At 37.9% G+C, this 72,089-nt stretch overlaps 1 protein-coding gene and 1 long non-coding RNA gene across 2 annotated transcripts; one reads left to right on the forward strand and one right to left on the reverse strand.

The window, feature by feature from the left end:
- Nucleotides 1-21,241: 21,241 nt before the first annotated feature.
- LOC133801814 (BTB/POZ domain and ankyrin repeat-containing protein NPR1-like) lies at nucleotides 21,242-25,390 on the reverse strand. The gene is made up of 4 exons (XM_062240052.1): nucleotides 24,053-25,390; nucleotides 22,588-23,341; nucleotides 22,055-22,252; nucleotides 21,242-21,750 (listed from the first exon to the last, which is right to left on the reverse strand). Exons 1-4 carry the CDS (start codon nucleotides 24,611-24,613, stop codon nucleotides 21,476-21,478), a joined length of 1,788 nt encoding a protein of 595 aa, XP_062096036.1. The 5' UTR covers nucleotides 24,614-25,390; the 3' UTR covers nucleotides 21,242-21,475.
- A 1,824-nt stretch (nucleotides 25,391-27,214) lies between these two features.
- On the forward strand, nucleotides 27,215-32,346 carry LOC133800836 (uncharacterized). The gene is made up of 2 exons (XR_009876631.1): nucleotides 27,215-27,432; nucleotides 31,416-32,346. It is a non-coding gene; the product is annotated as an uncharacterized LOC133800836 (long non-coding RNA).
- Nucleotides 32,347-72,089: the final 39,743 nt, after the last annotated feature.

Below are 72,089 nucleotides of genomic sequence, written 5' to 3' on the forward strand. Positions count from 1 at the left end.
CCTTAAGGTAACCCTATAGATTTAAGTTAAATAAAACAAAATAAAGGAACTGTTGGGAAACTTGGAGAAACCGACCTTAGACTCTACCATACTCCCTCTTTACTCTCAAAGCTGCACTAAGGGGGAAATCTTGAGGAAGAGAGCTAGGAAATTCAAAGTTTCAAGTTGGGACTTTGGAGAATTGTAGCTTGGAATTCTAGAGGATTGGCTCGGAAGTATAATCTAGCAAAGGTAGGTCCCTAATATGTTGAATTGTGTCAATTTATCAGCTGGTTTTAAGGTTGAAAATCTGAGTTTGCATGTTAGCTAAGTTTGAAATTTGCTCTTGAATGTTTGGCTGAGTTTGGGGACAGACTTTGTTGGGTTTTGATGCAAATATTGTGTTAGAAACTTTGTGGTGATAATCTGGAATTGCTAGTTTGGTTTTGGGTGAATTGATTTGAAGAAAATGCAGGAAAAGGATGGAGATTTCTGGGTTTGGAGGCGAGGATCGCGGCCCTAGGAGGGGCATGCCGCGGCCCGTGTGCGCACGCGGCCATGTGAGGCCAAGGTGTTTGATGCACGCCGCGGCGCTTGGCCAAGTGCACCACGGCCCGTACGTGCTTCAGGGAGGTGCTAGCCTCTGTTTCGAGGCTAGCTGCGGTGCTTGTGGGTAGGGTCACGGCTCTTAGTGCCACTTTGTGTTTTAAAGTGTGTTTAGGCTTGGGAACTCAAAGGTTAAGGCTCGGAATGGATTTTATCACCCGGATTGATGGAATAAAATGTCCCGAAGATTATAATTATGGTTCAAAGTTATTTAATGGATTAGAACTAGATGGATGAGTATTGTCGATGTGTTGTGACTAGGGTTCGGCGAGGCTCAAGTTAGGGGACTGCACTCGGGATATCGGTGCTCGGGAAGTTCGGGACGCAGGTAAGAAAACCCTTGTTCCCATAGAGCTTGTATGCAGGGCTGAGCCCCAATATGATTGAATTGCAGGGCGTAGTCCTTTGTTTGAATTTGTTAGTGCTCAGTATATGCTTGTTATGCTATGAATGCGATTATGTGAATGTACGGCAAGAGCCGGGAACGGCGCAAGCCGAGGTCGGCAAGGGCCGGGAACGGTGTTGGGCACATTGAGTGCAAGGCCGGGTATGGCAAGGGGCCGGAAGTAGTGTCGTGCACGTAGGGTGCGAGCTGCCAGGGTGAGACCCTAAAGGATACCTGGGATATCGTCATGGTGTGGACCGCGAACCCAGGGCCTGGTAAAGCGCCTGGGACGGCTTGGCCGTATGTGTTTATCCTATTGATGGCATGTTTATATGCTATGTGTTTATTTTGCATATGTTATCTGCTTGTGGGTTTTCTTGATGGGATTCGTCTCACGGGTGCTCTGTGGTGCAGGTAAGGGCAAGGAGATAGCCAACCAACCATGAGTATAGCAGGCTTGAGGCGGCGTGTACATGATTGGCCTGCCTGGCTGCCACAGCCAGTGGATTTTGGGAGATGATTGCTAGATTTTGTCGTTTCGCTGACTTGGTTGTATTTATATGTTGTAAATATTTCTAAACAGTATTTTGGGATCCCAAGTGTTAAACTTTTATGATTTTCAATGAAATAGAGTTATTTCTAAAGTTTCTACTCTGTTTATGATTTTATTACACTTTTGCGTTAAAAGCCTCGATTAGAGAGTGATTGCACGTTTTTAAACTCACTTAGTAACGGCTCTAAGGTAGTAGGGCGTTACAACTTGGTATCAGAGCGAGCCAAGGTTTATGGATCTGGAGATTGACCGAACATGTACGCTCGCTGTCAATGTGACAAGCTCGACTCAGGGTTGGTTGGTATGATTGACTAGTATGCTTGAATATGTGCTTGAATGCCCTGTTTGCCTGTTTATTTCAAATAGAGCATGATGAATGAGTTAACATATCTATGATGCCAGGGCATGGCCCGTTGTGTGCTATATGTTATCTGAATGTTATGTGAATTATTGTTTGTGGATGGTTGGCGTGTTTGGGAGGTGGTTGTGGATGCTATTATCATGCCTGATGATCGGTGTCGTTGGTTGCAGACATATTTGTTGAGATGCCTCGACAATCATCTAGACTCCGCGCAAGTAAGGCCGAGGATGACAATCAGGGTCAGAACCCTCCACCTGCCCCACATAATTGGCAAGAGATGTTTGCTGAGATGGAAACAAGGCTGCAGCGAACTGAGGAAGAGCTTCGACAGTTGAGGTAGCAGGCCTCACCTCAGGTCACTGGGTTGCCAGTTTAGCATGTTGCAGCGCTAGTGCCGGTTCAATCTGCTATGGAGAATAAGTGGGAACCTTTGTATGAGAGGTTCAAGAAACAGCATCCTCCCACTTTTGAGGGTGGATTAGACCCACTGCGGACAGAGCAGTGGATGAATATGATTTCCTCAATTCTGGATTTTATGAGGGTTCAGGGAAATGAGAGGGTAGATTGTGCTAGATACATGTTTAGAGAGGATGCCCGCATCTGGTGGGACGTGGTGGTTCAGAGAAGGAATGCAACAGTTATGACTTGGGAGGAGTTCAGAAACTTATTTAATGAGAAGTATTACAGTGTGGCGGTTCGAGCTGCAAAGGTTGACGAGTTCATCAACCTGACTCAGAACCGATTGACAGTGACAGAGTATGCTTTGAAGTTTGACAGATTGGCGAAGTTTGCGCCAGATTTAGTGCCGACTGATGCAGCAAGAAGGGATAGGTTTGTGCGGGGGTTGAACGTTATGATTGCCCGCGATGTGAATATTACTTTGGATCCAGAGACTACTACTTATGCCCAAGTAGTGGACAAGGCCCTTACAGCTGAGAGGGCCGAAGTTCAGATCTGGAAGGAAAGCGCTGTTAGGCGCGATGCCAGGAGGACAGTGCCTCCTTTTGTTGGATCTAGTTGGGGCAGTGGTTCTAGTGAGCATAAGAGGAAGGCCCCAGATTCCTTTGTTCCTCTCAGTTCAGATAGGAGGGCACGGGGTGCTTCTACTAGCCATCAGGGTGAAAGTGACAACTGGAGGAGCTTCCCATGTGTGTCCGCGGTGCAGGCGACGACACCAGGGTGAGTGCAGGATCAGGGCCTGCTTTGTTTGTGGGAGTGCTAGTCATCTAAAGAGGGATTGCCCTCAAGTCAAGAAGGAGGAGCAGAAGCAGTGTGACAGTCTTGCTCCTGCCAGGGTATTTACTTTGACTCAGACTGAGGCAGAGGCTAGCCCCTCAGTTGTGACAAGTCAGATCTCTAGTGTTGGTTCTCTGTATACTGCATTGTTTGATTCAGGGGCTACCCATTCATTTGTATCTGCTAGAGTGATAGATCAGCTTTGTAGACCTAGTGGTGTGTATGCTAGGGGATTTCAGACATTGTTGCCAACAGGAGAACTGGTAGTCTCTAGGAAATGGATTAGAGCATTGCCAGTAGAGGTAGATGGTAGGGAACTGTCTGTTGATTTGATTGAGCTAGAGATGGATGACTTTGATATGATTCTAGGGATGGATTGTGTAACGACCCAAATTCGCTAATAAGGCTTAAGGGCCTTGATTAGTGTGCCAGGAGGGCATGATGGGATTGATGTGTGATTTTAATTATTTAAATGCATGGTTATGATTTAAAGCATGTTATATGACTATTTGTTTATCTGAGATGCATGACTATGTAAGTTAGTGTGCATGTAGGCCCGGATCGTGTTAGAAGGGCATAATTGTAATTTTGGCCATGATTGGGCGTAACTGTATTGATATGTGTTGATTGTTGAGGCCACAGTGGTATGTGGATGTATCTGTGCTTTGTGACTCGAGGCGATCCCAATGAGCAGGCTAGCGGAAAGCGTTGACAGGAATTTATACCCAGCTTGGGGCGAGCCTGGGGGTATGAACAGGAATTCAGAGAATAGATTGAGATTTATTTTGATGATGGGGAATATTTATTTGGTGGTTAATCGAGTGTTGGAAAGCAACGGGAAAATATTAGGGACACTTGAGGATTAGCGGGAATTTGGTAAAATGACTAAAACGGCCCTATTTGGACAAAAGGACTTAGAGTGAATAGGAAGGACATTTTGGTCATTTGGCTTTTAAAGATAGGTTTTATGAGGCTTTACACTTAGTGGGATTTATAGAGAGTGTTGGCTGTGGAGAGAAAGAAAGAAAAGAAAGAAAAAGGAAAGAAAGAAAAGAGGGAAAAACAGAGGGGTTTTCACAAGGGTCGGTTTGTGCATTTTTGCACCTTTCCGCTCCATTTTTCTTGGAGCAAAGCTTAGTGGAGAGCAAGGATAGGCTGAGCATCAAGGATCTTGGGTTAGACTTGAAGATTTGGCAAGAACACATCAATGTTTGAGGTAAGTTTTAGAGATTTTCGGTTTTAAGGGTTTTGATGGTTTGAGCTGTGTTTTGAGCTGGATTGATGGGAATCTCAGGGGATTTCTGGGCAAGCTTTGAGGGAGAGCAAGCTAAGGAGGCCTAGGGTTGATTCAAGGTCGAAATTGCAGCAATGGTATGATTTCTAAGACTTTATCTTTGTGGTTTGCATGAATTTCTGGTTTAGGGTTGTTCATGGTAGATTTTGAGATTTGGGATAAATGATCTTGGGATTTGAGGATTTGGGATGCTTGGGATGAATGGAGAGTGTTCATAAGCTTGATTTTTGAGTTTGATAAAGATTTGGGGAAGTTTGGTTTGAGATTGGGTGAAAGAAATCGCAGAAATGCGATTTTGGGATTTCTGGGCTGCAACTAGCGCTACAGCGCTAGTCAGTGGGCGCTGTAGCGCTAGTCCCTGTTTCTGGAGGGGTGTTCTGCTTGTAGCGCTACAGCGCCCTCTTTAGAGCGCTGTAGCGCTGCACTGTTCACAGAGGGGAATTTTTGAGTTTTGATGATTGATTTTGACCTAGGGTTCGGGGCTTGTTTCTGCCACTTTGTTTTGGGGATTTGGGACTTCCCGGGGGCTCGGGATTGGTCCCGAGGCTAGGTATTCGGACTTGGGGTTCGGTGTTGACTTTGACCTATGTTTGTGCCTAGGTGTGCGCTAAGGCTCGGGTGGGATCGTGCTCAAGGAGTCAGGTGATCTAAGCTATTGATTGGAAAGGTAAGAAAACTATAACACCCGAGGTTAGGGCATGGCCCCAGATTGTATTATGTGCAAATGTTTAAACCTTAAATGAATCATGATGTGTGTGAATGATTAATTCGAATGTACTATATGTGTGATTATGATGAAATGAGCGGCAAGGGCCGAGTACGGCGTAAGCCGGGGCGGCCGTGGGCCGAGTACGGCGTAAGCCGGGGCGGCCGTGGGCCGAAAGTAACACCTAGCACATGGGATGCTATAATCAGGGCGGGGCCCGGTGGATACATGTGTTTGCTTAGTCTAAATGGTTGACTTATTTATATGTGGATCATCTGTTATGATAAAACTGTATACATTGCATATGTTATGTTCTGCATGAGTTTTCTTGCTGGGCTTCGGCTCACGGGTGCTCTGTGTTGCAGGTAAGGGCAATGACTGAGTCAACCAACCATGAGTACGGAGAGCGTGAAGCGACGTGTACATGTTTGGTCTGCCCGACTGCTTTGGTTGGGGGTTTATTCGAAAATGGCTGTAATAATCTATGATTTTATGATTTCTCAACTGTAACCTTATTTCAAGATGTAATTAGTTTTCAAACCTTATTTTGGGATCCCAAATGTTTAATAATAGAAGTTTTAATGAAATGACGCATTTTCAAATATTACAGCCTTAACTTTTAATTAGTCACACTTTTGTTTCAAAACCTCGGTTAGCGAGTCCATTGCACACTGTTTTGTCTTAAAAACTCACTTAGTAACGGCTCTAAGGATGTAGGGCGTTACAGATTGGTTATCGAAGTATGGGGCAACGATTGACTGCAAGCGCAGAATGGTGACTTTTGAACTGGAAGGGGAGGTACCCTTTGTATTGGTGGGGACAGTTAGTGGACCACGAGTACCAATGATTTCAGCATTGAGGGCTAGAGACCTGATGCATGAAGGTTGCATGGGATTCCTAGCGAGCGTTGTGGATACCTCCAGGGTGGTGTCGGTTGGACCGGGTGAGACTAGATTGGTGTGTGAGTTTCCGGATTTGTTTCCGGCAGATTTTCCAGGGTTGTCGCCACAGCGGGAGATTGACTTTGTTATTGAGTTGGTACCAGGAGTGGAGCCAGTATCTAGGAAACCCTGTAGAATGGCTCCAGTGGAATTGAAGGAGTTGAAGATTCAGTTGCAAGAGTTACTTGATTTGGGGTTCATCAGACCGAGTTTCTCTCCATGGGGTGCTCCAATATTGTTCGTTAAGAAGAAGGATGGATCTCTTAGGATGTGCATTAATTACAGAGAGCTGAACAAGTTAACCATTAAGAACAAGTATCCACTGCCTAGGATCGACGATTTATTTGATCAGTTAAAGGGAAGAACAATGTTTTCCAAGATAGACCTCCGATCAAGTTACCATCAGTTAAGGATTAAGGAGGAGGACATACCAAAGACCGCTTTCCGAACGAAGTATGGACACTATGAATTCCTGGTTATGTCCTTTGGATTAACTAATGCCCCAACAGCCTTTATGGACATGATGAATAGGGTTTTCAGGGATTATCTGGATAAGTTTGTGATTGTGTTCATCGATGACATCTTGGTGTACTCTCAGTTAGAGACAAAGCACGAGCAGCATTTGCGGTTGGTTCGACAGCGGTTGAGGGAGCATAAGTTATATGCTAAGTATAGTAAGTGTGAGTTCTAGTTACCATAAGTTACATTTCTGGGCCATATTGTCAGTAAGGAGGGGATTTTGGTTGACCCGAGTAAGATTGAGGCAGTCAGAGATTGGCCTAGACTGAGCAATGTTCCTGAAGTGAGAAGCTTTTTGGGCTTAGCGGGGTACTATCGGTGGTTCGTTGAAGGGTTCTCCAGAATAGCTACACCATTGACAGAATTGACAAAGAAGAAGACAAGGTATGTCTGGACGGACAGATGTGAGAACAGTTTCAAGGAGTTGAAGCGGCGATTGATCACTGCACCAGTGTTAAGCTTGCCGACAGATAATGAGAAGTTTGTGGTTTATTGTGATGCATCCAGACAGGGTTTAGGGTGTGTGCTGATGCAACCTGGTAAGGTGATAGCCTATGCATCGAGATAGTTAAAGGAGTATGAGTAGAGATATCCCATGCATGATTTGGAGTTGGCTGCGGTGGTGTTCGCACTTAAGATTTGGAGACATTATCTCTATGGTGAGAAGTACGAGATATACACCGACCATAAGAGCCTAAAGTATTTCTTTACTCAGAAGGATTTGAATATGCGCCAGAGGCGGTGGCTGGAGTTGGTTAAGGATTATGATTGTGATATCCTATACCATCCTGGGAAGTCTAATGAGGTGGTTGATGCATTGAGTCGGAAAGGCCCAGGACAGTCATTTAGTTTGAGGCAGATATCTGATAAGCTAGCTGAGGAGATGACCGGAGCAGGTATAGAATTGGCGGTTGGTCAGTTGGCCAACATCACTCTTCAGTCTACACTCCTTGAGAGGATCAAGGAGGCGCAGGGAAAAGATTCCCAGTTGAGAGGTCACAGAGAGAATGTCTTAGTCGGAGCCACTAAGGACTTTTCTATTTCAAAGATGGGGTTACTAAAGTACAAGGGTCAGATCTGCGTTCCGATGGATTCTGATATCTGGCGAGAGATCTTAGATGAATCGCATACCACTCCCTATTCTTTGCACCCGGGTACAACGAAGATGTATCAGGATTTGAGAGCTTTGTATTGGTGGACAATCATGAAGAGGGATGTGGTGGACTATGTGGCCAAATGCTTAACTTGTCAGCAAATTAAGGCTAAGCATCAGAGGCCAGCGGGGTTGCTACAGCCTCTGGGGATCCCAGAATGGAAGTGGGAAGACATCACCATGGACTTTGTGGTTGGTTTGCCGAGGACTATGGGACATCATGACTCGGTGTGGATGATTATGGATAGGTATACCAAGTCCACCCACTTTTTGCCTGTTAGGACAACTTATACTGTGGAGCATTATGCTGAGTTGTATGTGAAGAAGATTGTACGACTTCATGGGGCTCCGAGGTCGATAGTATCCGACAGAGACCCCACCTTCACTTCCAAGTTTCGGGAGAGTCTGCAGAAGGCTATGGGTACGCAGTTACAGTTTAGTACCGCTTATCATCCTTAGATAGATGGACATTCTGAGAGGACGATTCAGATATTGGAGGACATGTTGCGAGCCTGTGTGCTAGTTTATGGGGGATCATGGAGTAATTATCTTCCTTTGATCGAGTTCTCGTACAACAACAGTTATCAGGCGACCATCGGAGTGGCTTCGTATGAGATGCTTTATGGATGGAAGTGTAGATCACCTGTTCATTGGGATAAAACAGGTGAGAGGAGATATCTGGGTCCAGAGATGGTTCAGAGGACCAATGAGGCGATTGAGAAGATTAGAGTGTGAATGCTCGCCTCCCAGAGTCATCAAAAGAGCTATTCAGACTTGAAATGCAGGGGCGTGGAATTTCAGGTTGGTGACCATGTGTTTCTTAGGGTTTCACCTTTGAGGGGAGTGAAACGGTTTGGTGTTCGGGGCAAGCTGAGCCCTAGGTTTGTTGGCCCCTTCGAGATTCTGGAACGGGTTGGAGAGGTAGCTTATAGACTAGTGATGCCTCTAGCTTTGTCAGGGGTTCATAATGTTTTCCATGTATCCATGCTCAGGAAGTATGTGTCAGATTCAACGCACGTTCTAAGTTATGAGAATCTGGAGCTTGATCAGGATTTTTCCTATGAGGAGAAGCCGGTTCAGATTCTTGACCGAAAAGATAAAGTCTTGCGGAGCAAGACCAATGCCTTGGTGAAGGTGTTGTGGAGGAACAGCAAGATTGAGGAGGCGACGTGGGAACTTGAGTCAGAGATGAGGGAGCGGTATCCCGAGTTGTTCAGGTAATTTCGATGACGAAATTTCTGTAAGGAGGGGATAGTTGTAATGACCCAAATTCGCTAATAGGGCTTAGGGCCTTGATTAGCGTGCTTGGAAGGCAATAAATGATTTAATATGTTAATATGTGAATTTATGTGCGTATGTGATAGAGATGCATGTTTAGTTGAGTCAAATGTGCATGTGGGCCCCGTTTGGATATTAGGGGCATGTTTGTGATTTTAGCCCGTTGAGGGCGTAAATGTGATAAATATGGTATGCATGTGATATATTTCTATGTAGCACGGTCCGAGACAGTCCTGGGGAGCAGTTAGCCAGAAAGTCACAACAGGGTTGAGAATCCGACTCAGAGCGAGTTGAAGGATAATTTGGGTATTAGATGAATTATAGGGTTATTGGGTTATAGAAATAAATAATCGGAGATATATTTGAGGTTAGAGTGTCTAGGAGGGAATATTGGGGAAATTTACCATTTTGCCCTCGGGGACGTTTCCGGTACCCCGAGCCTTGAGGTAACCCTATAGATTTAAGTTAAATAAAACAAAATAAAGGAACTTTTGGGAAACTTGGAGAAACCGACCTTAGACTCTACCATACTCTCTCTTTACTCTCAAAGCTGCACTAAGGGGGAAATCTTGAGGAAGAGAGCTAGGAAATTCAAAGTTTCAAGTTGGGACTTTGGAGAATTGTAGCTTGGAATTCTAGAGGATTGGCTCAGAAGTATAATCTAGCAAAGTTAAGTCCCTAATATGTTGAATTATTTCAATTTATCAGCTGGTTTTAAGGTTGAAAATCTGAGTTTGCATGTTAGCTAAGTTTGAAATTTGTTCTTGAATGCTTGGCTGAGTTTGGGGCTAGACTTTGTTGGGTTTTGATGCAAATACTGTGTTAGAACCTTTGTGGTGATAATCTGGAATTGCTAGTTTGGTTTTGGGTGAATTGGTTTGAAGAAAATGCAGGAAAAGGATGGAGATTTCTGGGTTTGGAGGCGAGGGTCGCGGCACTAGGAGGGGCATGTCGCGGCCCGTGTGCGCGCGCGGCCATGGGAGGCCATGGTGTTTGATGCGTGCCGCGGCGCTTGGCCAAGTGCGCCGCGGCCCGTGCGTGCTTCAGGGAGGTGCTAGCCTCTGTTTCGAGGCTAGCCGCGGTGCTTGTGGGTAGGGACGCGGCTCTTAGTGCCAGTTTGTGTTTTCAAGTGTGTTTAGGCTTGGGAACTCAAAGGTTAAGGCTCGAGATGGATTTTATCACCCGGATTGATGGAATTCAATGTCCCGAAGATTATAATTATGGTTCAAAGTTATTTAATGGATTAGAACTTGATGGATGAGTATTGTCGATGTGTTGGGACTAGGGTTCGGCGAGGCTCAAGTTAGGGGACTGCACTCGGGATATCGGTGCCCGGGAAGTTCGGGACGCAGGTAAGAAAACCCTTGTTCCCATAGAGCTTGTATGCAGGGCTGAGCCCCAATATGATTGAATTGCAGGGTGTAGTCTTTTGTTTGAATTTGTTAGTGCTCAGTATATGTTTTTTATGCTATGAATGTGATTATGTGAATGTACGGCAAAAGCCAGGAACGGCGCAGGCCGAGGTCGGCAGGGGCCGGGAACGGCGTTGGGCACGTTGAGTGCAAGGCCGAGTACAGCAAGGATCCGGGAGCAGTGTCGTGCACGTGGGGTGCGAGCTGCCAGGGCGAGACCCTAAAGGATACCTAGGATATCCTCACAGTGTGGACCGCGAACTCAGGGCCTGGTAAAGCGCCTGGGACGGCTTGGCTGTATGTGTTTAGCCTATTGATGGCATGTTTATATGCTATGTGTTTGTTTTGCATATGTTATCTGCTTGTGGGTTTTCTTGCTGGGCTTCGGCTAACGGGTGCTCTGTGGTGCAGGTAAGGGCAAGGAGATAGCCAACCAACCATGAGTATAGCAGGCTTGAGGCGGTGTGTACATGTTTGGCCTGCCTGGCTGCCACAGCCAGTGGATTTTGGGAGATGATTGTATTAAAACCTAGATTTTGTCGTTTAGCTGACTTGGTTGTATTTATATGTTGTAAATATTTCTAAACAGTATTTTGGGATCCCAAGTGTTAAACTTTTATGATTTTCAATGAAATAGAGTTATTTCTAAAGTTTCTACTATGTTTATGATTTTATTACACTTTTGCGTTAAAAGCCTCGATTAGCGAGTGATTGCACGTTTTTAAACTCATTTAGTAATGACTCTAAGGTAGTAGGGCGTTACAACATGCCCAGCCAATCTTTAGGAACCAATAAACCTAAATCTCTCTGATACTAAGTTGTAATCCAGGATCGTTACACTGTGTAATTTAAATAGTTCTTATCTCGCTAGACGAGTCATTTGGGCTTAAATTGGGTAATTAAAACTAACCACGTGTTTAGGTACTAAAAATTTCAGGCAAAAGTCAACCATTTCATTAAAAGAGTTTGACTTCCATACATGGGATCCCAACATAGTTTAAAACGATTACAAACCCAAAAATGTATACAAAAGCTGACCTATGCAGCAAAATTAGGTCCAACTGATAACCTTGGCCGTGGCGGACGAGCAGGTCGCATATGTATACCCTACCCCTGAAGCTCTCCAACTCATGGCTGGTATAGCTTTTCCTTTCCTTTACCTGCACCATTTACACCCGTGAGCTGAGGCTCAGCAAGAAAACATAATCATGCTTATAAGAAATACATTATCATATCATAGATTCACAATTAGCATGCCTAGCAGTAATAACCCTACTCATGCATGAAATTAATCAAAATGAGTGACTATAGAGTCACACTAGAGCCCAGTTCCCATGTTTCATATAACCAGCCTTAGAGCTGGCCAAGCAGGTCTGTTGCTTATCATTCTAGATGATCCTAGAGGTGTTCAAGCGTATATCTCGCTTCTAGGTTTGCTTAACCCTATCGGCCAGCATTCAGCACGCTATTTCCACCCTCGACTTCTAAGCCAAGTCCCTTAACCTTCAACTAATAAGTCGAGTTTTTGACCCTTCAACTTATAAGTCGAGTCTTTAACCTTCGACTGATAAGTCGAGTCTTTAGCCTTTGACTGATAAGTCGAGACTTTAACCTTCGACTGATAAGTCAAGTCCATAGAACCGACTATACCCTTGACTATTAAGCCAAGCCCTTCATCAGATAACATAGATAAATCTTCAGCTTATAAGCTAAGCTTCCCCAATCAGATATATAGACCAACATTTATTACATAACATAGGTAAACATAGCACATTTAATATGTTTAATAAAACATTCTCAACATAACGTTAATCATGTACTATAATTGGGCAAGCCCTAAATGCATATCGGTGCAGTTTTCTTACCTCAGGTCTGAGTGTAATGTATATTAAGAATGACCCTCGAGCACAATCTCAGTTCCGAGCCCTTAGCAATAACTTAGTCATAACCATAATATAGAATCCCATCAATAATGAGCAAATAAAGGCTTTCGAACCGAGTCCTAGCCTCTAGGGCGTCAAATTCTACTAAATCAGGTAGTAGAATTGATCCCGAGCCCTTTGGTTTGAGTTCCCGCACTCAAAACCTACTCGAGGCTCAAAATCCCTTCAAGCGTCGCGGCCCAAAACAAAGAGTCGTGACCCACCCCAAGTCAAAGAGCCCAAGAGCTCTCCTCTAGACCACACATGCCACGACGCGCCCCTTAGCGTCGCAGCTCAAATGGAGGTTCGGCACCTTTTTCTCCCTGCATTCATGAGAGTCGCGGCGCCCCAAGAATAGGGTCGCGACTCACCATGAAAAACCAGAACTTTCCCCATTTTCTTCAAGCCAAATCTCACCAAAAACCTATCTAAACATAGCTAAATCCCAAAAGTAATGTTCCCATCAACTCAGCACCTCAATACACACAAAACAAAAGCTTAAACTTAGCCAAAACCTCATCAATTCTCCAAATTTAGATTGTGTTTCTAAAACTCAGCTAAAACAAGAGAAATCTCAGAGATTTAGGAACCGTTACCTTTGTTGCCCCAATCAATTCTAAGCTTCTCCTCAAGTGATACAGAGCCTAAACTTGCTTCGATTTCCCCTTAGTTCGCAAAAAATTCAAATATTGAATGAAAGAGTGTATGAACGAGAGAGAGAGAGAGAGAGAGAGTGCATGAACATTCTAAGTGTTCTTGTGCTTGTGAGGTTACTCAGAGTTCAAGTAACTCTAAGTAAATCCCGAGGCTCGGGGTACCAAAAACGTCCCCGAGGGTAAAATGGTCAAAATTCCCGAGATTCCCTCCTAATCTCGCTAACTCAAATATATCCTCAAATATTTACTCCCATTACATGATATCCCAAAAAGGTACTTGTTGGGAAAACTTATACAGGATCTTCTTTATTTTCATGTAAATCTTATATTAAACAAATTAATATAAGAAAACCTAGAACATGTTTCTAAAATTGAATTCATACAGAGATAATGATAAGAACACTTACATTATTGTGCAGCAAAATAATTGAGTCATTCCTTCAATTTCTCTAACCTTTGTATCCTTTATGTCGCAAAGTATCACCAAGAAACTGAACCTTTCTTCAATTTTCTTCACAACCTTCTAAAGTATCCTTAGAATCACCTAGACTAGAGTGGGCAATTCTCAACACAAGAGATAGATACAATAAGAAGATGAAGAATAGAAGAGAAAAATTGAGGCTTAGAAAAGGACTTATGCTGTAGAGAGAATCTAAAACATAGAGCATCAAGACTAGATCTTCAGATCTTCTCAAAAACATCTTATTTCAACTTTCACTTAGCATTCATTTTATAGACTCAATTAGGTCATTTATTTTAATTAAAAAATCAATAAAATAATATATAATATATAATATCAGCCTAATGGTCAAAATTCTCATGGGCCCTGTGATTTTATCCAAGGTACAGTGGGTACCATGGGCCTATGAAATCAAGCTCCAATAAGTTATCATAAATTGAACAAATAAATTTACTAACTTATTAGTTCCTCGTGACTCCACTAAAGACTCAGAATTGAACTCTTGTCATAGAACGCTCTATAACAAATATAGATACGTTATTAATTATCCATTGTTACAATTATAATTGTCACTCAATCCTCTATAGACGGTCTACAATGAGATGGGACTAAAATACCGTTTTACCCCTCATTATATTTTATCCTTAAAACATTTAGTTCCTTGTAAATGATATTTCAGTAAACTAATATTAATTACTAAAATGAGATCTCTATCATTTAGCACCTTGAACCAAACTAAAAGGAAACCATCGTTTTACTTCTTCATCAGAAGTTATAGATGTTCATATCTATGATTAACACTCCCACTCAATTATACTACCGAGTTCCCAAGATGTAAGTATGGGCTAGTCTGTTGGGTAAGCTGGTAACGAACAAGTAAAAGAACTCAAATAATACAATCAGTTAGAATACTAACCACTCAGAATTGAGATTGAATTGACCTATGGTCAACTATATGATATGACTAGAATAGATAATAACGGTATGTTTACCTATCCTTTCTATTGTCAATATCGGTCCAACTCGATGTAACAAATACATCCGATCTTATCTACTTTGCTAATGTTCTGGAAAGAACATAACACTGCGATGTGTAAGTAGATCATATCGTAGATTGGCAAGTCAGTGTAAATCTTGGACACGGACTAATCTTAGGACTAATTTATTTTGAATATATAATCATATTTATATTCCACTGTGATTACGTCACTAAAAATATGATTAGCTATATGCTCGGGATTTAATAGAAGTTTATATTAAAAAATTAATCATGAAAATAAAACATGTGAGCAAAGTGATTGACCAAGTCAAAAAATTGATTTCTATTCTTTTATTGATAATAAAATGATATTACAAATAAATTGGATTTTAATTAGGGCATAAAACCCCAACAGTACTAAATACCCAAAATATCCCATTGACTCGCCCCGAATCAAGTATTGGTCTCGTTGTGGCTTTCCCGCTAACTTGCTTCCTAGGATCGCCTCGTGTCGAGTAACCCAAATATATCCACATTATAATGTAGTGTCACACATATATGCACATATATTCCAAATATACCCGTAACGGGCCAAATTACGAAAATTTCCTTTCTAATAAGAAATGGGCCCACATACTTATTTAATACACATAAACATGCATATATAGTCATAATATAATATAACTCACGTAATCATATAATGATACACATATATATCACACAAACACATATTTCATAATTAAATCACATACCTTCCATAATTTATCATCCTGACCCCCTAATCAAGGTCGTAAGCCTTATTAGGTGATTTGGGCGTTACAGAATGTTCCCTGCAGGAGGTTGTTGTTGTTGTCTCAGTAGGCAGATCTCTTCTTCATGCCTCTGTAATCTGGCTAGCATATCAGTAAGCACTTCCTACCAGTTCTCAAGAGCTGGCGGAGGGGTCTGACCCTGATTGACATTCTCGGCCTGTATTCCTTGGTCGGCTTGCAGATCTGACTACCATGTAAGCATACTTCCAAACTTGTACCTTACTGCAATAATAAATTCAGCTAGTTAGGTAGTAATAACTATACCTCTTGCCTCCTACGGTCCAAGACCAAACAAACAAACATTCACACTCAAGGATCATGCTAATAAGCATGTCGGTTCATACTCATACTCAAACATGGTGCTAACAAGCACTTCCTGACATTCATAACCAAATAACAATGTTAAAAAGCATTTTCTGGCATACATGTATCTATAACATCGCTAATGAGTGTGTCCTGGCCTACATGTCCATATAACAATGCTAATAAGTGTTTCTGTTGCATTCGCAAACAAGATCAATTTTAATAAGCATATCTTTATCAATCATTCAGCATTTAAGGGCCAGGCCATATCAGAATATCTCATGCTCCCTAATAAGGCAGGCAGATAAGGCATTTACATCCTATTTAAGTCATTAAACACAACCACATAAATAGTTACCAAACCTTGAGTCGAGCTTGTCTTTAGTGGCGAGTGTACATGACAGCTAGTCTTCAGGAACCCTTAACATTGGCACACTCTGATATCAAGTTGTAACACCCTAAATATCCAAGACCGTTACACTATGAATTTAAATAGTGCTAGACCCGTTAAACGAGTCATTTGGTCATAAACACGTAACTATACATGATTAACGACTTAGGGTTAAAAAATTTGGACGAAAGTAATAGTCATTTTTATTAAAACGTTAAGTTTGTACATGGGATCCCAAAATAAACATTTACAAAGTTATTTACAATTCCAAAAGGGGTAATTACAACTCAAAAGTTACAACTAGCCGACCTAAGCGACAAAATAAGGTTTCATCCTAGTTCCTCTGAGAAACCCCGGCCGTGGTGGTCAAGCAGCCGCATATGTACACATCGCCATCGAAGCTCTCCAACTCATGGCTAGTCCAGCTTCCCTTTCCCCTTTCCTGCACCACATAGCACCCGTGAGCCAAGGCTCAGCAAGAAAACTTAAACATGTTCATAAGCAGTTAATAACATATTATCGAATCATAATAAGCATGCCTAGCAATAATAACCCTACTCATGCATGCATTCTATTCATATAAATGACTACATCGTCATATCGGGGCCAGTTGCCCTAATTAACTGACTAATAAGTCATACTAGGGCCCAATGCCCTAGGATATGTGACTAATAAGTCACCCCGGGGCCTGTTGCTCTATCCTCTGTATAACCAGCCTTGGAGCTAGCCCAGCGTACCTAGCGCTTTAATTTTCCACGACCATTGGGTCTGAAAAGTGTATAATGCACTCCTGATTAGGCCTAACCATAACGACCAGTGCTCCGCATGCTATTGCTTCCCTTGACTTATAAGTCAATGCTTTCGACCAGCGCTCAGCGCTATTGCTGTCCTTGACTTATAAGTCAAGCCTTTCTCAATCAGATAATGCAAACAGACATACATTATATAACAATTATCCAGATACAAAGCATTCAACATGCTTAATCAAACAATCATAAGCATAATCATAATCATGCACATTTACAGGGGCCCAAGCCCTAATTAAATCTATATTCAACAACCGGGCCAAGCCCTAATCACATACATCACGTATTGGGTGCAGTTTTCTTACCTTTGGTCCAAGCACTGGATAAATAAAATGACCCTTGAGTACAATCCTGCCTCGAGCCCTAGCGGTACCCTCAATCTGTTAAGTTGCAATCCTAAGTTCCCCCTTGCCCAATTTCTAGCTTCAATTTCCCAATCTTTGAGCTTTTCTTCCTCCAAAATTCAAAAACACCCCAAGCTATGAGAAAAAGAGAGTAACGAGAGAAAGAAAGCTGAGAGCTGAGAGTATTCTATTTGTTTCCAGTAGATTCTGAATTGACTGAGTATATCCTTACCTTAGGCTAGTAATGACTAAAATACCCCTAGTCAAGCTTAGGTTCTTTAGTGCCTTCAAGGGCAAAGTGGTCATTTACCACCACTTTTCACTAATCTCCAAATTATCAAATAATTTCCCAATAAATTCCAATATCCCAAACACTCATCAAATAATTTTCCCATTATTCGATAAATCTCAGTAATGCACTAAATTATCAAAATACCCCCAGGCTTGCCCCGAGCCGGGTATTTGACCCTGTTATGACTAAACCGCTAACTTGCTCGCTAGGATCGTCTCGTGCCGAACAACTTATATATATCAACATAATAATATGGTCTCAATCAATATGCACATATATATACAAGTATGCCCTTAACGAGCTAAAATTACAAAAATACTCTTCTAATAAGAAACGGGTCCACATGCATGCAAATACTGTCATATTATAATATAACCCACATAATTCATATAATCATGCATATCATTACATAATAATGCAATTAAATCAATTATTGCCCTCATGACCCCCTAATCAAGGTACTAGGCCTTATTAGAGAAATTGAGACGTTACAGTTATACCTTTCAAAACTAATTTCTGCTGCAAGTTGGAAGCATCTATAATAATGTGTTTCGTGGATCCACTGTCAATGTACCAGGCTGTCTCATTTGAAAGTAATGCATGTTGACCCTTACTTGAGACATTTGAGTTGGTGAAACTCTGAGTATTGAATTGATTGTTGGAGGAAGAACCATGAGGAGCCTGGAATGAGATATCAAAACGGTGGTAACACTTCAAAGCCACATGGCCTGGGCGAGAACATAGCTGACATATAAGACGATTTCCTCCTCGGCCTCCTCAACTACGGCCACGTCCACGATTAGAGAAACGACGTCCATTGAATGAGTGAGCAGGGGAGCCAGAAAGATTGAGTGTCTTCTTCATCTGACTGGCAAAGTTAGCACTGGCAGTAGTTTGTTCAACATGGGTGTTTAGCTGATCTAATTGCATTTCTTGACTCTGCAACATGTACTGTACCTCCTGCAGCGTAAGCTTATCATTTCTTGAGGTAAGATTCACAACAACTGAGTCATAGTCATGACCGAGACCTCCACGTATGTAAAGTATGAGATCTTCATCTGAAATTAATTTCCCTACAGCAGATAAACCACCAGCAATGTTTCTCATCTTATGAATAGATAAGTTGCCTTTTTTAAGAGACAGAGCCTGGAATCGCAACTGAAGAGTACGGGCTTTAGAACTTGTGGTAAAAAGCAACTTAAGGGTATTCCATAGTTCCATCCATGGATGTTTCACAACACCCAATATGGCCAAACATAGATTTGGAGATGGAGTTCATGAGCCAATTGAGAATGGCTTGGTCAATACGAATCCAAACTGTGTAGCCAATATTAACTTCGCAAGACTCACCAGGAACGGTACTACCGATGGTGTTATCAACAAATTGAGTTGGACACGATTTAGTGCCGAGTATGTACCCATCAAGGTCGTGAGCTCTAAGAGTTGGAAGAAGTTGGGATTTCCAAAATGTATAATTAGTGCGGTCAAGTTTAAGGGTTAGTGGAGCTAAGTGAGAAGAAGGGAAGAAGCTAGGAGCTTGACTAAGTGTGGGTGGGGCAAAAGGAAAGGTTGCGGTTGGAGTAGTGGGAAGAGGAAGAGACATAGTTGCTGGAAGGATATTTGAACCAGTGAAAACAAAGATAGTAGTAGTGGGGTTTGCAGCACTGCGATTGGTGGCTGAGGATTGCTGATCGGAAGCTTGAGGAGTTGCCATTGAAGTTAGTCACACGGTTCTGATACCGAGATAAAAAGAAACAAATATGATGAAATGACTCTCTTCTCTTTATTGTATAAAACTTAGCTCAATTTACAACCATGAATACAGAGGAAAATATATATAGCCTATTCGGTTATGAACAAATGATTTGATTGGGTAAGGAAATCAGCAAATATTCTTTTTGTACGAACACCCTTATTTTGTGCATAAAGATGAGCAAGGACATATATTACAGCTGTATACTAACATATACATTTTTCTATAATCAATTAACATTCTTATCAATTGGAGAAGATGACGTATCCAATTCATTTATTTCAATAGCATACAGGTAATTTGGGTGCAAATTTTGATTATTTATTTATTATTTTGTTTAATGAATTTGAAAGAAAAGTAGAGAGAAAATCACTTCATTATATTAAATAATCAACCCACAAATAATAAATTGAAATCGTCTCGAAGACTAAGTAATTAAATGTATGAGTCACTTGGTTCCTCTCACGAGGAAAAAAAAGACAAGAGCCAGCATGACAAATTGAAACGGTTGGAGGGCGATTCCTAATATGTTTGCACTGTTTTTCCCTACTGGAAGCACCACCTTAAAGCTTCCAAACACGTCACAAGTTTAGCTGTAAACGGGGACTGAGAAGAAGGAAAAGGAAGTCTCCCCCGCTGATCTCGAACAACAGCTCCCCCGCTTGACACGTAAAGCAGCGTCCACGTTAAGTTTATATTAGGACGGCTTCCAGACCCCACGATTCACGTTTCTAGTAGAACCTATATATCAACATGCAATTGATCCACATGACTCGTGCCACCATTACACGTGTCAAATAAAAGGCTGGTAGAAGACGTGACTTTGGAGCTCATATGTATATCTTCCGAGAGTAATGATACGTGCACACAAAATATACACCAAAACATTACACAGAGTGATGTGACAGTTTAACATAGCTAATCATATTTATTAAAACAGAGACTTACTGTTTTAAAAAGCAGTGACACGTTACTGTATGCAATATTTGAGTGCATATTTTAGGTGCACATATTATTACTCTATCTGTAAATACAAAAAGAATGTCGGCTGCATCATCAGGTAGAGAGCTGGGATCACCAGCCTTACCACCCATTTTTACATTGTTTCTTTCAAACCACAACAGCCACATCATATAGAAGCAAGCCTCCAGATCATCTCTAGGTAGCTTCGAATACTCTCTTCTTCTTTTTTAATTACTTATAATGTGGAGTTTGAAAAATGAGACATTAGAATGAAAAAGAAAGCTAGAATTAAGTATTGCTGTTAGCAATAACATATATATTATATGTATTACATAATTACATGTATTACCTAACATTTTAACTAATTCTCATATAGTTAGATCTTTAATGTAAAATGTAAATTTTATCTAAATTTAATATAAAAAATAATTTAATATTATATTTAATCCAATATTTACAATTGTAAAAAAAAAATTAATAATTCATTTAATGTTTATTGTAAACATATAAAATTTAATTTTTTATTATTTTTTATCATCCAAATTATATATACTAATAATTTGTCATAAAAAATAATAAATATATGATTAAATTATTAATTATTAATTATTCAATTATAATAATTAATGACAATATAATAAATAAAAAAATAACATGAATTATATATTTTTTTAAATGGGCTAAATATAACGGCACTCCAACTTTATCAACTAAACCTTTAACACTCATGTTATACTTCCTCGCTAGTGTTCGTCAAAATGGCTTTTGCACGAGTATCATATCAGAACAATAATAATAATCTTAGACACGTGTATGACTTGAAGTCACAATGACGCAAGTCATAGTGATCGCTGACACAATATGACCTGAAATTACAGTAGGTACTCCCGCTTATATTTGGTCAAAATCCAAGCCTAAACAGTTACTTTCAACATACGACTTACAGTTTTGGTATGAAGTAGAAAGTCCAAAACAGTAAGTCTTATAGTTGTTGAAAGTACCTGTTTGGTCTTGGATTTTGACCATATCTATTTTTTAGAATCTGGGTCATAGTAAGATACGTCACCTTAATTTGCCTAAATTTGTTGGAACCGTCGGTTCATGTTCTGAAGTACAAAAAGTTAAGAAACCAATTAATCAATCAAGCAAAAAGAATCACATGAATTTCCCTTCACACAGCATACGGTGTCAAGCATCATCAGTAATAGATTGACATTTTGCTATTTAGTAGAGAGTGGTTAAAATATAAAGCACTTGTGCTACTTTATAATACAGACATACAAGAATAGCCAAAACACTTACAAGAGGCTCTCACCTGCAGTTATACCTTATTTTGTTAAATTAGAGACAAAAATTTACAAGCCTTGTAAGCTACAACAACTTTCTGGCCTTTTGCTTCACACCATCTTTTAGTTTTAGAGAAGATGAGGATGATGAGGAAGACAACCCACCAGCTCGGTTGAACTCGGCCTTGTCCTTGTTGAATGCATTCTGGACATCCTCTTTAAGCTCCATGAATCTTGTCCTTTTGATCTTCTGCTCCTCTGGAGTGCCTGTCTCGAGGTAAAGCATCGAAGGCAGGTCATCTTCCATGAACTTGTCTAGAACTTCTGAGCAATGGGGGAAGTAACGTCTGCCCATGTCCACTGCCATACCCAAAAATATGACAAATTATCAGATCAATAGATTGTATTTTATCTGACATTTGATTAAACTGGATGAGCGGATTCAAATTCTATATGAATGGCCTTACATAGGCTATGCTTGTTTAACGATTATACAAGTCATCAAGAAGTCACACGATGATTAATGTCTGGTGTAAATTATATTGAAAGTATTTCTTTTGCAATTATTCTAGTCTTATTTAAAACCATAATTTTGATTTTAACATTAGGAACTGCTTGATAAGTTTGGTTTGGCTGTCATTATGAGATATGAAAAGGCAATTACCTGTTTTCCCAAGGGCTTCCATCCTAGAAAAAAGTCTCTTTCTCTGCACAAGTGGAGTTTCATTTAAATCAACCTCCCTCAAATTTCCATTTGAACCCTTTGAATTAGAAAGCCTAGCAGACTCAGATGTTGTTTCAGCATGGGCAATGTCCATTGCCAGCTTGGCCTCAGATGGAAAGAATAATCGAGCAAATGCCACTGCAATAAAAAGTACAGTCTTTAGCACTTAAACTATATAAAGTACGCAACAGAAATAGAACCACATTAAATCAATTGAAAGCATTGAGGATTCTAAGTTGAAAGATGTAATAAATATAAGCCATGGTCATAAAAAGAACAAAAAGAAGAAGAAAATAAATACCAAAACCTTCTATCGTAATATGCCTATACAAATTAGGATTCTAAGTTGAAAGATGTAATAAATATAAGCCATGGTCATAAAAAGAACAAAAAGAAGAAAATAAATACCAAAACCTTCTATCATAATATGCCTTTACAAATTAGGAAACAAAATGATTTCAGGAAAGTCATACCCCTGTTTTCCAGGTAAAGCAACCTCATGTAGAAATCGTCAGCCATTGTATGCAAAGACATAGATTGTTCTGGGGCCATTGGATTTCTCCACATTTCTCTTTCTAGAACATCAATACATATCCGATCTTTGTTAGTTTCTTGTCCCTGCTCCTTTTTCGCATGATAATCCTTTGGCCTTGTCAATCTCCGGCAGATACTTACTGCGCTTTGACCATCTGACGTTAGCTCTGATGCACCAGCTCCTTTATTTAGAAGTGACACTATAATTGATGGCTCCTTTCTCATTGCAGCAATGTGAAGCACAGTGTAACCACGAGAATTTCGAAGGTTGACATCAGCCAGACCCAGACCAAGCACCTCATTTACAACTTTGGGATCACAGTAAGCTGCAGCATAGTGAAGCGCATTGGCATCATCTAATGTTACATCAGATTCAGTTAAAAGAAGTTTCACAAGTTCAACATCATCTGAATCCAAGGCTTTATGTATTCTCCTAATTCTTTTTTCACGTAAGGGATCTAGAGATTCTGTGTTATCTTCTTCACTACATTCGGGCTTTTTGCGGAGCAATTTAATTTTCTCAGCAACTTCATAAGGAAGCTCCTTCTCAAGAGATATAAGTTCAATATCTGATCGTGCCACTCTATCAATGCATTGAGCAAAGAGCTGACTCAATTCACAATGGAATGAAGCTACGAGAATCGGGATGACATCCTCAACAAGGGCTTTTCCAACAAAGTTAAGAAGCCGGCGCTGTAAAAAGAAAAAGCACAAAATCATTATCAAATCACAATCTAAATTCAAGTTTACCAAATGGCAAAAGGGTATTTAAACATCTTTTGCTCCTCTCATCGCATAATTAGTGAACTCAAAAATGAGAAACATGTAAAATATGGACTATTACTGTCATAGTGAGATTATGTAAAAGCACATATTGTAGTGTTAAAAGATGAACGAAACTTTGCAAAACTACTTCAGACAAAAAGAGGTTTTTCTCGCTAGCCCCCAGCCACCAGCCTTTTGACTTTATGTCGTTATTGTTGAAAGTTAATTCAACTTTCATGATTAATCTTAGACTTACCATGCTTAGATAGTTGCAATCTACTTTCCTACGACTTAAAGACCTTACAAATTTCTACATGCGAACTGACCAGGCTTCTATGAAGAAGGAAGCCAAGCCAACTAATTCAAAAGCACCATCCTTTCGGAAGCTTTTCAAACAATAATCACGTAGGTTTGAAGTCAGAAAAAGAAGGAAGAATCTGTCTGAAAAGCACTATGAAAGTGAGCTGAGCACCATGGAAGTCCACAGATCTACCATAACGCAACAATAACAATCTATAAAAAGACTCCCACAACACCTCTAAACCAATTCATTTCTTCAAAGTGACCATTTTTGGCAATAATTAATTGCTAAGAATTTAAACAAAATCTTTATCAGCTCAGCATACACAGAACACAAACCTGGAACAGTGACACCAGCTCTGGCATCTTGAAAATAGATGATGCATACATCATCTCCACAGCAAAATTAATAGCAGGTCTACACGAATCATGGGGACAGATGTTGTCCACACAAGTTGACACCTCCATGGGAGAAGGCTTATGCCTTCCTGTATAGGCATAGTTCAAGAAAACCAAAAAAGCTTCATACCCAACATTCCCATAAGGCAACAAATCTTTCATATAGTACTTGGATTTGCCTCCCTTTTCAGAAACCCCTCCTTTATCTTTCTTGAAAAGATCATTAAAGAAACTACTCCTGGAAGCCAATATACAGCGGTGAACTCCCACTGAATCTCCCTCAACAACAACTTCAGCATCACTGTAATCAGAAGTAGTGGGATCAACCAAGAGCAGCTGCTCCAAGCTAGAACTCAACTTGTTTAGGCCCATGACTTCAAGGCTAGGCAACACAGCCTCAGAGCCAGAGGAGGAGCAGAAGTTTTGACTTTGGGAGCCATTTGACAAGTGGGAAGATGAAGTAAAACTCAAAGAAGATGAGGGTTCAGTTGAAATAGCCATTATTTTTATATTAAAATCAGCTTTGGAACTAATTCCCCATCAAACCAAAATCCCAGATTCAAATATTGAAACTAATCAAGATAGAAGCCAAAAACTTAAAACTTTCTATAAAATTTTAACAAAGGTGTGAATGTTATACAATAAATTATTTACTACAGAAATGGGATCCAATCTAATGGTTTCAATAAATATAAATTATTTATTTTAACAGTAGACAGGAAAAGAAAAACTAATTGAGCAATTAATTTTAATAAAAGTACAAGCTTTGAATGAAATACTATTGTCTAAATCTCACAGAAAAAGTCGGATCACAAAATTTCCCTACAAAATTGAAAAAAAAAACACTAAATGTTCTAAGAAATCATGTATGAATTATTAAATTACACAAATATAATATATATATATTAAACAAAAGTGTTAAAATTTTGTGAAAAAAACAAATAGAAATCTAAAGCAACTTCAATAAACCAAACTTCACCCAAAAAATAAAAATTATTTTTTCGGTCTTTTCCCGAGAAAACAGAAGAACCAAAAAACGGGAGTGTAATGAAAGAGTACTACCCGCCCAACTACGAAACAATGAGAGTAATTTCCAAAAATTTGACGGAAGAGAGAGAAAGTGAGACAGTGGGCGAATTAGTGACGATGGGAATTGGGGTCACCCCCATGAATATGATCCCTCCAAGAAGTTTCATTTTTCGCTATCGCCAAGAGAGAGAGAGAGAAAGAGAAATAGATGTGGAGAGAGAAAAAAATGTTAGAGAGAGAGAGTGGTTGCAATATGCGTGTATTGGTTCAAGGAAGGTGAAGTCGTGTATGTGACGACTGGGATGGCATCACCCTTCGCAGCTGGGCTCTGCTGACGTCACACATGTCGTCAGTGTAGCTGTGCGTTAGCGAGAGACGTATTATTGACTTTTTATTTAATTATAAAAATAGTTAAAGCTATTCGGCTTATTACTCGTAACTATGCCAATTATTGTCATCACGTCCTTAAAATTTTTATATTAGCAATTAAATTCAGCAACATTAGTTTTCTTACCGTTTAGTCCTAATTAATAAGAATATTTAATAAAAACTCCTAAATAGTAACTAATAATGGAGTTAGGAGAATTAGGAATGGCCATTAAGCTTCTTTTTTTTTTTAAATATTAATATAAATATGTGCATAAATTTATATATTTTTTTAAAGAAAGTGTATAAATTCATATTAGTCCTTCTAAATTAAAAAAAAATAAAAAAATCAGTCTCCTTTATGCGTTAATCTTGGCTCACTGATTGTAGCTATTGATCTATTTTTTATCGAGCAATTTTGTAGTAAGTAACTCCAACAATCTTTTTATTCTAGCCTCCTATTGATATTTTAATAAATATGAAATAAAAAAATACAATACCTCTATGGCTCTTTTTAATATATTATGTTATTTGATTCAAACTAAATATTATGAAAAATAAGAGAAAAATTATTAGAATTTTTTGGCTAAGTAATTCAAGTTTTTTTAAAATAACTTGATTGGAGTTGATGTATATATTCAGCATGATTTGAAGATAATATAGGTTTTTCCAAGTTAGTTGCTAAGAAATTAAAAAAAAAAACTTAATTGTAAATAATAGAATAGGGTTTAAAGCATAATTTAATTAAGGGACGATATGTCAAATACATAAAAATAATATTAAAAAATAAAAAGAATCAGATTCGTAAACAAACGGCGTGTATTTTTTAAACTGAAAATAATAACAAAAAAAAGACTATATGCAACAACAAAAAAAGAAAATGATTTTAGTGTGGAAAAAAGAGATCGGCGGTCATGGTTCACACTTTCACAGCTATGAGAAAACTAATTGTCAGTTTACAATTCACACGAACCCGAAAAACCGTTAAAAAAATTCAAATGGAAACTTAAACCAACAATTTACTGTTTAATCCTTGGATATGGCGACACGTGGATTTTAAATTCCTATGGATAGGAACTATTGGTTATTAAAAGGGAGTACTGTAGTTATTGTGACCGTCAATCTACTGGACCAAACGTTGGAAAAAGAACGAACAAAAGAGAAGGAATCATAAGCATTTAGGAAAGAAGTGGAATAAAGTTTCATATGTATGGTCTGGATTTTTCTTTTTTCTTTTTTAATAAATTATATTTGGAATTTAATATATATGAATAAAATTTCAAAGAGTGATCAGTAATTTTTTTATTTATAATTAAATGCAAGAGAAAGAGTTATGGCCACATAATTATTATTTACGTATGGTCCACGGGTATAATTTATATAAGATATCAGAAGAAATATGAATTCAGGTCTTAAATACAATTAATGCACTTTATTATATTATTAATGAAAATGGCTTTTGGATTTGTGAATCGGTTAGGTTAGGATGACAATACCTTTAATTTAAGATTCCACACGTGCTGTTTGTATTTCTTTGGCAGGCTCTTTTTTCTACTCGTCATTCTTTTTCTTATTCTTTTCATACCCTTGATAGTGACAAAAAAAAAATACACAGGGAATAAAGTATCCACAACAAAAATAAATATGTACATACATATAAATAAAGGAAGGAAGGAAGGAAGGAAGGAAGGAAGGAAGGAAGGAAGATTGTATCAATGGAAGAAAAAAAAAATTGGTGCAGTTATAGTAATTGCCAAGGGAGATTTCATGGCACAAATTGGACAAAGAAAACAAATGATATCCTATCATTGAAGTATACTAAGGCTAAAACCCTTTAGTGTATTTTTCTTTTCAGAAGCTAGAAGAAAGGCCAAGCATTGGAGTTAGACTAGATGCGTTTACAATTGTTCGAATCCTTAATAACGGTTTGTGTAATGTTTTTGTCTATAAATATATATATATATGTTTTTTTTTTTAATTGTTTAGAAAAATCTGTAGGAATAAAAAACGGAAAAAAATAAAAATTTAATAAATATAAAAACAATTAAATTGGTATATAAATGGAAACTTTAGCTTTTGAATTTCAAGCACACAAACAAATTGGGAAACCAAAAACACAATCCACGATTTCTCTCCCTCTTTCATCGATATTAATGATCTTGTAGAAGCCAATAACGCCCATTTTTTCTATGTAATGCTTTGTTCCAACAATGAGACCTCCATTTTACCGATGTAGTGATGCTCCAGCCAAGATCCTCCGTTTTTCTAGTGTAGTGCTTTGCTCCAGTCGAGATACTCCTTTTCTAGTGTAGTGTTTTGCTCCAGCTGAGTTCCTCCATTTTTTCCAGTAAGATCAGCCGAGATCCTCCATTGACATTCCTCTAGGAGTTTCTCTTTGATCTAAACTATAAAAGTAATTAAAAATTAATATTATATTGTTGTTGGAATTTGATTTGGTCTAAACTATGAGTGATATTGTTTGAATTTTATCTATCTTGATCTACATTAGCTTAATTTGGCATTTATGTTGTTTATTGTTTGTTGTTTGTATTATTGTCATTTCTCAAGTATTTCATTTTTATTCTCTTTTGCTCTATTTTGGTAAACTGGTAATTGCAAGTGATGTTGCTCTTTTTTAGCTTAACGAAGTAACCTCATACTTGCATTGTTAGTTGATCAAATATAATTAATTTTGGAAAAAAGAAATGTGGTAGTAAAAAAATTAACTTGGAACTTGGTTGTTTGTCTTTTATAGCTTAACGAAATAGTATTTTTGTTTCTTTATTTTTTAAAAATAAAAATATGTTTGGTAACTATTTTTGTGTTTTTGTTTTTTGTTTTTAAAAACAAAAAATAATAAACGCGCTTGATAACTTTTATTTTTATTTCTTGTTTAACAATATAAAATGAGGTGCTGATTTGAAAAAGAGAAGAAAAAAAAAACTAAAAGTCAAAAATTGTTTAAAAAAAATTTGAAAGTGAAAATTTTTTATTTTCAAAATTTAATAAATTTTGTTTAAAATTAAAAAAAAATAATAAATAAAAATAGAGTTACCAAACACTATTTCATATTTTATTTTTAAAATTTTAATTAATTAAATAAAAAACTAATTTTTTAATTGTTACCAAACATCACCTTTGTTAGTTGATTAATATGCTTAGCCTCAATTGATTTTGGCAAAAAGAAACCTAGTGAAAAAAGCAGCTTGGATTTTGGTTCTGTCGTTTTTTCACTTAACAAAGTAACATAGTACATGCATTGTTAGTTGATCAAATATGCTCAACATTTGATTTTGGCAAAAAGAAACCTTATAGTAAAAAAAAAAGTAACTTGGAACTTGGTTATTTTTCTTTTTTAGCTTAACGACGTAACTTGATCCTTCCATTGTTAGTTTATCAAATATGGTCAGCCTTAATTGATTTTGGCAAAAATAATAAACCTGGGAGTGAAAAAAGTAATTAATTTGGAACTTAGTTCTTTGTCTTTTTTAGCTTAATGAAGTAATCCACTACCTACATTATTAGTTGATCAAATATGCTTGATTTTGACAAAAAGACATCTCGTAGTGAAAAAAGTAACTTGGAACTTGATTATTTTTCTTTTCACTTAATGAAGTAACTTGATGCATACATTGTTAGTTAATCAAATATGCTCAACACTTAATTAATCTTGGAAAAAAGAAACATAGTCGTGAAAAATGTAACTTGAAACTTGGTTCTTTGTATTTTTAGCTTAACGAAGTAACCTGATACCTACATTGTTAGTTGATCAAATATGATCAACCTTAATTGATTTTGGCAAAAAGAAATATGGTAGTGAAAAAAGTAACTTGAAACTTGATTTTGTCTTTTTTTTAGTTGAATGAAGTAACTTGGTAGCTCCAATTTTCTCTATGTTTTAGGAAATTTATTTCATTAAAGCATTAAATCATTATAGAGGAGAAAGTTGCACAAAAATCAACCAATGAGAAGCCATACAAGACAAAATTAAAAAGCAAGGAAAGGATTCATTCAATTTTACTTAGGCATATATAATTTTTAAGGATATTTGCGGCGAAAGTACATTCCGTTTATGTTTTAGTGCATTTGTTTATTTCATCCTTAAGTCCGCTACTATTACGTAAAATTTATTTATAACTTTGGTATTTTCGTCGCAAATATCTCTTAAATTTGGTACTTTCGCCACATATATCCCTTTAATTTGATACTTTCGCCGTAAATATCTATTTAATTTAGTACTTTTGCCTACGTGTTACAATCGAACTTAATAGTGAAAATTGACAGTTGTACTAAATTGCACCAAAATATGAATGGAAGATATTTTCCCTGCTAAAAAATTAATTTGGGTACTTAAATGCTACAAACATAATAAATTGAGTATTTTCATCGCAAATATCCTTACTTTTTATACATTCATAATACAAGTATTAGATTACTTTGGACAACATATTGCATATTGTTAAAAGATTTTGAACATTCTTTCCTTTGAAAACATTAGAAAATAAACTTTTATAGAGCTCAAATGGTGATGAGTACTGTAGGAGTGAATTTAATTGTGGAAAAAAGAATAAATAAAAAATATGAGAAAAGAAGGAAGTGAGGGGAAAATGTAAAGAGTAACGAGTAGTATTGACGTGTGACCTTTTTGTTTTCCATTTTTTTTCAAAGCCAATTTTTATTATTTTAAAAAAAAGTGAACATTTTTTTTCTTGTTGCTGTTAAAAAATTATACAGTCACAAAAATCATTAATAAGAAGAACGAAATGACAAAATTACTCAAATAAATAATACAATACCATTAACAGAAAGTAGTAACTAAAAATTGAAATATTTGATGAAGAAAAAACATAAAAATATGGAAATAATTTTCCAAAAAATTAGCTTAGATTAGAAAAAAGCTAAGTAAAATTCTAATTTCTTAATATTTATGAAACTCTAGAAAGAAAAAATTCATGTTATACATAGTTTTGTCTTGTGTAATTACATTTAGAGTTTGGTGATCCATTGTTAAGGTTGAAAATTATAATCAGTAACACATTTACCCTGTGGCTTACTAAATTGTAATTAGAATTGGAACAAATCAATAGAAGAAATAAATGATACTATAATATAAAAGAATTAAAATGAGTATTGTATTAAGTTGTTTATAAAAACTGACTTAATAAAAATGACAATTATTTTATATTGTTTACGTAATTAAGAAACATAAGTGAAATTCTAAAATTGACTCAATTACTCTTTTAATTTTTTTTAATTTATTGAAAGATATAATTTTAAAAACTGAATAAAAAATATTCATAAATTTATATAATATGGGTGGTATTTTAAAAAAAATGCTATAATTACAAAATGTTGCACATAAATATAATAATACTTTTTCAACCTTATCAAATTTTAGATTTACTAAGTTTGAGTAAATAATATTGTTAAGAAAAAAAATCATGAATACAAATTTTGAATAAAATGATGTTTACCGTAGAGTATAACATTAGAAATATATTTGTAGGGTAGACGAAGGGAACGTCCAATGCATGTTTGTTTAGTTTTATTTAGAAAATGTATTAATTTATTTTTGTTATATTTTTTTATTATCATTTTAAATTTTAAATAAGTAAAATATCATATATTATAAAAAGATGACACAAACATATTAAAAAAATTAACCAAATCATTGTCTATAATTTTTTTCTAAAAATAATATGATAATTTTTATTTTTAATTTAAAAAAAACCATTAAACCAAGAATCTGTTAGATACACATTTTTACATATAAAAATATGATGCATTCTAGTTTTAAAGTAAATTATTTTATGTTTTTTATTAGTTTGAAATTTAGTGTTCATAATTTAAATTTTGGTATTTTTAATGTTTTGATTTATATATTATATGTTATCCCTCAAAATTCAAGAGATGACGTGGCGAATGAGGAAGTAGCACGTAGCATCACAAGTCATGGAAAAACGACAAAGTATTGAAAAAAGACCGATGAGCAAAAAATAATAAGTCCATGACCTATAAGGAAGTCGATCAGGCCTAAACCCCCTAGGGGTGGTCGGGCCACCCTATTCTTCATAGGGTGGTCGGCCTAAACTCCCAAATACACTTCACTAGATAAAGTTCACGCTCGTTCAAGCCGAGATCAACATGCCTAACACCCAGAAGATCAACAGGCCTAGCACCAAGAGGATCAACAGGCCTAGCACCAAGAGGATCAACAGGTTTAGTACCCAGAGGGTCATCATGCCTAGCACCCAAGCTCTAAGGGGTCATCGAGCCTAGCACCTAAGTCTCATAGACCAACTGAGACTTAGCGTTTCCCCAAAGGTTTCAATCGTGCATCGTCAACCACAATCCAGATAAACAATGAGAAGACCCACGATCTCATAACATTGGGAGGTGGACAGATATCTCCACTACCCAATAATCGTGTAACCACGATCTCCAGTATTACTGATCATGTAATAGCCCATCGATACTATAAATAAAGGACCCATGGCTCTTTACTTTTGGGGAGTTGGTTTCTGGGGGATCTTTGGACGATTTTTAGATGGATATTTTCTGGGGAGAGACTCTGGGAAAATTGCTGACGAGTGAACTCTTCAGGTCATTTGTATAATTGTCTATTGAGCGATTCAATACTAAAGACTAAGTGGATTATGTTATTATTGTTCATCAGAACAGGGCTGAACCACTATAAATTTCTGTGTGTTTGTTTAAGATATTTGTACTCTGTCGTATATTATATTTATTTTGTTCAAAAGGTGTCGTATACTGTACATACGACCGTTGGCCAATTTCACAGGTCAACATTATATATGGTGATTCTAGTTTTAAAATTATATACTTTTTTCTAATTTTCTTTTAGAAAAAATGTTCGATGTAATAAAATATTAACAAATTCTAAATTAAAACTATGAATTTAAAAAATTTATTTGATCAAATATTAATTGTTTAATTTAATTTTTTTTAAAGTGAATACAAAGTTATATATAAATATATATAATTTAATTAATGGCTACAACAATTAAAATAAGTAATTTCTCATTAGAAAAACTAAATGACAAAATAATAAAAATGTATATTTATGTCTTATGTCACTATTACATATATGTTGGATAACAAAATACATTAAGTAACAAAATAAATAATTAATAAAAGAAAGAAAAGAATAAATTTTAGACACATAAATATTTTTTTGTTATAGTTTTGAAAACATAATTAATAGAGTAATTTAAATACTTTAATATGAAATTTTAAAATATGTGATGAGAATTATTATTGCTCATTTATTACTTTTTATTTTTATTTTTAATTTATTTACCTTATTTAGATGACTTTATTATTTATTTTTTTTACTTTATTTAGATGACTTTAAAACCAATGGTGTTAGAAAACAATAAAAAAAAGTATTAAATCTAACGGAAACCAATAATTTTGGTTAAACTCAATTTTATAATATATAAAGAAACATGAGGATCCCACTATTCTCTTCCGTTATTAAAATTTGATAAACAAGCGAATGAGAACATATTAGTATACTACTACAATCTGGACGTCAACCATCGGCCATGAGAGGTCGGTTATGCTTAAACTGACTTAACACATGTTCATAAGTCGGTTTACATAGAACCAACCTATCATGCTTGTAGAAGACATAGTAGGCCGACTCTCACAAAACTGACCTACCATGCTACCTGTTGGGGTTTTATGCCCTAATTAAAACTCAATTTCTTTGTAATCTCATTTTATTTTCAATAAAAGAATATAAATCATTTTTGACATGGTCAATCACTTTGCTCGCATGTTTTATTTTCATGATTATTAGTTTAATATAAACTTCTATTATATCCCGAGCATATAGCTAATCATATTTATAGTGACGTAATCACAGTGGAATATAAATATGATTATATGTTAAAAAATAAGCTAGTCCTAAGATTAGTCAGTGCACAGGATTTACACTGACTTGCCAATTTACGATATAATCTACTTACACAATGTAGTGTTATGTTCTTTCCAGAACATTAACAAAGTAGATAAGATCGGATGTATTTGTTACATCGGACTGAACCGATATTGACAGTAGATAGGATAAGTAAACATACTGTTATAATCTATTCTAGTCATATCATAGAGTTGACCATAGGTCAATTCAATCTCAATTCTGAGTGGTTAGTATTCTAACTGATTATATTATTTGAGTTCTTTGACTTGTTTGTTATCATCTTACCCTACGGACTAGCCCATACTTACATCTTGGGAACTCGGTAGTATAATTGAGTGGAACTGTTAATCGATGGTTTCATGTTAGTTTGGTTTGAGGTGCTAAATGATAGAGATCTCATTTCAGTAATTAATATTAGTTTACAAAAATATCATTTACAAGGAACTAAGTGTTTTAAGGATAAAATATAATGAGGGGTAAAATAATATTTTAGCCTCATCTCATTGTAGACCGTCTATAGAGGATTGAGTGATAATTATGGTTGTAACAATGGATAACTAATAACGTATCTATATTTCTTATAGAGTGTTCTATGAATTAAATAGTGCAATTCTGAGTCTTTAGTGGAGTCACGATGAATTAATAAGTTAGTAAATTTATGATAACTTATTGGAGCTTGATTTTATAGGCCCATGGTTCCCACAGTACCTTGGATAAAACCATCTAGATAGTCTCAATTAATTGATTTAATTATCAATTAGAATTATCAAAGTTGACCAGATCAATTTTGGACAGTTTCACAGAGTTATGCAATTTAGAGAAGAAATGAGATTTTAAGGCAGATTTATTAATTAAGACAAAGTGGTGTCTAAATTAATAAATAAGTTTAAATCAATGTTTAAATTATAAATAATTAATTTGATAAAGGATTTAAGTAATCATTTAATTAATTAATCAATAGAAAATAATACGGGCCTTGAATTTTAAGTCCAACTGACTTATAATTAAATGAGAAATTTCACGGGCTTAAAGCTCATGATAATTTTGACCTAATGGCTGATATTACCTATTATTTTATTGATTTTTAATTAAAATATGTAACCTAATTGAGCCTATAAAATGAATGCTAAGTGATAGTTGAAAACAAAAAATTTGAAGATGAACAGAAGATCAGAAGATCTAGTTTTGATGTTGTTGTACCCTGATTTTAGCATGAGTTCATTCACTCAACTCGGGTACCGCTGGCAGATAAATACACGGAGAAATGACTAAGGGAAATAATATATGCTTATTATCCATGTGGATAACTTGAGATTCATATTGATCATTCGTGGTGATTAGGCGGCCTGAGTGTATCCCGAACGAAGGATGCAATGGCTGTGAAGCACGAGCTTGGAGGAGATATCCAGCTCGTGGTAATTCTAGTATATTACATACTCAGAGAATCCCAGAGATTTGAGATCCTCTTTTATACATTTATTAATGACCAGGCTGTCATATTTATTATCCGAGATGGCAGGAACCTATTTATTTTATTATCAAATCATATCCCAGTATAAATGGGAATTATTTGTATTAAATGTAGATATTATGTAAATACGTGATTGACTCACGCGGTTACCCAAATCTGTCCATGAAATTCCCCTATAAATACTGAGAATATTGGACAAGAAAGGGAACCATTATTCTGTTATACCAAAACTCTGCCAAAATAGAAAGAGAAACAACAATAATATTGACTCGTGGACTAGGTGGATTTTAATCACTGAACCACATAAAAGTTCTGTGTTCTTGAGTGAATTCATATTTGTTGACACAGTTTTTCACCAACAGTGAATTATGAAAATATAGCTGGGATGGATTAGTGCTTAATGATAAACCGTAATAAGAAAATGATACTTAAAAAAAACTAGAAACAAAATATCAAGAACACTCGTTCCTTTTTACGTGGTTCGGAGGTTAAAATCCCCCTAGTCCACGAGTCTATATTATTACTGTATATCTCTCTATATTTTGACAGATTATTTTTCTTACAAAAAATAATCAACCCCACCACCCCTATCCAAGGTCTTGGTATTTATAGAAAAAAGCAATCCCTGGGTAGACGTTGGGGTCATCACGTGAATACAAATCCCTTTTGTGACCTATATCGCACTAATGATGAATATAACAATTTATATTAAGGTATGGTCTAATCATTATGTAAAATTGATCATGGGTCATCTGGCATAATCGGACACATGCAAATGTACATCCTGAAATTCAGCACGAGCCTTTTTCACAGCTCGGGTACAGTGGGCTAGCCAAGGACTGTACCGGATGAACCACAAGTTCATATTTCCTCTATAAAGGCAGCGAGACTCCCCAGGTAAATAGCACGAGCTGATAAATACAAAGCAATAGGCATGACCTGGAGACACTTATGAAGCAAAGCATCTGAGACGCGAGCTAATATTACGCTCATCTCGAATACGCTAAAGATGTGTTGTGTCTATGGATCTTTATAAACCTAGATACGTTATATAAACGTGCGTGATCAAACACCGCATGTCTGTTCATCCCTGAATTCTTGGACATGTAATATAATTGTGCATGATCAGACATCATATGTCCGATTATGCCAGATGACCCATGATCAGTTTTACCTAATGATTAGACCATACCTTAATATAAATTGTTATATTCATCATTAGTGTGATATAGGTCACAGGAGGGATTTGTATTCACATGATGACCCCAACGTCTACCCAGGGATTGCCTTTTTCTATAAATACCAAGACCTTGGATAGGGGTAGGGGGGTTGATTGTATTTTGTAAGACAAATACTCTGTCAAAATATAGAGAGATATACAGTAATAATACAAACTCGTGGACTAGGGGGATTTTAACCTCCGAACCACGTAAAAAGGAACGAGTGTTCCTGATATTTCGTTTCTAGTTTTTTTATAAGTATCATTTTCTTATTACGGTTTATCATTAAGAACTAATCCATCCTAGCTATATTTTCATAATTCACTGTTGGCAAAAAATCGTGTCAATAGATTAGTGCTTTCATTGAGAGCTGCAGATTAGTGCTATTGTGAGAGATTCAGATCAAAGTTCATCATGGTGGTTACTCGCTCGAGACATAGGAATGAGATGGATCAGCCTGGTGGGCAGGAGGCTCACCATACTGCTATTTCTGATGGAAAAAACCCTGAAGTCTAGTAGCAGTCGGGAAAGCAACCGATGGGTCACGGCGACATTGGAAGTTCATCGTCATTGCCGCTGAATCCGAACTCGGATTACTTGACTACGGTAGAGTTGGAGAACATGTAGTTAAGGAGTCATTTAGCAAAAGCTAAAAAACAAATCGAGGAGGTTTTGACTCAGCTACCCCTTCTTGCTAGGGCTGATCATTGGGCGGGTTGGTCGGGTTACAAGGCATTTTTACCCGTCCAATGTCATAATCGGGTTAGCAAATGTGAACCCTTAACTTGCCCAATTAAGAAAAAAATAAATTTAACCCGTCCAATAGTTTGGGCGGGTTGGTCAGGTCAACCCGCCCAAACCGAAGTTGTATTTTTTTTTTGGGCGGGTTGGTCGGGTCAACCTGCCCAAACCGAAGTGGTATTTTTTTTTTACATTTTTGTAGTTTTTTCTTTCTTTTAAATACTAGTACTAATAGTGTGAAGTTTATCTTCTTAAGCTTAAAACAATATTTTAAATTTATAGTAAGAAAATAAAACAAAACTTAATTAATTTATATATTTATTTGAAAAAATTTCTTATATATTAATTGGCAATATATTAGTAATTGCATCAACATTAAAAGTATTAAACAAAGTAACAAACATATGTCATTAAAATGAAAAAGAAAATTAATATAGTCCAAAGTCCAATTACAAACCAAAGTCCAATTACAAATATAAATTTAATTATGTATATATAAAAATTTAATATATTTATTTAAATGTATTAAAAATAATAAGTTCTTAATTGGGCGGGTCAGGTTATATTGGGCAGGTTGATAATTATTTTCAACCCGGCCAATATAAAAATTAGGCGGTTTAAATTTTGGTCGGTTTATTCGGGTTGCATTTTTTGGCAGATTTTTCGGGTTCGTTTAGGCGGTTTATTCGAGTTGTAAAATTTTTTGCACAACCCTACCTCTTGCAACCGACGTTAACGTCGGAAAGAGGCAAGGTGGGACTCATAAGTCTCGCTAGGATAGTCGACCCAGGCCAAGTTGGTCGATCAGGATCTCGACCTCAAGTTCTATGCCCATGGCACAAGATCACCAAGAAATCCAGTTTGATGGCTTTCCCAGGGATCATCGGCGAGTCAGCTGGTCGGTTAGAACCTCGACCCCGAGTTCAGTAACACCGTCAGATGCACTTGGAAATGCCCACAGCAACCCATGAAGAAGGTCTAGGGAAAACTCACAAAGACGGCATGTTCCAGCTGACCTTCCTGTGCCACGATCAGATCGCCAGACACAGAGAGTCAGAAATGGCGGAGTAGGGCGACCACAGGCTAATTTGGTCCGACCTGACGGGACAAGAATTGCCTCGCTAATTAGACATCCCCTGTCGCCCATAAGGCATCCAACACCACCTCGTTCCGCTCGAAACGTTCCTACCTATGGGGACAGCAGGAGGAATCCTCCTCTCGTTGCCCCTACATATGCCCCATGAGCACGCGGAAATGTCCCAGGTCCTCATCCTCAACCGCAAGCTCTAAGTTTCTCTAATGGAAGTTATTGGACGGAGGGCCTTCGAAGTGGTAGGACCGGTGCAAATTTGAGAAATTAGCTGAGTTCGCCTCAGAGCCCTCAAGTTGATCCGCAGACTGATCTACGAGATCGCCTGAATGCACAAAGGAGAAATCCAGCTCGCGATGGAGTCAGTGGCACTCACCATGAGGGAAGTCCTTCCGATCTATATGACTTATGCCGATCTCACGGATACTAGAGAACACATTTTCTTGGCGAATTCTGCCCGCCTCCCGTGGAAAAAGCCGGAGCCCTTAAAAAATCAAAGGGCAAAGAAAGACCCTTCAAAATTTTGTCGATTCCATAATGACACTGGTCACAACACCGATGATTGCAGACACTTGAAGGATGAGATTGAAACACTCATTAGGGCCGGACCTTTGGCTCAGTATTGTAACGACCCAAATTAGATAATAAGGCTTAAGGGCCTTGATTAGCGTGCCAGGAGGGCATGATGGGATTTATGTGTGATTTGATGAGTTAAATGCATGGTTATGATTTAAAGCATGTTATATGACTATTTGTTTATCTGAGATGCATGACTATGTATATTAGTATGCATGTAGGCACGGATCGTGTTAGAAGGGCATAATTGTAATTTTGGCCATGTTGGGCATAACTGCATTGATATGTGATGATTGTTGAGACCACAGTGGTATGTGGGTGTATCAGTGATTCGTGACTCGAGGCGATCCCAATGAGCAGGCTAGCGGAAAGTCATGACGGGAATTTATACCCAGCTCGGGGCGAGCCTGGGGGTATGAACAGGAATTCAGAGAATAGATTGAGATTTATTTTGATGATGGGGAATATTTATTTGGTGGTTTATCAGGTGTTGGAAATCAACGGGAAAATATTAGAGACAGTTGAGGATTAGCGGGAATTGGGTAAAATGGCCCTATTGGGACAAAAGGATTTAGAGTTAATAGGAAGGGCATTTTGGTCATTTGGCTTTTAGAGACTTATTTATGAGGCTTTACACTTAGGGGGGATTTATAGAGAGTGTTGGCTGTGGAGTGAAAGAAAAAGAAAAGAAAGAAAGAGGGAAAACAGAGGGGTTTTCACAAGGGACGGTTTGTGCATTTTTGCACCATTCCGCTCCATTTTTCTTGGAGCAAAGCTTAGTGGAGAGCAATGGTAGGCTGAGCAACAAGGATCTTGGGTTAGACTTGAAGATTTGGCAAGAACACATCAACTTTTGAGGTAAGTTTTAGAGATTTTCGGTTTTAAGGGTTTTGATGGTTTGAGCTATGTTTTGAGCTGAGTTGATGGGAATTTTAGGGAAGGGTGGCAGCTTTGAACTGTTTCATTTCAAAATCCACTGACAAGTGTCTGCCATTCTACAACCTGCTCAGAGGAAACAAAAAATTTGAGTGGACTAAGGAGTGCGAACAGGTGTTCCTCGACCTAATAATGCACTTGTCCGAGCCCCCAGTGTTATCAAAGCCTATGTCTAGAGAACCTCTATTCCTTTATCTGGTCGTGACAGAGAATTCAGTCATTGTCGTGATAGTTCGAGAAGAAGACCGTGCTCTAAAACCAATATATTATATAAGTAAGAGACTTCTCAAAGCTGAGTCACAATACCCATTGATAGAAAAACTGACATTCTGTCTGATATTGGCTTCCAGGAAGCTTCGTCCATATTTCCAGTCCCATTCAATCAACGTCATGACCGACCAACCTTTAAGGCAGGTTTTGCAAAAACCTGAAATGTTGGGATGACTGTTAAAATGGGCTATCGAACTTAGCCATTTTGAGATATTGTACATACCATAAACCTCAATCAAAAGTCAGGCCCTTGCTGATTTTATGGCTGAATGCACTGGATTTCAAGAGGAGCTCTTGAAGGAGCCGGTGCAGGAGTTATAGAAAATTTTAATGGATGGATCATCAAATGAGAACGGATCGAGAGCTAGGATCATCTTAATGTCACCAGAAGGGCATCGATTTCATACAGCTCTGAGATTCAGATTCGAGGCATCTAACAATGAAGCTGATTATGAGGCCTTGCTAGCAGAGCTGAGAGTGGCAAGGGAGCTCAAGGAAAAGGCTATCCAATGCTATAGTGATTCTCAGCTCGTGGTCAATCAGGTATTGGGAGAATATCAAGCTTGGGGTACCAAAATGGCAGTCTACCTAGCTAAGGTGAAGGGAGAACTGTCTGAATTTGAGTACAATTCTATGGAATAGATACCCCGCGAGCAGAATTCTAATGTTGACGCTTTGGCACGACCTGCCACCACAAAAGAAGCTGAGACATTGAATGTAGTGCTAGTGGAATTCTTGAAGAGTCCGAGTGTGACAGAAAAAATGATGGAGGTTGAAATGATCGACACAAGACCGACTTGGATGACTCCCATAATGGAATACCTCACAACAGGAAAACTACTCGACGACAGAAAAGACGCAAGAAAAATACTTTATCAAGCTCCGCGGTCTGTAATAGTGGATGGAACCTTGTATCGATGTGGTCATTCGTTGCCTCTCCTATGATGCGTTCTGCTCAAGGAAGCCAAAACCATTTTATGAGAAATACACAAAGGCTTTTGTGGAGATCATGCTGGGGGGCAAAACCTAGCACTGAAGATATTGCAGCAGGGCTATTTTTGGCCCACTTTAATGAAAGACTATATCTCGTATGTTCAGGAGTGCGACAAATGCCAGCATTTTGCTATGATTGTCCAAGCTACTCTGGTTGAGCTAATAATGATTTCATCCCCATGGCCATTTGCAGTATGGGGAATCGACCTAATAGGCTCCCTGCCTATGGAAAAGGGGGGAGTTCGTTATGCGGTGGTGGCGATTGACTATTTCACAAAGTGGGTAGAAGCCGAGCCTCTGGCAACCATCACTTCAAAAAGAGTCTTGGAATTTGTGGTGAAGAGTATTATATGTCGGTTTGGGCTTCCTAAAAAGATCGTGTCATACAATGGGATATAGTTCGGCAGAAATCTCTTCACTGACTTCTGTGAAAAATATGGTATCACTAAGAGCTTCTCCTCAGTAACATATCAGTAGGCCAACGGGCAGCTCAAGGCTGTAAACAAAACCCTTAAGGAAAGCCTGAAGAAGAGGTTAGATGAAGCCAAAGGATTATGGCCCGAGCAGCTCCTGCAAGTACTTTGGGCTTATCGAACTTCTCACAGGACCTCCACGGGGCATACTACTTTTTTCCTAACTTTCAGAAGCGAGGCCATGCTTCCAATCAAAGCAATGGTAACTACTCATAGGCAAAGGACACTTGATCAGGAACAAAATAACGGATTACTTAACGCATCCCTCATTCAGATCGAAGAAAAATGAGAGGAATCGCAACTACAGCTCGCCCATTATCAACAAAATATCACTCATGGGCGAGCTGGATATAATTAAACTTAGTTCATGTTAGGTTTATTGATAACACGATACAAAAAAGCAAGCAAAACTTGGATATAACCAAGTTCGATAAAATCTACCTTGATCTAAAAGTCAATTCCTAAAATCTTGAGTATACAAGAGTTTAAGGATTCAATAAAATAAGAAGATAATAAAGGAAAGACAGGTGGATCAAAAGATAGATATATATTGAAATAAAACAAATAAATTACTTGAGGAGAAAAAACCTCGAACTGAGCTCGAAGGCAATTGTTTAATATAAAAAATTGTTAAATAATTACAAAGGAAACAAAAAAGAAGAGAGATTAGTGGGCTCCATCAGCTCGCCCCACAGAGGTGACCTCCTCGCCGTCTCCCTCCACCACCCCAGAAGCCTCACCAGTTTCCGAGGGTTCTTGCAGGAACCGAGCCTTGAATTTTGCAAGGTACGGATCCCACAACCCGGGCTCCATAAATGAGAAGTTTCCATCTTGGTTGAAGGCCCAGCAATGGTATAACATCTCCTCCATGGCTGATGAAGACGCCACCTTTTCTTCCTTGGCCTTAGCTTCGGCCTCGAGTAGTTTGGCCTTGAGTTCACCAATCTTGATCTGAAGATGTTCAGCAAGATGATTCACCTTGGTGGTCTGAGCTTAGGAGGCAGATAGCGTAGTCTTCACGGCCTGCTCGCTCTCCTAGGAGAAGGTGAGAGCAGCCTGGGCAGCCTGCTCATTCTTTTGAACATTTGTCAAGGCGGCTTTGGCGGCCTGCTCACTTTCCTTTGCGGCGTCCATCTCAGGCTAGAGTTCATCATTTCTGGCCCTAGCGCAAGCTATGCTGCGGTATTGGGCCAGGACAGACTACAAAATAATAGAACAAGTAAAAAATATGATATAAAAAAACAACAAAATCACCACCAAGTATGGGAAAAGAACTCACGGTGAGATTCATCCCCATGGAGGACTCAAGAACATTCTCGGGGCTACACTCCTCAGGTCCCTCGAGCTAGCTTTATAAGCGTGACCCACCATTTGAGTCGCGGTTTCATATATGATAACCCGGAAGGCCTCAAGGATCTTCTCTAGGTCCTGAGGGTCAACCGGTATTCGGACTGTGGGGGCCTCAGCTTGAATAACTTGGGGAGGAGGAGGCACGAATCGAGGTGGGGGAGGAGGAAGCGGCCCAACAATGACATTAGCCACCGGAGTTGGCTCCCGAGTCGGACCCGTGTCCTTATTCTTGGTAGGGGACTTTGAAGTGTTCCTCGTTGCAAGGGTGGTGTTCTTCGCCACCCTGAGCCTCTTCACAATGGGGCATGAACTAGATTTCTTAGCCTGGAAAGCAGTTCGTAGGTCATGAGCTCCATGTTGTTCCATTTCTTCGCCTAAAAAGAACAAAAGGAGTTAGTTCACAAAAAATAGCTTCAAAAAGCATTTATAAAGAAAGAAAGAAAACAAAATCCTACCCTCCAGACTGGGGGAGGAGTCTATTATCACCAGCTTGGGTGTTTGAATGGGATAGGCACGACCTCTGGCCTTAGAACTAATGGAAGAGAGGGGAATCTACAGTTAATACTTCTTGGATCCTAAGGGGTTTAGGTCCTTCCTCGGGGCTGGACTCATCTACGTACTATTTGAACCTAGGGGAAAATGCACCCTGGAGCAGAGAAGGCCAGGACCTACGATTTGTCCCACATTCTTCATAAATGGCGGATCTAAAATTTAGGGTGTTGTCAACTATGATTGTGCCACTAGGATAATTATTGTCATGGTGTACCACTAGGTGGTCTATGCACTAGAGCAGGGTTACATTTAGATCTTGGTTGGAAGGATGACAGTGGACGAGCTGATTTGGATTATAATGAACTAACCTAAAAAATCGGCAAAATCCCTATCTAATTCCCTAAAGGGGTATGGGTTACCTTGGCTGGAGGTGTCAGTTGCTGCCCCTGATGCAACTCGATCTGGATCGGGTTCCCGGACAGCCTTGGGAACCCGCCTTTTTTGCACAAAAGGCACCTTGGCCTCAGAGCAGAAAGCTTAGGGATGGTTGGGAGCGGAGCCTGAGTCCTCAGAGCTAACGTCTGCCCCTCTCTGATCAGCTCGCATGCCAACATGGTGGTATCATTCATGACCTGGCGATAGTCCTTTTCGCCAGGGGGAAGACTGGATAATTTTTTTTGTATTAACCCCCGAGGGTCACAGATTTTCCCATCTTTGCAAATATGGTTGCACAAGAAACAAAATCAATTAAAACATGTACAGAAAAGAAATGATTTAAAGGAACAAAATTCACGAGTTGAGTTCATAAGGGTAGAAGACTTAGAAGGATGATTGAAGTACCAGTGTTCGTATTTCTTGAAGCCATTCGACTAAAATTATAGATCTTTACAGTCGTTTGGATGATTGGGAAGCTTGATGACGGGGGCAGAGTTGGGAAACCACGTGAGGTAGTAGAATCCGTCACCTCACCCTCTCTGATAAAGGCTAGCTCTGAGGTAGAAAAAGTATAGTATGCCTGCCGGAGTGGGGACCTCCCACTCGTGCTTCAGAAATAAGTACTTCAACCTCGCGCCATAAGCCTATAAGAGTTCGGGGGGAGCTGGAATGGAGCCAACTTCATGTAGTTCAGAAAGTTTGCGAAGTACTGGTCCAAAGGGAGGAATGCCCCGGCCTTCATGTGTTTGTCACTTCAGGTCATGTAGTCATCTTGAAAAGGGGCACAACTCCACTCCCCCTTAAACGCAGGTCGGGCAAGAAGAGTGCCAGATCCTACTTCTATATTGTGACTCAATAGGATTTTGTTGACTTTCCCTTGAGTCATGATTTTCGAGACTATACACTCAGCCTTGAAATATGCGTTGGGATCGATCACGAGCTCTTTCTCCACCACCGGATCAAAGTGTGGGATGGGAGATTCGGAGGCGACCTGCTTCCCTTTGTTCTTCTGTTGAAAGGAAGAGCTAGAGGCGTTCTTCTTTAGAGCATTCTTCTTTGGAGGAGCCATTAGACTGCCTGATGACAAAGCGACCTAGTTAGTAGGCGACCTAAGGTGATCTATAACTATGACGCGATAGTACGAAGAACAAAACAGGTTATTTTGGTTATACAGGCTAAAGTTAGCCTCAGGCCCATTGCGTGATGCCACATCATTTCCTAGGCTACGCGCCTCGGTTTCTTAACAGTCCCCTGATATTAAGGGATCCGTGTGTCAGAAACGTCAGGCCATTACTTTCCTCTAAAAAGCAGTTTTGTGCAAAACCGCTTAAGGAATCGTAACCCTAAAGCTATCTGGTTTTAAACCTATAAAAAACCTTTCGGTTTCCTTACCTTGAATGGGTACTCTTTAAACCCATTCGCCATTAGGGTTACCCAGATTTACCTAGAAATTTCCCTATTTACCCAGAAATTTCCCCAGTTTTATGGACGTCTTATTTCTAAAACATGTTTGGAGACATCCATTGAACCTAAACCGAAACCTAATCCCTATGAACATTTAGAAATAGCCTAATAGTAACTACAATGAGTGTTGTGGATGAACACAACTAAGAATTGAAATTCCAGTGGATAAAAAAAAAGGGAGAAAACATTTCAAACCAAGGGATGAGATACTTACAGGATTTGTGTTCGTTGATTGGAGGATGTAGATTCAGATCACGGGAAGCTCCTAGAAAGCTTCTGAATGTCTGGGTACGATGAACAGTATTGGGGATTATGGGAAAGAAAGGAAGCCTGGGAGTTCAGAAAAGGGAAATTTTTAAATGCAAGGGTGGTGAGGTTTGAAATTTGGCCATTCTATTTATAAGTAAATTATGGAAATTGATATGGGCCATCCAACCGGGTTAGTTAAAAATCTAAGGGCCAAGATTAAATAGACCAAATAGAGGCAAAAAGTTGACAAGACAATTATTACAGTCCTTGAAGCCCGAATAGACGCCAATCGCGATAGACCACGTGTCCAGTACTCGAGTAATGGGCAGGCATGGTTTTATGTAGCATAAGTCTAAAAGTCCCTACTGTGTAGGTTAGAAAGTAACAACATCATACACGAGCAAGAGCTTGGGGGGAAAATGTTGTACCCTAATTTTATCACGAGTTCATTCGCTCAGCTCGGGTACAGCTGGCAGATAAATACACGGAGAAATGACTAAGGGAAATAATATCTGCTTATTATCCATGTGGATAACTCGAGATTCATACTAATCATATGGGGTGATCAGGCGGCCTAAGTGTATCCCAAACTAAGGATGCAATAGCTGTGAAGCACGAGCTTGGAGGAGATATCTAGCTCGTGGTAATTCTAGTATATTACATACTCAGAGATCCCCAGAGATTCGAGATCCTCTTTTATCCGTTTATTAATGACCATGCTATCATATTTATTATCTGAGATGGAAGGAACCTGTTTATTTTATTATCAAATCATATCCCAATATAAATGGGAATTATTTGTATTAAATGTAGATATTATGTAAATGTGTGATTGACTCATGCGGTTACCCAAACCTATCCATGGAATTCCCCTATAAATACTGGGAATAAACTTTGCCAAAATAGAGAGAGAAACAACAATAATATTGACTCATGGACTAGGTGGATTTTAACCATTGAACTACGTCAAAGTTCTGTGTTCTTGAGTGAATTCATATTATTTTTCATTATGGTTTACTATTAAGCATTAATCTGCCTTATTATTTCTTAATACTTTGTTGGCGAAAAACCACGTCAATAGATGCTTTATGGTTTTAGACTCTCTCTACAACAAAAGTCATTTTCTAAGTCTCTATTGTTAGGATTAATGCTCTAAAAGCATGTAAAGGCATTTTATTGGTTTTAAATAAAAGTACAGTTTTATTATATTTGAATGTTATAATTATTGTTTGAATTAATTATGTAATAATATCAAGAAAATTCCTTATTCATTCATGAGAATATGATTTTGTATTAGTACGAGAGAATTAAGATCATATATAATGAATAAAATAGTGAGTAACATATTGTTGTACCCTAATTTTAGCAGGAGTCCTTCACTCAGCTCGGGTACAGCTGACAAATAAATATACGGAGAAATAACCAAGGAAATGATTTGTTTATTGTCCACGTAAGCAACTTCGGTGTTAGGCGTCCTGGGTTTAACCTGAGCTACAGATATGAAGGTTGTGAAGCACGAGCTTATGATATTCAAACGGTTGCCGAAGTACGAGCTCGGAGAGATATCTAGCTCGGAATAATTCAAATATACTGCGTACCTGCAGATCCCCAAAGACTCAGGTATTTTTATATGCTTATTTATGACCAGCCTGTCATATTTAATGTCCTAGATATTAGGAGACCATTTATTTTATAATCAAATCATATCCCAATATAAATGAGAATTGTTTGTATTAAATGTAATAAATATGTAAATCTGTGATTGACTCACGCAGTTACACTAACCTGTCCATGGAATTTCTCTATAAATATTGAGAATATTGGCAAGGGAAAAAGGACATGTATTCTGTAATACTAAAACTCTGCCAAAATAGAGAGATAAATAGCAATAATATTGACTCGTGGACTAGGTGGATTTTAACCACTAAACCACGTAAAAAGATTTGTGTTCTTGTGAATTCATTTCATATTTCGGTTTATTCTTAAGCACTAATTCAACCTTATTATTTATTCAATACACTGTTGGCGAAAAACCGCATCAACAGTTTGGTGCTTTCATTGAGAGGACGGAATTAGTGCTTTCATCATAATCCCAGTCAAATCTCATCATGGTGGTCACTCTCTCAATGCACGACAATGAGATAGAACAACCTGGTGGGCAGGAGGCCCATCATACCGCTGTTTCAAATGAGCATGGCCCTGAAGTTCAGCAATGTCCAGGAAAGCAACCAGCAGGTCACAGTGATACTAGGAGTTCAGCGTCATTGCCACCGAATCTAAACCCAGACTACTTCACTGCGGTTGAGTTGGAAAATATATAGTTAAGAAGCCATCTTGCTAAGGCAAACAGGCAAATCGAGGAGGTATTGGCTTGGTTACCCCCTCTTGCAACCGACGTTAATGTCAGAAAGAGGCAAAGTGGGTCTCATAAGTCCCAAAGGAATAACCGATCAAAACCAAGTCGGTCAGTCAGAACTACCACCCCGAGTTCTATGCCAACAATGCGAGATCATCAAAATGCTCAACCTAGTGGCCCTCATAGGGGTCATCAACACGTCAGTCGATCGGTTAGAACTGCAACCCCAAGTTTGATGCCTCCTTCGCATGCGCTTGGGAATACCCATGGCAACCCACGAGGAGGGGCTGGGATAGGCTCAAAGAGATAGAATGTTCTAGCTAACCCTCCTGCGTCATGATCAGATCGTTAGGCGCGGAGAGTTATAAATAATTAGGCAGAATAGAGGCGGGCTAATGTAGTTCGCCCTGATGGGACAAGGATTGCTTTGTTAGTAAGGCATCCCCCATCACCTATTAGACATACAACACCACCTCGACCTACACGGACATTCCTGCTTATAGAGATAGTAGGAGAAATCCTCCTCCGTTTGCCCATACCTATGTCCCGCGGACACACGTTGAAAATCCAGATCCTCGCCCTCAACCGCGAGCTGTAAGCTTCGCAAATGGAAGTTATTGGACTGAGATTTGTCGAAGTGGTAGGCCCGAGGGAAATCTAAGAAATCATCTAAGTTTGACACAAAGCCCTAAATACGATCCATAACCTAATCTGCTTGATCGCCTGAATTTGCAGAGACGGAATTTAGCTCAAGATGAGGGTGTTAGTTATACTCGTCAAGAGGGAGGTCCTTCCATAGTATGTGATAATGGGAATGCCCCACTAAAGCAAGCTCGAGCTTGGAGGGACAACAACCCATCAAACACGTACGATAGGATGGGAGCTGTTGAACTGCCCCAAAATAACCTAGGGACTAATGACCAAACCCTCGAGAGGTTAGCTCAAATGGAGGAGCAAATGAAGAAGCTTCTATCTAAAAAAGACAAAGATGATTGTGACTCAGAGGATGAGCTTGAGCTTTCCGCTCCAAATATTGCAGCGGCCACATATCCAGTGGGCTTCAGAATGCCACACTTGTCAAAGTTTGACGGAGATGGGGATTTGTCTGATCATCTTGGGATGTTTAACACCATGATGATGGCCCATAATGCCGGACTCGATCTAAGGTGCATTTTATTCCCCTCAACTCTGATTGGGCTAGCTCGGTAGTGGTTTAAACAATACAAGAGGCATTCAATTAGCTCGTGGAAGAAGTTTTCTACTGATTTCAAGAGAGCATTCAAGGCTTCCCAGATAGCTCGGATTAAGGCTGATTCATTGGCTAATGTAAAGCAACAACCTGGTGAACCGTATAAGGCATATCTAAGTAGGTTTGCCAATGTCGCGGCTCAAGCTAGAGATGCCGACGATAGCTCCAAGCTCATGGAAATGAGGACATGAATCCTTAATGAAGGCAATTTGTGGCAAGAATTACAGAGAAAAGGAGTTAATAGTGTGGATGAGTTCTTGTTGCGAGCTCAAAGATGGGTTAACCTAGAAGAAGCGCGAGCTTCTATCACAGGAACTAACCAAAATCCTGTCCAGCCCGTTGGAGCGGCAACGGATGTTGTAGGTACGACTCAAACTGTTACCTAGAATAACCAAGGGGAAAATAATAAGAGAAAGGGAAATGGTGAAGGCGACCAGAGCAGAACAAAGAAAAATAAGTCTGGGGAAAGTTCAAGCCTGTTTACGCAACCTATACTGACCTCATAGATACAAGGGAGCACATCTTCCTAGCCAATTCTACTTGCCTTCCATGGAAGAAGCCAGAACCATTGAAAAACCAAAGAGCGAAGAGAGATCCTTCGAAGTTCTGCTGATTTCACAATGATATCGGTCACAACACTGATGACTGTAGACAGCAGAAGGATGAGATCGAGACCCTTATCATGGCAGGGCCTTTGGCCCAATACACCCGAAATTGAGTGGTCCCAAGTTAGCCCATCATACAAAACCCTCCGTCAGCTCCTGAAGCTCCAATGAATCAAGCCGGAGTTCAGGCAAATCAGGACGACCCTCCTCCGATAATAGGGGGAGATATAGCTACCATTTTGGGAGGATCCCATCTGGCAGGCACGAGCAGAGGTGCCCAGAAGAGATACATTAACGAACTAAAATCCCATAACAGAGTGGAGTTCATCCTAGAACAGCGGTTATCAAAGCAACATCGATTGAAAATATAACCAATCATATTTACAGAAGAGGATGCTAGTCGCGTACAATTCCCACATAATGATCTGTTGGTCATAACCGTTCAGCTCGCCAATCGAAGAGTACGGATGACACTAGTAGATAACGACAGTTCTGTGAATCTGCTTTCAGATCTACCTTGGAAAAGATGGGGTTTTCTATAATAGAACTTAAGGCGACCTCACTGCGGGGATATGCACCGTCAGAAGTGATCAACCCTAATTTCAGCACGAGTCCTTCACTCAGCTCGGGTACAGCTAGCAAATAAATACACGGAGAAATAACCAAGGAAATGATATGTTTATTATCCACGTAAGCAACTTCGGTGTTAGGCGTCCTAGGTTTAACATAAGCTACATATATGAAGGTTGTGAAGCATGAGCTCATGATATTCAAACGGTTGCCGAAGTACGAGCTCAGAGAGATATCCAGCTCGGAATAATTCAAATATACTACGTACCCACGGATCCCCAAAGACTCGGGTATTTTTATACGCTTATTTATGACCAGCCTGTCATATTTAATGTCCTAGATATTAGGAGAACATTTATTTTATGATCAAATCATATCCCAATATAAATGAGAATTGTTTGTATTAAATGTAATAAATATGTAAATCTGTGATTGACTCACACGGTTACCCTAACCTGTCCATGGAATTTCTCTATAAATACTGAGAATATTGGGCAGAGAAAATGGACATGTATTCTGTCATAATAAACTCAGCCAAAATAGAGAGAGAAACATCATTAATATAGACTCGTGGACTGGGTGGATTTTAACCACTGAACCACGTAAAATGATTTGTGTTCTTGTGAATTCATTTCATATTTCGATTTACTTTTAAGCACTAATTCAACCTTATTATTTCTTCAATACACTTTGGCGAAAAACCACGCCAACACATATTTAAGTAATGAATCTTTAATAATGAATGGTTACTAGTGTGGTTTGCTAAGCATATGAGATGCAAGTAATCTAGATTTAGATTACTGATGTGGATAGACATCTTAGTAAAAGTGCTATACATAATAGAGATTATACATGACAGGATCAATGACAATAAATTATCTTTATAAACTTGCTGTTTGGCGTAAAGATTTAATTCTTGTCATAATAGATGATCATTTGCATATTAGTCTAAATCCTGAGTATTCATGAACTCATGTTTATGTTTATTAGATCTTTTGATTCACTTGTTAAGATCTCTTAGGATAATGAGGCTAATGACTTTTTTTTTGGAGATTCAATATCATGGATGGCTGGGAACATGAGTTACAATAATGGAATCCATGCTCTCCTATCGGATCGAATATTGGTTCCCTTAAGGGTTAATTCTGGAATTGAATAGTTATTGAGCTCAAATCTATAATTAGATTATGGATTAATTATTCGCTAGTGAATTAATGGTACTTAAGGAACAAGAAGTAATTAGAAGGGTAAAATGGTAATTTTGACCCGCTCTAATTAACGAACTAATAATGGAGGACAAAACAAAATATATTGATTATATCAATGAACAACTAGAGAAAACTCTGTAAATATAATTCTATAAATACTTAGAGTACAATTCCATATTTATAAGTGGAGTAATCATGGAATTAATAAATAAGATTATTATATTAAAGATTTTAATTAATAATCTAGTTTATTGGAGTTTCGTAATTGTAGGTCCATGGTCCCCAAATCACCTCTATCCTACACTGTCAAGGGTAAGGATGTCAAAAGAAAGATTTGTTAAGAGAAATGACTAAATTGCAAAGGAATCAAATTTTCAGGGCAAGGAAATAATTATTTGGTAATTATGGGTAATTGATTAATTGTGAATTAATTATTTATTTGACTATATAGTTTTTATTTTAAAAAACTATAGGATAAAATTAATATTAATCTTGTTTGGATTAATATAAAGAGAGAAAATAATAAATATCTTATTTATAATATGATATTTATTTATTTAATTTAAAACTATTATTTTAAGATAAATCTAATTTTTAATTAACTGATATTTATGTTGGAATGAATATCTTGTCTTAAAAGTTGATTAAATAAACAAATGAGAAAATTAGGGCAACCTTAATAGGGCTGGGTGACACACTATACAGTACAGCGTGTGGCGCCTAGCATCAAGGATTTTCTCCCTAGGATTTGAATTTTTAATTTCAAATAAATTTGTTTAATTAAATGAAAATATCTAAGTAGTTTTAATTTGAATTTTATTTTAATTAAATAAATATTATTTGATTAGATTAAATATCTTTATAAATCTGATATACGTGATATTCAGAAGGATGATGGATAATGAGACTCTCTCTCTAAAGCGATAGTTTTCTCTAAACCTGAAAACTATTCTAAACCTTCTCTCTGTCAAAAATCTCTAGATCTCATGTGTTGAGTACATCTGGGGAGTCACATAAATCAACCTTTTGAATCTTATGTGCCCACACACGTCCTTGTGTGTTTGAGGATTGGTCTGAAAGATCAGGGTGTGACATCTCAAAATACTGGATAGGAAGATCATTGATTTATACAAAAAGACTCAATGGCACTTGATAGGCTACAAGAGGTAATCCCTGATCTATTTGTATGTGATTTAATATTTATATATGTATATGAACCTGGCTGGTATTAATATTTGTTAAAATGAGTCCATATATTCCGTTGCGTACCTTTAATTTGACTGTTTATTACTAACAATTGGTACCAGAGCAGTCTATAAATACTGTGTGGGTTTCTTGCATTTGTTATATGTATGTTAATATGTATATTGAATGGATAGATATATTTTTTGAATGATGGATTGTTAATTATATGGTGCTATTGGGTTAGGATTTTATTGTTTTTTCTAGATCTTGTGTAAGCAATAAAGGGCATAGGTTTTTTTGTAAATTTATTTTAAAAAATCTGTAGACAAAGATGAGGAGGAACCCGAGTCACGCACCTAAGAGGCACACGGGCCAAGCCCTTGCTCACCCTCACGCACGCCTAGGCCCGAGCCTCCACCTGCTGCTGCGCGCCAGACGCACCCCAGCCTCGCTGCTCCTAGTGTGCAGCCCTGTGGCTCCTTGCGTGCAACCCCATGGCTCCCAATGTGCAACCAACACCCATGCGCGCACGCACCTGCCTTCCTCCGCGTGTGCCAGGCCCGCGCTAGGCCCCTGGCTGAGCCCTTGCAAGCCAGCCTGCAACCCACCCGAGCCCTTGGGTCCTTGCGTCGCCGGCCCTAGGGCACCATTTTGGTGCCCAAAACCCTAATTCCTAAGTTGTTATAAAATATCTTTTATTTGATTAATTTTTAAATTATTTGAATTTAAAAGTTTAATTATCTTATTTTATTTAATTAGAAAATAAAATATCTTTTAGTTGGTTAAGATATTTTAATGTCTTAAGATTAAATAATTATTTGAATTTGATTTTTTAATTATTTAACTTCAACTAAATTAAAAAGATGACAAAAATGATTATTTAATTAAAAATTAGTTTTAATTAAATTAATTAATTCGAAAATTTGTTTCTAATTAATAAGTTCGGCAAAACAAAGTTCCTAAAGATTAACAAGAAAGCCTAAATGAGAGGAGGAACATTCTTGGAGAGTCTTGAAAGCTACATAGGCTTAGAATGCAATTTGATTTCTAATTTTCTCAAAGGGTTGTAAATCTTAAAAAATAACCATTAGTACTCGGTTCATCATTAATTGTTTATTTGTTGTATTTATTTAAATAAATGTTCATTGATGTTTGATTGCTAACATGATCATTTATTAGTCAATTACATGTCATTCATGAAACCTCACATAGTTTATCAGTAATCATGCATCTTTTAGAAACATGATTATCTAGGATTGTCCTATTTGTTTATATGAATTGTTTTTGGTGAAGTCAATTGCATGTAAACTACTAAGTATTAAATTAGTTAAAACTTGGTAACTCACACCATAATAAAGACAATAGTTTTTTATAGGCCTTTAAGAAAACCAACTTTATGTAAAAAGCGTTTTAGTAAAGTTAGATGAATGTAATGGGTAATTATTTAGATCACATTAATTATAGAAACATGCTCTTTTATAATTATGCTTTTTGTAATTAATTACAGTCATAGGGTTATTAATAAACTAGTAATTGATTTGAAATTAATTGATTAGTTTAATAAAACACATTAAATCTAAAATAGTAAGTGGGAGAAGGTGAACATCTCAATGTGACATATGGTCTACATTATTAGTACAACACCATGAGTTATGAATAGGGCCTTGAGGCGGCTTTGTTTTCATCCCCCTAAGGAAGGTTTCTAGACATGTCAATACCAAGGTTGGTTTCTTGCGAAGATAGGAGGAAGTGATGTATTTTAGGCTTGACCGACCCTAAGGCGGCACTCTCTAAGTTAAGTCATGAAATCTGAAATAATGGGTTACACTTAAAAAGATGTAATTAAGCTTTTGCAGTGGATAATTGCATCTTGACCAAACCAGCAGTACTTTTTATTTAATAGAGAAAATGAAGAGTTATTTTAAGTTTTAAATTATAAATATAAGATTGTCTTATAAGCTATCTGAATTTAACTTGACCGACTCTAAGGCGACACTTTATTTGTTGGGTAGTTTTATCGTGGAAAAGAAAATGTTAATTTATGTGTTTTAATTGTTGCATCCATGCATCATGTTTACTTTCTAAAACATTGATATTTTTTCAAATTATAATATTATTGTTTTTTATTTATTTCAGTAACGTCGAACGGTGGCAATCCAATAACCGCTTTACTATCACTTGAAAAATTTAATGGAGATAATTTTATAAGATGGAAATCAAATCTAAATCTTATGTTAGTTTGTGAGAACCACAAATTTGTTCTGATTGAGGAATGTCCTGAAGAGCTTGCTGCCACTGCCCCGAAGAATGTTCGGGACAAGTATGATGCCTAGATTCAATCCAATAATAAGGAAAAATGTTACATGCTTGTGAGCATGAATGATGTTCTGAGAACAAAGCATGAAACCATGGAAACTGCATTTGAGATAATGGATTCTCAGCAGGCCATGTTTGGGCAGCAATCTGATCAAAGTAGACATGAGGCTATTAGAACCTATATGACTACTAAGATGAAGAAAGGTGTTTCTTTACGTGAACATGTTTTACACATGATTAATGTGATGCATGAAGCAAAAATACATGGGGCCATAATTGATGAGCGTACACAAGTAAGCACAAGTAAGCATCATACTGGAATTGCTCACTCCTGCCTTTTCTGCGTTCACCACCAACTATATTATGAATAAGTTGGAATTCAACATGACCCGACTGTTGAATGAACTGTAGACATTTAAGTCTCTTAACAAATCCATTACAAAAAGAGACTGAAGCAAATGTGGTAGAGGAGAAATCTTTAAACTCTGAGGAGAAATCTAAGAAGAGAAAGAAGAACAATAATAAGGACAAAGGAAATGAAAAATTGTTCAATAAAGGCAAGAAGGCACCAAAAACCAAGGAGAACAAAATTGACAACAACCCCAAGAAGAAAGAACCAAAAGGAAAATGTTTCCACTGTGGAGTTGAAGGTCACACTACTACAATTTGGACATCAGCCATCGGCCATGAGAGGTCGGTTCTGCTTCAACCGACTTAACACACATTCATAAGTCGGTTTTTACAGAACCGACTTATCGTGTATGTCAAAGGTAAGCATGGGACGTAAATTGCGCACGAACCGACCTACCATGTCCACATGGTAGGTCGGTTCTGAGTGAACTGACCTCCCATGCTTGTAGAAGACATAATAGGTCAGTTTATGCAAAACCGACTTACCATGTGGACATGGTAGGTCGGTTCGCGCGCAACTGACGTCCCAGGCTTACCTTTGACATACATGATAAGTCGGTTCTATGTGGACCGACCTACCTTGATAGCATGGTAGGTCGCTACTATGTGAACCAACTTATCATGTCACATTATAAGAATTTTAAAATATATTAATTTATTTAAACTATAAATATATATGTGTAAGCTATTAGTGTATGAAATAAATGTAAGAAATTTATATTTATTAATATTACATTATAATGTTTTGAAGTATAATTTTACATTATTTTAATTTTAAATATATTAATTTATTTAAATAATACATATATATATATAATTATTTCAGTATGAAATAAGTATAAAACAATATACTTATTAATATTACATATATTATAATTTTTTAAATATAAATAAATTAATAAATTATTTGTAATTAAAATGAATTAATTTAATTTTTTATAAACAAGAAAATATTTTAATTTAATAGTATTTATAATTTAAAATAAAAAAACTTTATAAAATAATTTAGAGTATATCTCTTTAATAATTTTTTCGGTCGGTTGTGTGGGAAATGACTTCTCATGTGACATGGTAGGTCGGTTATGTGGGAACAGACCTACCATGTCATTATAAAAATATATTATTAAAGATACTCTAATTTGTTTTTGGATTATTGGAATTTTAAAATATTAATTTATTTAAACAATACATATATATAATTTATTTGGGTGTGGAATAAGTATTAAAAATATATATAGTTATTAATATTATATATTATAAATTTTGAAATATAAATAAATAAATTATTAATAATTAAAAAAAATTAATTTAATTTTTATAAATAAGAGAATAATTTGATTTAATGGTATTTGTGATTTAAAATAAAAAAACTTATTAAAAAATTGTAGAGTATCTCTTTAATAATTTTTTAAATAACATGGTAGGTCGGTTGTGTGGGAAATGACTTCTCATGTGACATGGTAGGTCGGTTATGTGGGAACAGACCTACCATGTCATTATAAAAATATATTATTAAAAATACTCTAATTTGTTTTTGGATTATTGGAATTTTAAAATATATTAATTTATTTAAACAATACATATATATAATTTATTTGGGTGTGGAATAAGTATTAAAAATACATATAGTTATTAATATTATATATTATAGTTTTTGAAATATAAATAAATAAATTATTAATAATTAAAAATTTTAATTAAATTTTTTTAAATAAGAAAATAATTTGATTTAATGATATTTGTGATTTAAAATAAAAAAACTTATTAAACAATTGTAGAGTATCTCTTTAATAATTTTTTAAATAACATGGTAGGTCGGTTGTGTGGGAAATGACTTCTTATGTGACATGGTAGGTCGGTTGTGTGGGAACAGACCTACTATGTCATTATAAAAATATATCATTAAAGATACTCTAATTTATTTTTGGATTATTGGAATTTTAAAATATATTAATTTATTTAAACAATAGATATATATATATAATTTATTTGGGTGTGGAATAAGTATTAAAAAAATATATAGTTATTAATATTATATATTATAATTTTTTAAATATAAATAAATAAATTATTAATAATTAAAAAAATTTAATTTAATTTTTATAAATAAGAAAATAATTTGATTTAATGGTATTTGTGATTTAAAATAAAAAAAACTTATTAAACAATTTTAGAGTATCTCTTTAATAATTTTTTAAATAACATGGTAGGTCGGTTGTGTGAGAAATAACTTCTCATGTAAGCATCATAGAATAAATTAAAATTTTAATTAAATTATATATTTTAAAATTAAATTGAATAAATACATATTTATAAATATTAGAAAAAATAAATTAAATAAGTTGGAGATTTATAATTTTTATGTAAAATATCAATATATTAAAATTATATATTTTTTAATTTTAATATCATAGGTCGGTTATAGAACAGATTTATCTTGTTGCATCATAGGTCGGTTGCTAATGGACCGACTTACCATGTTAAAATTAGGGCATCGAAAATAAATCCCCAAATAAATTTGAAGTACGCGCGCACAATTTTCTTCTTCACTGTACACCTCGCGCGTACAATCTTCTTCTTCATTCCGCCAGCGATCCAAACGGTAGCGACATCGTTCTTCGGTCCGACAGCGACAGCGTTCTCCGCTCTCCCTCCTCAACTCCGGTCACGACAGCGGCAGCGTTCTCCAGTTAGGTAAGTCGTTCAACACAAGTCTATTTATTCACACACACATATATATATATATATCGGGGTTAGTAGTTAGTCCCTACTGCTCTTTGGTATGAAACCGTTTTTGCAATGCCTCTAAGCGCTTCTCTTTTCTAGCAGTCATTTGATGGATCTGGGTATCTGTAACTATATTATTACGTTTGGATAAATTTGTTGAAGTCGCATTGTATTTATATGATATATAAAAGGGGAGTTCTAATACTGTAGCTAGCTTTATGATGTTTGGATTTGAAGCACCTATGGCGTATATTTATGTATCACATATAGTATATGTATATATATATATTCGTTTTTAGAGTAGTGGGGGTGGGGTATATATTCTTCAACATTTAAGTCTTGCTTTAGATATAACAAGTTAAGATTAAAAGAAGATCGAGAATACTAAATGAGTAGATTTACTAAAAAAAAAAATTACTATTAGTTTTGGTTAAGGGAGAGAGAGAGAGAATTGTATATGTACCCTGTTAATTATTGTTTTAATTTGTGTGCTAGTTTATCAAGTAATACATATTTGAAGCTGAACATGCCCTGCATTGTCTAAATAGGAAAATAGTACCCTGTATCAGAATTGCAATTCTAAGGATAAAATTAATCTTATATTTAATACTAGACCAATAATAATAATAATAAAAGTGACACAAAAGATATAACTTTTGATCAAACAATAACTAGAAGCATTATTCACTTTTTATTTTTATTTTAACTAAGAATGTCTAAATTGAAAAAAAAAAATCAAACAGATACATAAAATTAAATACGTGTATATATATAGTTATTGTAACGCCCTACTCCCTTAGAGCCGTTACTAAGTGAGTTTTAAAAGAAACCTTGTGCAAAGAACTCGTTAACCGAGGTTTTTAAAACCAAAGTGTGACTAAGCAAAAGTTAAGGCTGTAATCTTTTGAAAATGCTTTACTTTATTGAAAACTTCAAGTATATAACATCTGGGATCCCAAAATAAGGTTTGAAAACTATTTACAACTTCAAATAAGTTTATAGTTGATTAGTTATTAAAATCACAGATTATTACAGCCATTTCTCGAAAATACCCCCAACCAAAGCAGTCGGGCAGGCCAAACATGTACGCGTCGCTTCATGCTCTCCGTACTCATGGCTGGTTGACTCAATCCTTGCCCTTTCCTGCAACACAGAGCACCCGTGAGCCGAAGCCCAGCAAGAAAACTCATACAGTTCATAACATATGCAAATTATACAGTTAACATACCAGACAGTCCACAGATAAACAGGTCATCCATCAGACTAAGCAAACACGGCCATGCCGCCCCAGAAGCCTTACCAAAGCCTGGGGTCTCGGTTCTCACCGTAAGGATATCTCATGTATCCGTTGGGTCCTACCCTGACTGTAAGCATCTCATGTGCTAAGTGTTACTTCCGGCCTCGCTGCCGTTCTCGGCCTTAGCCGTTCATTGCACTATAATCACACATATAATACATTTCGAAATAATCATTCAACATATAATAATTCATTTAAGGTTATACATTAGCACATAATACAATCTAGGGCCATGCCCTGCAATAACACTATGGGCCCATGCCCTGTTCTCGAGTGCTACAGTTTTCTTACCTGTATCCCGAGCTTTCCGATGCACCAAGGCCACAAGCACGGTCCTCTAGCACGAGCCTCTCCGAAATCCTAGTCACAACACACATAAAACACTTTTTAATACTAACCAACCCAAAACCACTTCCCGGGACCAATCCCGCACTCTCGGGACCTCTAATTCCTTAAAACAATACATTGGAACCATCCCCCGAGTCCCCGGGCAAAAGCCCTAAAAACCCAAATTTTTGCCTGTCAAAGTGGCCTAGGGCCGCGGCACTCCCCTCAAGGGCCGCGGTGCCCAGCGGCTAGTCCCAAATCCTGATGCAACCTCGCGCTACGGCGCCCAAGAACAGGGCCGCGACGCTCCTACGCGAACCCAGATTTCTGGGTTTTCTCTTGCCTTTTTCCCGAGCTAAAACCCCTCCAAATCATCCCAAACAATTACCTAAACCCCAAAATCAATTTAAAATTTCAAATGAACCATCTAACAACCCATAAACACTAGTATCAAGATCAAAAACACAATCACACTAAAAAATCCACACCTTTGATTTCAACTTCAGAAAATTTAAACCCATAGCTCAAAACTTAAACCATGCTTCAATTTCTTAAACCAAAAACAGAAATAAGCCTTAAATTTACATAGAATCCTTACCTTGAATGAAGAATCCAACCCTAAGCTTCCTTGATTCATCTCCTAAGTCTCCAAAATTCAGCTCCTTCAACTCCTCTTCTTCTTCTTCTTGCCCTAGCTTTTCCTCTAGCTTTTCTTCTCTCTATTCTTTAACAAAACCAAAATATGACCAAGCCCAAACCGTGTACCCCCTTTACCCAGCTGCAACATATCTAATTCCCAGCCAAATGACCAACTTACCCTTCCTTAAATTTCCCTCCTAGCTAAACCTCAAGGGCCTTTTTGTCATTCCTACTTTCTTGCAATTCTACCACTTCTTTTAACCAAACTTGTTACTCTCAACGGTTACTATCAGTAACACAATTTACCAAATCACCAATTACCATTAACTCACAAGAACCCAATTACAAAATCCCCAAAATACCCCTAGGCTCCCTCCGAGCCGGGTATGATAATCCCGTTGTGACATTTGAGTTAACTAGCTCTCTAGGACCATCTCGGCACGTGCATCACAATAATAACACCACCCTCACGTGGTACAAATCACATTATACAATTATCACATAGATGCCCACAACGGGCTAAAATTACCAATTTACCCCTATCATACAAACGGGGTCCACATGCATATTTATTTCACCTAAACATGCATACTAATCACATATTCATTAAATTCACATAAATTAATGCAATATAACAATTATTGCCCTCCAGCCACACTAATCAAGGCTCCAAGCCTTATTAGTAAATTCAGGTCGTTACAGTTATGTTCACTAATTCATTTTGTTAGGAAACAGTTTACATTGAAACTTGTTGAATGAACTTACTTATTCCCATAGTTGTTTGGCATCTCTTTTGATTCAAAGTCAAAGTTTTGTCTAAGAGATTGATCTGAATTCACATCAAATGGTTTACCTGAATGAATGGTAAACTAAAGATTCTCCTCATCTAGAGCCACTATAGGATACGCATATGCTTGTTGTAGTAAAAAATTTGCTTCTAGAATAGTGACCATTGATATGACCTCATTCTTAGAAGGATATCAAAATAAATCATTCCAAAAGTAGCTGTGTTTTTTTAATACTTTTACTTTTTACTATTCATTAACTTTTTTCTAAATTTTATTAAGTAATCTCGTAGCAACAGAGTGTGCAACTTTAAAAATGACTAAATAATTGAATTTTACATTTCGCGGATACCAATACACCATATCATGGTAAAGCAAGACTCAACGGAAAATTCAAGTGAAACCCCATACTTGAGAGTGACCTGTTGTTCTTATTGGGAGAGTTTTGAGTTTCTTTTTTCTGAAGTTTTAGTGCTACCTTTCTTTGCTGCTTTTTCATGCAAAAATAGATAATGCAGGCATATTTTGCTTTAACATAACATATTTTAAGTAATATTAAAGGACCATACTTCTCTCTCTCTCCCTATATATATATTATACATAATGACTACTGAAAATGCAAATGCAAGCATCAAATATTTTTGTAGATTTTTTGTTTTGTACCAAATTCATCAACTTGTACATATGCGGTATATAATAATAAGTATTATATATATGACATAAAGTTTATCAAGAAGACATTCCAACTAATAAGATCTCTTGATATATAATAGTACTATTTATCATTATGATCATATATAGTACTCTAACTCTTTTTATATTTTAATAAGAGTGAAAAAGTCACTCCCTTTCTTCGTTTTCATTTTTTTCTCAGTTTTAATCTTTGACCACTTTTAAGTTGGTGTCATTGTAGTGATGAGTAATTAGTTGCTGGTTTCTCTTTGATGATATGTAGTTAGAAGCTTATGAGCTCATATAGATAGAGCAATCAATCAGTCTTTGTCTTTTTGTTTTCATTTTGCTCTGTTTTACTCTAACTACTTTAAAGATGGTATCAATGTAGACAATAATACCATATTCTCATGAATGAAATGAGAAGCTTTCTTATTGATTGATGAAGAATATTACAAAGAGTTCCTAATATGTGGGATGACAATGTTAGCTTTCTTTTTATATATAATAGATTATATATATATATATATATACAGTCTGACGATGCTTAACTAATATATCATTAATCGTAATATTCCTGCAGGCTCCAGTTAATTATTTTTCTTGATTATTGTTAATTGCAAGAGGTGCGCATGTTCTCTTATTAGACGAGTTTGAATATCTCAAATATTCATCCATAGTGAAGTAGGTTCTGAGATAAAAATTGTGTGTTGCGGTGATAATGGAAGGTTGAGAACTTGTGTGTTTTAGTGAAGTAGGTTCTGGGAAATTTATTTGTGTGCTGCGGAGATATAAGGAAGAAACTTATTGTGTGTTGTTTGAATTGTTTGATTCTTAGTTGACAAATGGTTAGATCACTATTATAAGGAAAATGTTGCCCGAATTCATCTAGAATTATGTTTTATTTTCTTATATTTAAATTATGTTGTGCTTGCATTGTTCTTCTTTGATTGGTATAGGGAAGCTCTGTCAAAATTTAATTTAAAAAGTTAGTATATTAATAGGAATATGACAACGCTAAAAATTTGTTATGGGAATTTTCTACGTGCAGGAGGATTTTAGTCCAATTTTAGGGAAACCTCTGTCAAATTTTTTATAGGAAATGGACAAGAGTTGGATAACAAAGGACATGCTTTCAAAAGAGTATGAAGAGGAAGTTGACAACTTTATTAAGTTAGCCTTAGAAAGTACAACGGATCCTTCCAAAGTTCATTGTCCCTTTAGAAAATGTTCAAATTTGAAAAAATTAGACATAATGGAGATAAAGAGTCATCTGTTTAAAAGAAAGAAACTCGATTTAGAAAAATTTAAATGAAAACCAAAGTAGATTGAAAAACAATTATATTTGATATTGATTATTAGTCCCCGACAACGGCGCCAAAAACTTGATCTGTAAAATCTGTACACAAGTATACATAGTCGTGTCAAGTAATAAAGTCTATAAGAATAGAGATTGTCCCACAGAGACTATTAACCAATTACCAATAATTGACTTTCAAATTCTATTTGGTGAATTAAAATTTAGATGAATAATTAAAAATTTAAATGAATACTCTAAACGATGCACAAAACGTAAATAACTGTAGCAAAATAATGAATCAACTAATTAAAATCAATAATATCAAGCCTAGGAATTAATTTCATCAACTTTTCATTCTATTAATTTTACTAATCAATTCTAAATCTCTTCTTCCTATTCTAATAGCAGGTTAACATAATTGATTCCTATTCTTTTTCAAGATCTAAGATCTCAGTTTATATGCAGGTTAACATAATCGATTCCTATTCTTTTTCAAGATCTAAGGCCTTAAGCATGGAAACCTAATTACTACACAAGTCATACATGTACTTTCATCCAATATGCATCGTATGTCTATATAATTATAGCATATTCAATTCTCATCTTTCGAATTTTGAATCAAAACTATTAAATCAAGTAAATTGTGATCAAGTATTTAGTAGGATTAAACAAACATCATATAGATTAGAATAGAGAAGAAGAATCAATAAATCATCATAATAACTGTTGACCGCGTTTTTGGCCAACGACGTGAGAACGTCAAAAACGAGAAACCTTCAAGAGAATTCAAATGACACAGACGGTTTAATAAATAAAATAAATAACACACACGATTTTTATAGTGGTTCAGCCCCAATATATTGGTAATAGCCTAATCCACTTAGAGATTTGATTATTTTATCTACACTCAAGATCAGATGAACCAGTGTCAACTGAGTTTCTTCAGTGTAAATTCTCAGAATACAAAAGAGTTCTCTCTCAAGAAAAAGTACTTTCTCTCTCTAGAAAACCCAGACCAAAACTTTAAATTGCCAAAAGTCTTTTTCTGATCCCATCAGCCATCTATTTATAGGCTTAGGATCATACACTAATATCCCCCTAGGATCGAGATATTTTATTATTCGTATTATATTTAAATTACAAGAAATATTCAAAATGCAACAGAATCCCCATTTGAGCGAAGAATGAGAGATTCCCGCGTATGCCCAGACCGATTCTTGTTGAAGCCGTTTATGGGAATTTGATGTAGTCTGGTCTATTTGGTTGATGAATATCGTCTTCTGGTCAAACACATGCATGATGGACATACACAAGTGCTGGTCGGACATATGTATGCTGGACACATGCATACGGACCAGGCCCTTGTCTCTCCTCAGACATGTGTCCGACTACACCTTTGTCTTTCCTCGGTCATACATCTGACCAGGCACACCCTAGCCCAAGTACTCTTCCTCGGACATGCATCCGACCACGCCTTGGGCCTCTCCTCAGACATGTGTCCGACCACGCCTCGGGCCTCTCCTCGGACATGCGTCCGACCACGCCGCGGGCCTTTCCTCGGACATGTGTCTGACCACGCCTCGGGCCTAAGGTGTCCGACCGGACACACAAGGGTGTTGGCGTTGGGCTCCTCGGGTGCACTTGGCTTGGACATGACACCTCTCAAGCAGTCAAAACTCTTCATTGATGTACTGGGCTGCTGCTAAGCCAGATCACCCAACTATTCCTTGCCACTTGTCATTTCTATCGCCACGTCATCATTTTCAAATTTTTGGGGATAACATTTGCCCCCCAAGTTTATTATCTGATACTTCACATAATAAACTTTTTCCTCCACAGTTGACGACATTATTATAAAAAATAACTGTTCATCTTCCCGCCATGCAGCAGACCACAACTTACAGACCACGATCACTAGAAATAACTGTCCATGATCGTGGGGAGAAAAAATAGCCCAAGAATTCCAAGGGTCCAAAAATAAGTGATAACTTCCACTTTTTTCCTTTAAATAACCCCTACACTTACACATTCTCCCCTACACAAGAAAATCAAAATTTTAAAACCCTTGTTCTTCTTTCTCTCTTGGCCGAAATCTCTTGTCTTCTCCTTCCTTTGACCGAATCTTCAAGGGACTTCAAGGGGAAGCTCTTCATTTCTTCAAGCAATCTCCAAGCAAGTCAAGGGTTCTCCAAAGTTGGGTAAGTCTTCTTCTCCATGCTTTTACATTGTTGTTATTTTTTCAAAAAATTTCATGAAAAAACCATGTTGTGGCCGAAACCCCATTGAGAGCTTTTTTCTTGGATTTGCTCATGAATCTCATAAAAATGTTTGTATAATGTGTTGGGTGGCTGTTTTGAGGATGTTTGTGCTATGGGTAACCCCACATTACCCTTAATTTCATAGGAATTTCAAGAAAAATAGGTCAATTTGGTATAAACCATGATTATGGGTCTTGGGGTTTTTGATGGCATAGAGGGTTTGAAGAACATTGATGAACTTTTCAACTTCTCTATTTTGATCTTGTGTTTGTGTGTTTGGATGAGAAAACATGTTTATGATAGGGAATATAGAACTTTGCCCTTTCGGCTATAAGAGCATAGGGGTTTTATGGTGAAATTTTGGGTATGAAGGAGGGGTGTTTGAGAGATATAGCCGATCGGCCATTATTTTTTCTGGGTAAATATGTGGTCCGATCGGACCACATGTGCACTCCTCAGACTTCATAGGCGCTCCTTCTCCTCGGACACTCCATGTCCGATCGGACCACCTTGGACCGTTGGTGCTGGGCTCCTCGGACATACGTGACAGCGCAGCTGCTCGGACGGAGATACCCAGATGCGTGGCTACTCGGACGCCACTCCGCTCGGACCCGAGCCTCGCTGTTTGGACGCCTCGGCCCTTCACGTGCCTGGAGCTACTGCTCAGACGGATGCTTTGGCATCAGCACTCGGACACTCAAGTGCACCTGCTCGGACGCCACACGCCCAAGGCCCTAGACGCACCACTCGGACGTTAGGCACCCCTTAGCTCCTCGAAAGCATCTCCTAGGGTGTCTAGGCACCCAACCGGACCGAGCATGGCATTCCTCATGCCATATTTTTTAAACATTTCTTAGGCACCTTTAAGCACTAAAAATCTTTTTTCCATGCATGCTATATTTTTACCACTTAGATAAATTTTTTCTAAGTATAAAAATAAATTTTGTTCTTGTTGGATTTTTTCTGTATGGTTACTCACCTCCCTATTTTTTATTTATTTTTATAGATGAATCGCTTTGATTATAGGGGAGGTGACAACCATACGGACTTCGATACATCTACCCCGCAGTCAATCGAGACTCCTCTAAACAGCGATTCCTCATCAAAATCTTCCACCAATCGTACTCCCGAGGACCGCCTTCGTCGCTTCAAGCGAATCCTTCCCCGCTCAACCCTGTATTTCCTCCACGAGGAATAGTTTCTTCAACAAGCTTCACAGTCAACGATGAGGGTGAAGAAATCTAATAGACTTCCCTAGGACCAAGATCCACAAGTTGCCCGCAGAGCGGTGCAGAAGGTGGTGGAACGCAGTGACGCCCGCACTGCAACTCCTTCAGGATCACCCTTTCAGGAGTTTTCCACCGAGGTCCAGAACTTGGCCATTCAAAAGCCACGGAAGGGGAGAGAAGAAGCACCTTCCTAGTTCACTGCCCAGCCTTCAAAACTCAATCCCAACACGTTCCACAAACACATCCAAGTTTTGGGTTTGAGTGGGGTGAACGTGATATGCCCGGGCCCTCATCAGAGAGCCAACAGGCCCGGCGGGGCATACTGCGCCTGGTCCAGGCACCATATCCATGCAGGAGCGACACTCCCACTACACCCTTATTTCCGGTCTATAGCGGATTATTTCAACGTCTCCCCATTCCAGATTGCACCGAATGGGATCCAGGCATTGTCCGCATTGTATATTCTCTACTTTCTGTGCGGTTGGGATGAGCCCACTCCTCATGAGGTACACTATTTGTTCAACTTCAGGACTAACCCTAGCCACAAGAACACGAGCTTCTTTCACCTCTATCACAGGCAAAAGGGGATTACATACCTTAGCGGTATTGCACACAAGTCGAACCCCGGGAAATATTACAGAGAATATTTCCTCACATCAGACATCAAGGCCAACAACTTGGCCTTTACACATGCGGGTCCGTTCCAGCGACCCTTGCCTACTCAAGGGATGTTCAATCGAGTGGAGGCGTTGGCTAGCATGAGTGCCGAGGAGAAAGACGTGAAAAGATTGGTCACTGTAGACTTCCTTAAGATGGTGGGCCTGATACCATGTGACCAAAATATGACGGTGGATAGTACCACTGGGGAGAACAACACGACTGATCAGTCTAATGCGGGCACGGAGGTAGTGACTGACCAGTTTTCTCCTGGGCCATCTCCGCTTTCTCATAGACCTGGCGACCTCGTCATTAGGGAGCCTCAGTCTGAGCCTCAGCATAGATTTTCTATTCCTGCTCGGTCCGAGAAAGGAAAAGCCATCCAGATTGAGAGAGAACTTAGCTCATCTTCGGACGACGAGGATGACTTCATTGATCAGATTCTCAACTCAGGTCTAGTAGTCATAAGAATATGTTTAATAACTTGGTGATTCGAGACTAATAAAATTGTAGTAGTAATATACTTATCTACATTTTATTATATATATATATTTTCTAACGAATCTCATGTTTTCCCTTTTTTGCAGACCCGGAGATGTTCAGGCACTGCATCGTTCCTCCTACTCCAAAAAGGAAGTCTGGCGAAGGAAGTGGTCTAACTCCCTCGAGGAAGGTCCCGAGGGCAGTGCCACCGAGCCAGGGGAGACAACCTGAGGGGTCAGTTACGATCCCGCAATTGACCCCTTCGTCACTTCCTCCATCAGCGAGCCTAACTCCCCCAGGTCCGTCCGGCCCGAGCGAGGCACTCCGACCTGCTGACACCAAACTCAGGGGGGCAGCTAATGAGACCCTCCATGATACATCAACGATTCAAGGCTTTGAATCTTTTCCTCGACTCAGTGTTGATGTTGTCCTAGATAGAGGGATTGCTCAGCTGACAAATGTACGTACTCTACCACAAGATAGATTGTTACTTACGTTAATGCTTTGTAGTAACTTTTTATTTTTCATGCAGACGCTTATGACCTTCTATCACGCCCAACAGCGATCAGTCGATTACAAGGAGTTGATCAAGGTCCTAAATGATCAACTCGTGGAGGCTCGAGCGAAAACGGACGCTCTTCAGTCCAAGCTGGAACAAGCGGAGACGACTGTAACTGAGCAAAAGGAGTCTCTCAAGGGGTTGGCTGATGGGAATGATTAGCTAACCCAAGCCAACAAATCCTTGACTGATCGGCTAGATAGACTGACTCGTGAGGACGAGGGATTAGCTCGCGAGAATGAGAGACTAATTAGCGAGAATGAAGAGCTGAAGCAAGAGAAGGAGGCCGATCTAACCCGCTACGAGGAGACCTGCTTCAATTGCTTCTACCAGGTGTGGAAGCTAAATAAACCCCTCAAGCTTGACTTTCTGACCGATGAGATCCAGGCAGAGGAGCTCACCAGATGTGAGGCCAGGGCTGCTGAGGAAGCTGCTAATCCTACTGGCCCTACACCCGCCTCCTCTACACTATCATTCCGAGCGAGAGGAGCAGCTGAAGCTGAGGAGGGGGTTGATCAGCCTACCAGAGTAGCACGCCAGTGACTCCTCATCCTACCAGAGAGCTCCTGCACGACCAGTTGTAGTCCTACCAATTTTTATCATAGTTTGTTTTATTTTTTATACTTTTGCTCGTATGATTGAGCTGTTTGGCACTTGCACTTTACTTTTCTTTTTTGGCTAGCTTGAAACTTTTAAGTCTTTTTACATTTAAGACATTACAAGTTTATTGTTAATAGTAAAGTTTCTATATGCCTTAAACTTTCGCATGAATATTTAGTTTTCTAACTTAGAAATTCTAAACATTTCATAAGTCCATACTAAATATACTTCCTCATGCTCTTATTGCTCTAACATTTTATGAGCATAACTTTTATTATCACACGAATATCTGTTTCTAACTTAAAATTTTAAAAATTCCAAGTTACTTAAGCTTTGCCAAACAAGTTAGCTTAATGGCCTTTTTAGACTTCCAAATTTACAAGTCAACCCAAAAACAGATATCTTTGCTCGTGCTCTTATTGCCTGTGTTGAAGTGCATGCCAGTATACTCTATGTGCCCCCCAAGTGATTGAGGATTAAAAAATCCTTGATCACTTTCTACTTGACCGAATTTGTCCGAGCAGTGACTACTCGTGAAACACATAGAATATACAAACATATTTCAGCAGTTAACCACTACAAAAACATGCAACTATTTAAACGTTGGCCTTTCATCTCATGATACCGACCAGTTGAACACTTTCCGGTATATATGTATTTTTAGTTTTTTAGAAGACCTGTTTTGTTTAAATCATAATGATAGTTGAACACTGCCAAGCAAGAATAATCAACACATATGCAAAATTTGTAGCAAGATTCGACCACGCTGCGCGTGATCTCTTTTATTACTCGTAATAATAAATGAAAAAACGTGTCTAACAACGAGTTTCAAACAAAATAACATTGTTCAAAATAACATGACTGGTTAGCAAATAGCTAGTTCACAAACAAAAAACTTAAATAACAAGTTAAGCACTTGATACAAAGCTACTACTCTGTAAGCAGTATTTATTGATAATATTTCCTCAAGTGCTCGCCATTCCAGTAATTCCTGATCAACTCTCCATTTAACCGAGCAAGCTTGTAGGTGCCGGGTGGCAAGACTTGCTCAATTTGATATGGTCCTTCCCAGTTTGGTCCTAGCACACCAGCTGCTGGGTCTCTGACAAACACCTTTCTGAGGACCAAATCTCTGACCTGGAACTTTCGATCTCGGACTTTGGAATTGAAGTAGCGCGCCACTTTTTGCTGGTGAGTAGCAACTCTCAGGTTTGCCTCCTCTCTTCTCTCCTCGAGGAAGTCCAATGATTCTGCTAACAATTGATGATTCTCCTCTTGGTTGTACACGGTCCTTCTATGAGATGGTGGGTCTATCTCCACAGGTAACATGGCTTCATGCCCATATGCCAAAGAAAATGGGGTATGTCCAATTGCTGTCCGACCAGTAGTCTTGTATGACCAAAGGACTTCTGGTAATTCTTCCGCCCAAGCACCCTTAGCTCTCTCCAGGCACTTTTTCAGAGTGTCCTTCAGTGTCTTGTTTACTGCTTCAACCTGCCCATTGGCCTATGGATGGGCTACCGAGGAGAAACTTTTTGTGATGCCATGCCGAGTGCAAAAATCGGTAAATATATCGCTGTCAAATTGGGTGCCGTTTTCAGACACTATCTTCTTAGGCAGACCATAACGACATATTATGTTCTTAACCACAAATTCCAACACTTTCTTCGATGTGATCTTGGCTAATGGTTCGGCCTCAGTCCACTTAGTTAAATAATCTACTGCAACCACTGCAAACTGCACTCCTCCTTTCCCTTTGGGCAATTTCCCGATCAAATCAATACCCCACACTGCAAAAGGCCATGGACTTTGCATTTGCTTCAAGACATTTGGGGGCGCTCTGGGCACTTTAGAAAATCTTTGGCATTTGTCACACCTCTTCACATATTCCATAGAGTCCTCGTTCATGGTTGGCCAGAATAATCCTTGCCACAAGATCTTTTTAGATAGACTCTGCCCCCCAGCATGATCTCCACAGAGCCCTTCATGCACTTCAGCTAATAAATTCTTTGACTGGTCGGGTGTTATGCACCTGAGTAGAGGTAAGGAATACCCTTTTCTATACAACACCCCATCCATCATGGTGTACCTAGCAGCTTGCCTCATAATCTTCTTTGCTTCATTACGTTCATCTGGGAGGGTTTCTTGCTCAAGATAAGCAATGATGGGAGTCATCCAGGTGTCAGGTATCATGATCGGCATGGCCTCTTGTTCATCAATGCTCAGCTCCGCCAAGTATTCTACTGGTACTATATTCAAAGTTTCAGCATCTTTTGCACTAGCTAGCTTTGCTAGAGCATCAGCATTAGAGTTCTGCTCTTGTGGTACTAGCTTGATGGTATACTCTTCGAACTGTGCTAGCAGATCTTTGGTCTTATTTAAGTATGCCACCATGTGTAGACCCCTTGCCTAGTATTCCCCCAAGACTTGGTAGACCACCAATTGGGAATCGCTATTTACTTCCACCGACCGGGCACGTACATCTCTGGCCAGTCGCAAGCCTGCTAGGAGGGCTTCATACTCCGCCTCATTGTTAGAAGCATTGAATCCGAATCTCAGTGCACAATGAATTCGGTGCTTCTCTGGTGTGACTAATATAATTCCAGCCCCTGAATGATGCTCATTTGACGACCCATCAACAAAAAGATGCCAAGTAGGTAGCTCTTCTTTTTGCCCAGTAACACTCTCTTGCTGGTCGGGAGCATCAACGATCCTGATACATTCAGCGATGAAATCTGCCAAAGCTTGACCCTTAATAGCAGTCCTCAACTGGTACTTGATTTCGAATTGGCCTAACTCAACTTCCCATTTAAGTAGCCAACTAGATGACTCCGGCTTCTGTAAGACTTGGCGTAGAGGCTGGTTAGTAAGGACCTTAATGGGGTGTGCTTGGAAGTATGGCCGCAGTTTTCGTGATTCGAGTACCAAGCAGTAAGCCAACTTCTCGATCACGGGATACCGGGACTCTGCTCCTATCAATCGCTTTCTAACATAGTACACCGGGTTTGGCACTCTATCCTCCTCTCGTACTAAGGAAGCACTAACAGCATGCTCCGTGACTGCTAGGTCCAAAAAGAGGTCTTCTCCATCAACTGGCTTAGAAAGAACGGGAGGTTGGGCCAAATGCTCCTTTATGGCCTGGAAAGCTTGCTCACATTCTACCGTCCACTCAAACTTCTTGCCTCCTCTAAGCAGGTTAAAAAACGGGACGCACTTGTCCGTTGATTTCGAAACGAACCTGCTTAGAGCTGCAATCCGCCTAGTCAAGCTTTGTACATCCTTTATTCTAGCTGGAGACTTCATTTCTATGAGAGCCTTTATCTTTTCTGGGTTTGCCTCTATTCCTCGAGAGTTCACAATAAACCCGAGAAATTTTCCAGAACCCACTCCAAATGAGCACTTGAGGGGGTTTAACTTCATGCTGAACTTTCTGAGTATTGCGAA

The sequence above is a fragment of the Humulus lupulus genome, chromosome 9, assembly GCF_963169125.1.
Source record: "Humulus lupulus chromosome 9, drHumLupu1.1, whole genome shotgun sequence".
NCBI classification, from domain to species: Eukaryota; Viridiplantae; Streptophyta; class Magnoliopsida; order Rosales; family Cannabaceae; genus Humulus; species Humulus lupulus.

What these genes read in the sequence shown, in the direction of transcription:
- LOC133801814 (XM_062240052.1), bottom strand. Translation starts at nt 24,613, where the DNA reads ATGGCTATTTCAACTGAACCCTCATCTTCTTTGAGTTTTACTTCATCT. An exon ending in GCTTTACCTGGAAAACAGGG is followed by an intron (nt 22,253 to 22,587) that starts GTATGACTTTCC and finishes TTTTTATTGCAG; the next exon opens with TGGCATTTGCTCGATTATTC. An exon ending in GGAAGCCCTTGGGAAAACAG is followed by an intron (nt 21,751 to 22,054) that starts GTAATTGCCTTT and finishes TGGGTATGGCAG; the next exon opens with TGGACATGGGCAGACGTTAC.